The sequence below is a fragment of the Sinohyriopsis cumingii genome, chromosome 15, assembly GCF_028554795.1.
Source record: "Sinohyriopsis cumingii isolate HCF-2022 chromosome 15, ASM2855479v2, whole genome shotgun sequence".
In the NCBI taxonomy this organism is placed as follows: Eukaryota; Metazoa; Mollusca; class Bivalvia; order Unionida; family Unionidae; genus Sinohyriopsis; species Sinohyriopsis cumingii.
Genome location: NC_142975.1, coordinates 123,615,157 through 123,676,104, shown reverse-complemented (window position 1 = coordinate 123,676,104; position 60,948 = coordinate 123,615,157). Strand labels below are relative to the sequence as shown.

The following is a 60,948-nucleotide window of genomic DNA, read 5'->3' as shown; positions in this document are numbered from 1 at the left end:
CTACCTTCATGACTCCACTGTGAAGTTGACATAAGAGATTGATATCTCACACTTCGGTGATAATAGGAAATGTTTCCATGTTATGTATATATCTTGAAATTTCTAGGTTCAGTTAACAACGGGGGAAAAGCTTAAAATTAAGTGACATGTCATGCATTTGAATATACACATACAGTTTCTCCTTTGAAATTCTAATGTTTGCACTGAATGTTATAAGAACATCAATATCACTTGTTTATTTTCTTTTTGAAGGTCTCAGTTTGCATTGTACAATAATAGGATTAATCGTTAGCCATGCTGCAAGAAACAACAGCTTGAATCTCATCAAGATACCGTTCTGATCTAAGTGCACAAGAAAGTGACTTTGACGGACATATTTAGCTTCAGCAGGTGTTGTTTTACGGTACGTGCTTATTAACGCCAAGCAAGTAAATTGCTTTTTACCTTGAACTGAATTTTCTACTTTAAATATTTATTCTATACATGTTCTTGTTATTTACTATGATTTTATAACCTCCGGAAGTCACTAAAGTCAGTTGTAAGTGAATTGGTGTCTGAGAAAAAATTTCTCAGTTAAATTGTATTGTGTAATTGTATATGTGTAGTCAGTTTCCGTGGCTATGTATCAATTAAGTTCTTTGATATGTCACACTGTAAGTTTAACAGGGTCCCATACATCAGTATATCAATATCTGAGCACGATCTAATGTTAATTGATTAAACGTTGATCTCTTTATGTAAAATGTATCACGACCTATTTTAAACTAGGATTGTATTAGAACTATATTATTACTGTAGATGCAGAATATGCTTGTGTTTATTAGTCTTTCTCCATCAATGAATTTTGTTTATTATACGTAAACATGATCAAAGAAATGTTGGGCTATTGATACATGAAATATTTCTCCAGAAAGAGTTTCTAAAGAAAACTAAATAGGTAATTGGTTGTAGTATAACAGATTACGAGATATGCAGCGCAGATTATATATACTCAGGAGAAGTACGAAATCAAATGTTCTTCTCTCCTGGATCATACATAACAGATTCTGAACAAAATTAGTTTGATTGCAACGGCTTGACACAAATAGTGACTTTGTCTACTTGATGTGATTACAAGGTCATTTCCAAAGTTGTGGAAACACGTACTTACCCTCCCCATGTAAATAACAAGCACCTGAACATTTCACTGTTTACAATGAACTCGCCTTACTACCAATGGAACTGAATTTTGGCTAAAGTCCGATGTCATGGCATTGCTTCTCTTCCCAGTAACGACGACATTTGAGAGCGTCTATAAAGTGAGTGCAGTTTACTTAAGGAATTTCATTACTTATTTAACCTTAATACATAAACCATACAAGACACGAGAAAGTTGTGCGACTGATAAGATACATGCAAATAAAACAGATGATAAACACCGAAGTCCGATATCTTAGTCTTGCATCATGAGTACGCAGCAATGATCGTCTAACCAAAATTGTATCCCCCCTTTTGTAATAGAACACACCGAGGGGTTTTAAACTATAAATAATTTCCAAATTTATAAATATAAACGATATATTTGGAATCAGATCTGTCTGCTTTCTTTAGCTATGGACTGATCATTTATGATTATAATGCTAGTTCATATTACATTTACAGCATCAGTATCATTTTTCAGTTTCAATATTCTTTTTTTTTCTCATTTAATTTGAATGCCACTATATTACTATAGAAAACAAATTGCGACTGAAACTCTGCAAATCGCTATGTCGTTTGAAGAACATTTGTGTGAAGCACGTGAAAAGGATTCCAGGATATAGTTAAACGATAACTGCTGTTGACTTCTCCGTAGTTAAAATACCATTTCTTTGTAACATATTGTGTTCAATATGTATTCTGTTTCTTTGAAAACCCAGCATTAAATCAAGTTCAATTTAATCAGATCACGCAAAAAATATTGTACGAGAGACATTAAACAGGTACGTCCACGGTCACATATAAATGTGGTTTTGTGACTTGTAAGGTCGATCGAAATGTTTAAAATACTCCGCCTACTTAAATACTGAAACTAAAGTTGTATATTTTGCTAAGTCTAGACTGTTTATCGACGGAAGAATGCGATGTTGGCAAAGGCTTATGAGAAACAGTGTTGGAAATGTGGTCACGTACTTGTTTTTTAGATTTAATGACACATACTCATCTAGGCTTAAAAAAAGACGTCCAGGACGGATGTTAGGCGAAGCTCTCGAAACATCCTGATTGCTCTGTTAGATATGCGATCAGGTTACAGTCAAGGATTGGAACTACAAAGTTGTCATACTTAAGACGCTGTGCCTACCTTACAAAAATGAAGGAACAAGAGAAAAAGTAGCGAAAAGGGATGAAAACGAAATAAAATAAGAATGGAAAATACCAGATAGTATTACAATTATAAAATACTTTTAAAAATTGGAGGAAAACAAATGAGTTAAGCTGCAAATATATTTAAAAAAGACTTTAAATTTATCATACCTTTTCGTGTACGTTTCCTTTTTAGTTATATATTTTCTTAACTGCTTTGATTGTGCTTACAGTAATAAATGTATTTTTGAAGAGTCTAGGCAACGGATTTGTATTTTAGGCCCAAACATATCTCCCTCTAAATGCCTTGTTTTGCAACGTTTTATCTGCAATCTGATAGAAAAGTGCTGGTTATTAGGTTACCTACCGCCAATGTCTCAAAGAGGGACCTTAACTTATAGAAAATAAATTTATGTATCTGATCAGATTCAACAATGTGCAGATATTTACATTTTCACAACAAAAACAAACCAATAAGTCAGCAACTACGCTCAGTAACTACGACTTTTAGAAAGGTTATATGTTTACAAATTAAACATAATTAACGTAATTTACCCTTTCACCCATCGACATGGTTACATTATCTAGAATAAAAACATTGTCTGCGGAAAAAATCCAAAACAACTAGTACCGTGATACCTACTACACAAGCCAAACAAGGGACAGTTTGTGGAATGAGACATTTTCAAGTTAAGTTGCACGCATATACTGTTTCATCATATGTGTCATTGCCAAAATAATTCTTTACCATATTAAAATATTAAGTAGGGAACAAATATTTCTTTTCAACTTCGTACAGCAACCCTCATATGGAAAATCATAACTTCGGACTAAAGCTTACGTCTCATTAATATAAAGCATCCATTTCTTAGTAAAAGCCCGTTATTAAAAGACTTTATAGACTCAAACGGGAAATGTAATGCTAAACTTAACAGGATATTTCTTGTTTGAGTAAAGCTATTTATTTTTAGAAAATGGCAGGCTTAACAGAACATCAAAGGTTTAGGTGGACATTGAAATGTGAAATAGCGATACACTATTCAGCACGTGGTCATCTACTATATACTACCCCACATTATACCAACAACACGCCGGGTGCGCTGACCAGCACCCAGCACATATCCAACTCGAAGTGTGAAGTGACCAAAACTCAGTTATGTACTATCCAACACCGCAGCTTATGATATGAATAATGCGTGTATTTTGCCCAACACAGCACTACTCTCTACTAATATGCAGTACTTGATTTAGGACAAATGAGGCCCTGCGCTAGTTAAGTTATGAGGCCCCTTACTTGGGCCCTGAAAGAGGTAGGCCCGGTAGGCCTACACAGATAGTTAGGCATACATACTCAGAAAGTTTAAGAGGAGTTAAAATATTACGTGTTACCTGATCAATCATTATTTTTGCAATGATGATTGATGAAGACGTTTACTGTTTACACAAAACAGACAAATAATCAAATTGCCATGTTTTTGTATTACCCTGTTAAGGCCTGTTTACATTTTAACAGTAGGCTATTTATTGTCAGAACATCTTCCTTCGAGCTTTCCTGATTGCAAACTCATCAATGATTTCATCAAAGTCAATAAGTCGCAGTTTATCATTCTCTTTACCGAGAATACTCAGACCAGACAGCCGCTCTTGTGACATTGTTGAACGAAGGTCACTTTTGATCCTTTTCAGCCTAGAAAATGATCTCTCTCCAGAACAGTTAGTGACCATCAAACACAGGAACAATCTAAAAATTGTTTCCACATTTGGGAAAGCAGCCTGGATTTTCTCCTATTTTATTGTCTGGTACATGTCTTGGTGGCTGAAACTTTCTCTTTCTGCATGAGCCTGTTTGATATACAAGTGGAAAGTCAATAGTTCATCAACAAGATTGAGATCAAGATCCTTTGGATATTCTTGTTCTAGTCTCTTGGCACCATGGAAAATTTGTTCCCTCATTACTTGCAGATCAATTAAGAACGAAAGATTGTCAGCAACACTCCTATACACAATAGCTCTTCTTTCTAAATTTGAGTGAAGAGCATCAATTACAGGGATAAATGAATATATCCTAAACTTATCTCTTGGAGGAATTTCAATTTCATCCAAGGCTTCAGTTGCACTGCCATCAATGTGTTGTCGTTTTCGTACTCTACGCCTTCTTTGGAGAGTTCTGTACTCTACATCAGGTATATTAGTTTTTGCTTGCTCCTCAATCTCATCAAAGTTTTCCCGTGTGTTGGAAATACATTGCAGAAGTGAACTGTATAGGTTTTCACCCGTGGTCAATGAAATCTGTGTTCTTTGACGGGCATTACTTACTTTGTGAAACTGCTCAAGCAAACCTGTCCTGTCCATAGGTGAAGCATGAACACAAATTCAAATTCTTCCATTTTATGCAACAGATTTTGAGCTTGTCGTCTAGTATTATCATCGTGGATGTGACTGAGTGCTTCAAGAATGTGAGCATAACGTTCACTGATGGCTGTCGTAGCTCTGGCATGGGCCTCCCATCTTGTGTCAGATAAATGTTGCAGAACATTTGACTGTGGTGGCAAGAAGTTTTTCAACACTGCCCACCGTCTTGTAGAGGCTGAGAAAAAGCAATTAAGTTCATTGACCACGCCAAAGAAATTCACTGCATCCAGGCAAGAGTCAACTGCAGCTCTTCCAACCAGATTTAAGGAAAGTCCAGCACAGGGAATTAATTTTGCAAAATAATCTTTTCCAGAATTTTCGCCATTATACTTTCCAGCCATGTTAGATGCATTGTCATATGAATGACCCCTGCATTTACTGAAATCAATTTCAAGTTCTTCAAAGAAGTTCAGTATCAATTCAGCCATTCCTTCACCTGTATCATTCTTGAGTTCAAAATATGTCAAAAATCGTTCAACTGGTATTCCATGAAGGGGAGAAACATATCTAACAATTACAGTGAGTTGATCAACATTGGAAGCATCAGGTGTTGAATCGTCCGATACACTAACATACCCTGCTTCTTTGATTTATTTCACTATTTCGTCAAGAACTTTTTTAGCCATTAGCTGGAAAACTTCTTCACATATGGTTTTGGATAGGTATGATGGATGGCCAGATCCTTTATTTCCATACTGGTATATGTGGGTACATAAGAAGGGATCAAATTTGGCAATAAGTTCCAGCAAACCGAGAAAGTTTCCGTTGTTTGGTGAGCCGAAGGTTTCGTCATCTCTAAAAGTCAATCCACGTTCTGCCAACAGACAAATCACTGCCAACACTCGTTGAAGTACATGCCTCCAGTATTCCTGCTCTGTTTTGACTTGCTCATCAAGTTTTGTTGTAAGCGCCTGACCACGTTTTTTTGTTAAGTAGGTCAACATAGAGTCCATATGACTTTTTGAATTTTCATGGGTCTTAATAATTTGAGGATGAGACCAGGTATCAAATCTTGAAAAAGCTAGAGCTGTAGTTGGAAACACATTCTTAGAGAATTTTGAGAAACGTTTGCACACAAAACAGTAGACTTTTAATTCTGTTGGAGAATATACTAGCCATTCCCGGAGGTAGGTTTCTCCATTTATTTTAGTGGAGAAGAATAAACTTCTTGAGCATGAACGAGTTTGGTTTTTGTAGATTCGCTTCGAAGTTGTGAAAGGTCTATCCCAGTGTTGACATTCCAAATGGCCTTTCTCAATCCAGTATGAAATTTCTTCATTGCTCAATGTGGTCCATAAACCTATATATTCTTGACAATGAAATCAGTAGAAGAGCCAACACTCGCTTCTGTACATTTGGTGGGGGAAACTAAAGCTTCCGTGTCTGTGGATCTACATGTACTTGGAGTTACTGACAAATGTTCCTGGGTGCCACTGATACAAGCCAACTTACTAGCAGATTTCTATAAATAACTATCTACTCCGGCTATACTTCACACAAGAACAACATAACAACATAACCAAACATACAAATCAACTATCCTCAGCACACAAGACAGACAAAATACTAACAGACCCAATCACTAGATCTGATATACAAGAAGCAATACAAAATCACAAAGACACCACACCAGGTTCAGCCGGAATTAATCAGACCACTCAGAAAACCCGCCACAGGTGGTACTGCACCCAAACACTACAGACCAATTTCACTTTTATCACTTTTAGGAAAAATATTTAGACGTTTTGACTTTTGAAAAACATTTGAAAAATTCATCGTAAATTTTTTTTGGCCTGGAAGATAGGGCCCTCTGGCCAACAGGGCCCTGTGCTTAAGCAAACCTAAGCACAATGGTAAATCCGGTACTACTAATATGCCGTGTCTTGGAATCGATACCCAACCTTTACTGTCCAGCACGACCAAAACGCCACAATCTACTATCCAACTCCTACACTATTCCCTCAACAATTCGTGTCTAGTGACTACTAATGAACACGTATTATCCAAACCGTTGTGTGTATTGACTGGTGTGTGTAGTCAAATGCTACCTAATACTTATATGCATATATTCAAGATTCGTCTGTAAAGTATTTCCAATACCACAGATCATGTCAGAGGTGTCAGTAAAATTACATCTATTGTACTGATGTTATAAATAGCTTTAATCAAGGGAATAACGCATAATATTTCTCAAATCGCCAAGAAAGAAAGTAGCAAAAACAATCAGAAACTTTCAAGGACTTTAGCGGAAAGTGTAAAAATGTCTAGAACATTTTATTAAGATGGTAAAATTCAAAAACTTATACAGAATTTATCACAGGCTAAAACCATCCTGAAAAATATGAAACATTTGGCTGATTCTGAAAGTATTACCAAAACTTCTAAAATAATACGGAAGCGGAGATTATATTGTTAAACGAATATTTACAAACTGTAAAACGTTTAAAATGTTGTTTTTTTTACAAATAATAAAAAACAATTTATACAGATCTTAGTGAATAATAAACAATGTCCTGACACTTTAAAGCTTGCAAAACACTTTCAAATTGTAAGAATAAAATGGAATATGTTAACAAAAAATATTGTATATTATTGTGATAGATATATATATAAACAAGTAACTATTTCATGCCGATTGCAGCGACCAACACCCCATAATTAGCAACCAAAGAAGCGGGTAGAGTAACTGACACCCAGTCATCTACTATCAAACACCCTATATTCACTATCCATCCCAGATCAAACGATTCATCTCTTATTTTGAACTGAAAAGTGTGTTTGCGTATATTATTCATACCGAAAGAGCAAATCAAGACAAATATAAACTAACGGTCTTTGGTTCGATCTCATGTTAGAATCACAATGAAATTAAAAACACATCAAAATAATCCATTTGCTACTTCTTCTGAACTTTCTTTCCTTTCTGCATTTCTTCGAAGGCATATGTTCTTCTGCTGCTGTTACTTATGTTTATATCCCCATTTAAAGTTTCTTTACTGAAACGTTTTTAGTTGAGAACATTGAGTTGCTTTTTCACAACTGACCGATCCAAGAATGAAAAAAGAAATCATTTTGAAACAAGATGGAAGCTAATCTTTAGGAGGATTATTAGTGTTTCACCTTTTAAAATGGGATCCAAAAGTAATAAGAGCCAAAACACCGAAAAGACAGTCCGAATAGAAAAGAAGAAAATCCCAAAGAAGAAATATCTTCTGCCTGAACGACAGAATTTTTCAAGTGCGCGCAAGTACTCAATAAAATGTTGATCATTGACGATCTCTCCTTCCACTTTGATATTCCTCACTAAATTATAATGCCTGCAAAACCTTATTTATGACCAGTATTTCCCAATTTGAAAACCCATTTCTAAAGAAACTTCTACTTTCTCTCGGTACCGCTGCTGCAGTAAAAAGTGCAATCTCCTAAGGAAGAAGTACAAGAAAGAACAGGCATGTTACAAAGTCCGTTAGGAAAACAATATTACCTACAATTAAGCTGATACGGCATCCCACAATCCGTAGAGACAAATTCCACTATAGAAAAGACGATTTGCTGGATAAGATTCACCTCTTGAAACTAAGATGTCACAAAATTCATGCCATCATCCAAACAAGCATTTTTCCAAACAATGAAAGAAAAGGGACTCCCTCCTCGTTTAGCTAAACATTGGGATATTTTGTCATTACTGACTAGTAGACATCTTCACCTACTCCCAGATGAGAAAGAAATGAAATCTTACATAAAAAGGATAATGTCGACATCTTCGTCAGAAGAAGAAACAAGAGAGTGTATGAGACAGAAGTGAAAAATAAATTATGTATTTTCTTGCACATTCGTTGCTTTGTTACCTTTACCTTTTTTCAGGTACATATTCATACGTGTCGCTTTGTTACCTCTACCATTTTTTAGGTATATATCATACGTGTTTTGCAACATCTTTTGTTGAACTCAGTAATGTATTTCAATTTTGTTGGATATAAGGCATGCCTTTTCCTCTTTATGAAATTAATTGTTTACATCTATTTCTTTTGAAGGTTCTCACTTTGCTATTGTAATTTTCAAACATGATTAAAATATATTTATGTTCAAAAATAGTTTAGTTGAAACATGACATAAATATATTACAATTAATAGCAAATCATATTTATAGTAATCTGTAATTATGTAACACAATAAATAAAATTGCTGATAGCAGCAAAGTGCGCAATGACAAAAAGCAAATAAATCAGTAACAGTAAAAGGGAAGATACTACTAGGCCTGGTGCGAAAGAGAAGTTAGCACATTCTTTAATCAGGAGAGAAGATAACATCACAAAAGAAGAAAGATCACGTAGGGTTCAGGTTGAAAGTGGACAAAGCCAAAGCAGAAAAGTTAGAAGCAAGATCCAGAAGGAAAGCAAGGATATGATGAATCAATATTTGTGAAAGAAGAGCAAGGAATATGCTCCAAAACATACTCGAGGTAAATGTCCTACTTCATAGATGCTACAATTGCTGCCTTGGGATTGGGAATGAGGTATTCAATATCAGATCGATTGAGCTCTGCTTTTATTACTGTTGTACATTATACGTTTACTCATTAAGTAGCTTATCGAGTAACTGGCAAATCAATTTTCCAGAACTAATGCAAGCATGGAGAAAAATTACTTGAACATTTCAATTTCAAGAAATTCATGAATTTGATGGTAATATATACTACATAAGACCAACAATATCATTAACTCTATTTACCATGTATGGCTAACTTTTACAGTTAGCTACCATGTGCTTCTAAAAAGGCTAACATATCAATAGATTCACTAGAAAAGGCGATTTTGAAGTCGTTACTAGGATAATTATTATGTTTTCATTTAGTCAGTTTAGGCTGGTTAGCAGGGAGCACAAGGGATATTACCAGACAAAATATTTTTAACGAATTAATCAATAATAGTGGACCAAAGGATAAAATATACAATTTACTGTTGAAAAGCAAAGAAAGAAAACAAAGAGAACCAATAACAACAAGTTTATGAAAAAATGTAAGCAAACAAATCAGGATGAATCTGATGCAACTAATGGTTGTGAATGCAGTGACTCTATTTCATGCATTAAATGGGTCAGCCACTAGATCCAGTGTTTAAATGCGATCGCCATTGTATCGATTAATATTTACGGTACCTACATACATTGGAATTCTTTTTAGTTGGATCAAACTCAGCTAAGAATGACTTGGCAAAAGAAAACCAATCAAATGTTACAACTGTATCAGAAAAGTACTGAGTTTTTGGTAAATTTAAAAAGACCACGTGACTCTATCCTATGCTTTTTGATGCTATTGATGATATTGTAAGTATTGACATTGTATGTATTGATATGGTAAGTATTGATATGGTAAGTATTGATATGGTAAGTATTGACATGTAAGTAATGACATAGTAAGTATTGATATAGTAAGTATTCACATTGTAAGTATTGATATGGTAAGTATTGATATGGTAAGTATTGATATGGTAAGTATTGACATTGTAAGTATTGATATGGTAAGTATTTCTATGGTAAGTATTGATATGGCAAGTATTGATATGGCAAGTATTGATATGGTAAGTATTTCTATGGTAAGTATTGATATGGCAAGTATTGATATGGTAAGTATTGACATTGTAAGTATTGATATGGTAAGTATTGATATGGTAAGTATTGATATGGCAAGTATTGATATGGCAAGTATTGATATGGTAAGTATTTCTATGATAAGTATTGATATGGCAAGTATTGATATGGCAAGTATTGATATGGTAAGTATTGATATGGTAAGTATTGATATGGCAAGTATTGATATGGTAAGTATTGACATTGTAAGTATTGATATGGTAAGTATTTCTATGGTAAGTATTGATATGGCAAGTATTGATATGGCAAGTATTGATATGGTAAGTATTTCTATGGTAAGTATTGATATGGCAAGTATTGATATGGCAAGTATTGATATGGTAAGTATTTCTATGGTAAGTATTGATATGGCAAGTATTGATATGGCAAGTATTGATATGGTAAGTATTGATATGGTAAGTATTGATATGGTAAGTATTGATATGGTAAGTATTGATATGGCAAGTATTGATATGGCAAGTATTGATATGGCAAGTATTGATATATTGATATGGCAAGTATTGATATGGCAAGTATTGATATGGTAAGTATTGATATGGTAAGTATTGATATGGTAAGTATTTCTATGGTAAGTATTGATATGGCAAGTATTGATATGGCAAGTATTGATATGGTAAGTATTGATATGGTAAGTATTGATATGGTAAGTATTGATATGGTAAGTATTGATATGGTAAGTATTGATATGGTAAGTATTGATATGGTAAGTATTTCTATGGTAAGTATTGATATGGCAAGTATTGATATGGCAAGTATTGATATGGCAAGTATTGATATGGTAAGTATTGATATGGTAAGTATTTCTATGGTAAGTATTGATATGGTAAGTATTGATATGGCAAGTATTTCTATGGTAAGTATTGATATGGTAAGTATTTCTATGGTAAGTATTGATATGGTAAGTATTGATATGGTAAGTATTTCTATGGTAAGTATTGATATGGTAAGTATTGATATGGTAAGTATTGATATGGCAAGTATTGATATGGTAAGTATTGATATGGTAAGTATTGATATGGTAAGTATTGATATGGTAAGTATTGACATTGTAAGTATTGATATGGTAAGTATTTCTATGGTAAGTATTGATATGGCAAGTATTGATATGGTAAGTATTGATATGGTAAGTATTGATATGGTAAGTATTTCTATGGTAAGTATTGATATGGCAAGTATTGATATGGCAAGTATTGATATGGCAAGTATTGATATGGTAAGTATTGATATGGTAAGTATTTCTATGGTAAGTATTGATATGGTAAGTATTGATATGGCAAGTATTTCTATGGTAAGTATTGATATGGTAAGTATTGATATGGTAAGTATTTCTATGGTAAGTATTGATATGGCAAGTATTGATATGGCAAGTATTGATATGGTAAGTATTGATATGGTAAGTATTGATATGGTAAGTATTGATATGGTAAGTATTGATATGGCAAGTATTGATATGGTAAGTATTGATATGGTAAGTATTGATATGGTAAGTATTGATATGGTAAGTATTTCTATGGTAAGTATTGATATGGTAAGTATTTCTATGGCAAGTATTGATATGGCAAGTATTGATATGGTAAGTATTGATATGGTAAGTATTTCTATGGTAAGTATTGATATGGTAAGTATTGATATGGCAAGTATTTCTATGGTAAGTATTGATATGGTAAGTATTGATATGGTAAGTATTTCTATGGTAAGTATTGATATGGCAAGTATTGATATGGCAAGTATTGATATGGTAAGTATTGATATGGTAAGTATTTCTATGGTAAGTATTGATATGGCAAGTATTGATATGGCAAGTATTGATATGGCAAATATTGATATGGTAAGTATTGATATGGTAAGTATTTCTATGGTAAGTATTTCTATGGTAAGTATTGATATGGCAAGTATTGATATGGCAAGTATTGATATGGTAAGTATTGATATGGTAAGTATTTCTATGGTAAGTATTGATATGGTAAGTATTGATATGGTAAGTATTGATATGGTAAGTATTTCTATGGTAAGTATTGATATGGTAAGTATTGATATGGTAAGTATTTCTATGGTAAGTATTGATATGGCAAGTATTGATATGGCAAGTATTGATATGGCAAGTATTGATATGGTAAGTATTGATATGGTAAGTATTTCTATTGTAAGTATTGATATGGCAAGTATTGATATGGCAAGTATTGATATGGTAAGTATTGATATGGTAAGTATTGATATGGTAAGTATTTCTATGGCAAGTATTGATATGGCAAGTATTGATATGGTAAGTATTGATATGGTAAGTACTGATATGGTAAGTATTGATATGGCAAGTATTGATATGGTAAGTATTGATATGGTAAGTATTGATATGGTAAGTATTGATATGGCAAGTATTGATATGGTAAGTATTGATATGGCAAGTATTGATATGGCAAGTATTTCTATGGTAAGTATTGATATGGTAAGTATTGATATGGTAAGTATTGATATGGCAAGTATTGATATGGCAAGTATTGATATGGTAAGTATTGATATGGTAAGTATTGATATGGTAAGTATTGATATGGTAAGTATTGATATTATAAGTATTGACATAGTAAGTAAAGCTACTAACAATAATGACATAAGTCACGATGCATTTAATTTGATAGCTACCAAGTACAACAGTTATGATGATCTATATATATATATATATATATATATATATATATATATATATATATATATATATATATATATATATACTTGGCTTTGGGCGTAATGTACCCGCTACTGCGAGGTTTATTCCATTGGGTTTTATTCAGACAATCTCAAAGAATTTCCTTTTCATTCCTGACAAATATGTTGCATGTTACTAATTGAGATCAGCGTTCTAGAAGTGATAGTATTTTCTAGTCTGGGTTTGGTCGAAGTGTTAATGTTTGTTGGCCGTTACTTCTATAACATTATCTAGCAATTTTAACAACATCTATCTAGAAACCCGACAGAAAATCTTAGTATTCTAATACTTCAATCTGCCTTAGTGCATTTCACCCTTCTCCTTGGCTCAAGGTGAACAAGGATCATATAGTTTGGAAATTCGTACACGCCCTGTTGAAACACCGTTTATGTTTTGCTCCAAACTAATTCACTAGTACATTATCTATATATTGCCTTAGTTGATTCGCTCACTGATCATTGATACACCTATACTGACAATTTTGTTTTCTCGACCGTAAGAAGACAGAGATGAGAATTAGTTTCTGAAATATTTTATAATTAGCATTATATATGCCAACTTGCCTTTATGGTCAAGGGGATAACTTGTTTGCTGTGCTCTCTCATTAGTTCCGTAATCTCAATCATTTTTAAATTATTCAGTATGATTTATGTTGGAAGCATGTACATGGTATACATTATTGTCTGTAACGCGTATAATAATAGAGGTTTATTAACAAAATACTGTAATATGTCGAGATGTCAATACTGTTATGAAGATAATCATACGTTTCTACGAAGATACTATTGCAATAATTCAGTTAATTGTAAATCACGATGCTCACTGAGACGGATCAGACATGCTTACGGCTAAAACATTTATAGCTGATGACTTGTACTTTAATTACATACAGTGAAGCAAGGTCGAAATCTGGCATATTTCGTATCAACTGTGGATGATAGAGCCAGAGCACAGTTGGATTTGTATCTAGGCCAACATCCACTATAATTGTACTGACTAATCAAATAAAAATTTAGTCTGGGGGAGAAAAACAAATATGTAGAAAACGTTAAAAGGCGTGTGTCATTTCGTCGCCATCACGTTTAGAAATGTGTGAATGTTTTTTTTTTCTTCGTATAGTTTTTATTTGTTCTCATTATTTAGATGTTTGCGCGATTCTCACTTCTATTTTCAGAGGTACTCACTTCGTATAACCCTTACACGTTTTACTTGATTTAACTTTGATTTTCTCCGTTCTATACGTGCTACTAGAATGTAATAAACTCTCAGTCAATCATAATGTTATTGTTTCTGATGAGCACCTGACATGTAGCCATGTACCGTTTTTGTGCAAAATACTATATCTATCTATCTATCTATCTATCTATATATATATATATATATATATATATATATATATATATATATATATATATATATATATATATATATGCGATAATTAGTAAAATCGCTACGTTTATGATAATAGTCCCACTTACGTTGCGCTTCAACTATTTAACGAGTATACTAATGTAGTTGTTTTGTTCCTTGATTCTTTCGATTTATATGGGACCATAAGAATAATACAAAAATAGTGTATCCAGATAGGTATGTCATAATCTGGTGCTGGTTTTTTTTAGGAATCTGAAATATTCCTTTTCGCACTCTGCTGTTTACAACTTTTTTTAAATGGGTTAGTGAGGACTAGTAGAGATCAGTTGATTAGTTAATTAACGTCGTTCAGTTGTATAAGCGATTAGGTGTTTAAAAAATATTGAAAACAAAATCGATGTTACAGTTTCACTTGGTGATAACTCCACTGTTAAAAGTAAAGCGTCTGTAGTTCGAGTTAAAATTAACTGTTGTGTAGTGTGTGTGTGTGAGAGAGAGAGAGAGAGAGAGAGAGAGGGAGAGGGAGGGAAGGTAAGCAAACGGAGCATATATCGGTAGATTTTGGCATTCAGAAAATTTAGTTTGAACCATATTGATTCTACAGTGGTTATTTCACAAGTACTTTTATATATATATATCTTGTTTGAAATATACATGACTCTCCCTCCAAGCTTTTATTCATTTCTATGTTGTTTTTCCAATAAATAAGATTTAAAACGAAAATACAAATAGTACATTGAAGCATATTGCAATCAAGACACTTTTGACGTAGTCCATTTTATTAAATATTCACTTCAATTTGTATCGTAAATCTTAGTTCATCGATGTTTGGTAAGATGTGTCTAACAGTAATGCTGATAATTTGAAAACGTTCCAACTTAAATCTGAGGGTTTAGAGTGTATTTGTTTTCCAGTAGGAATCGAATGGAATAGATGTATATTTTCTATGTACAAGTTAACGATAGAGACATAAATAACTAGACAACACAGGCAGTTTGATGTCAAGACAAATCCTCTTGTTATTCACAGAATTACAGCATCTACCAGTTACCATGTCGATATGAAACAACATACATCATCACCTTAGAGCAATGTGAACATGCTAGCGGCAATTGCTTGGTTTTGTCTAAACATGTATTATTATGGGCCAGTGCCATAGATTGCCCAATGAACTCTTTTGACTCTTGAATCCAATTAAAATATATTTATTAGAAATGTTTGCTGATATGCTGTACACATGTTGTAATTATTTTTCTAAAGTTGGAAGTTCTCTAGCAAATAGGTATTGGGGAACATTTCATAATTAGAACATGACCAAAGACTAATGTTGTCTTTCAGAGTCAGGTGATAGTTTCGGTTGAATAAAAGGATATAAAATTGTGGATTTAAAGTGTATATTTAAATAATCGTATCTGGGTATTCAATAATTATGAAATATTTGAAATATGCTTGTCAATATGCTATTCCATGAGGTGGTTGCTAATATACCTTAAATTAAATACGTATGATTTGACCTTGTTTAAGAACATAACATAGCTCATTTGATGCGGTAGACAGAGAAAAGTGAAACAAATGTTGCAGGCATTATACTTGTATTTTATTCCAAATCACGACACTTCAAGTGATAACAAAATATTAATTTAAAGCACAATTATCTATTAGATCCTGCATTCAACGTAATGGTTTGAAGTGCTTAATTAAGAGCTGAACCCACTGCTTTGTAAAAACTCTCAAACAAACATCATACATTCTGAAAGCATGTGTCTCAATACCGGATTAAACCCGGGTATAGTTTGGCCCAGGGGATAAAGTCTCCTAGGCTAAGCTATGCCCGGGGTGTACAATAGCCTGGGCCAGACCATACCTCTTCAGGCCAGAATATGCCCGACTTGTATATTAAATTAATATTTACCTATCGTTCTGGTCAGTACTTGTAGCAGGAAAACGTAAACAACAATCATCACCGCCTTTACTGAGTTTATTGAGGTATGTTTTAGCTTCAGCTTAAAGAAATAAGAATGCCATTGTGATTTAAAAACTAGATCATATTGATGGGAGTGTTGTAAATATAATAGTTCATCAATATAATTGGACTGGAAGAATGTGAGGTATGAATTGCATCATGATTCTTGATTCCTGCTTCAAGTTTTCCACAAAAAGCTCTAATTGTTGTGCATTGACATCTACCACGATAGTGTACCACATAATTTACACTGTCTCTGGACATGAAGTATGTATGCATGTATGTATATATATATATATATATATATATATATATATATATATATATATATATATATATATATATATATATACACTCTTATCTTGTACGTATATACCTTGACAGACTACGAGTACGACTGAAACATGTCACTTAACTTACCTGAGAAAGCTGAATCTTTAATAAAATGTAGAAAAATTAAGTAATTCTTGTGTATATCGCTCAACACTATTGATATCATGGGATGGGGGTATATTTTGACCTGAGGGGTATGAATTGGCCTAAGCCATAATATACCCCAGGGGTATCAATTGGCCCAGGCTATACTATACCCGGGTATAATCTAGCCTTGGCCGCTTTAACCCCAGGTATACTCCGGACTGGGGGTATACTATTGCCTGTTACACCGGCGTGATATTCTTGGAAGTTATTGGCATGCATGGATGCACGGAGGCTCCTTACACCATACTGTTGTTGGTTTGATTAACATCAGAAATGGATCTTGCAATTGGGTTAGGGTTAGAGAGTTAGGGTTGTAAAGCACGATCATGACAGGAGAGAGACTGTACCTCCAAAATTGAAGAGTGTTCGAAATTATGTATGAGGGAGGTAGCTCTTTTAGTATATACAGCTGATAGGAACATCGCTTTTGACATTGCCGGCGTGCACGTTTGACAATGTTCTTCAGCTTCACAAAATTTACCAACATAATTTTGTTTTGGCCATGGTATTACGTTGAATATTGTACTTGGTGAAATAATTTCTCTTCGTTTTTAACATTATTTAAAACAAAGTATTCAAGGTAAGCTTATCATAGATACATGTATTTTGAAGCAAACAAGTTACCAGTGTATATTAGTACTGGATATTAGTAAACATATTTGATATTGAATACAAAGTAGACAACAGTGACTGTTTGTATAGAAAAGCGGACTGACTTTGATACAGTGCAATCACTTAACGGAAATATTCCGCTTTTAATTATAATACAACTGGTTTGAATTTATAGCTGAAGAGAAAAAAAGCACATAGACATTAGATAAATCTTACGAACAGTCATGTAAAAAGGTTAGAAGTAGCGGCCATCTCATATGTATCTCAGTATAAAGCTAAAAGCGGGGGTGAGGTGCTCACTAATTTGCTCACAGCAAATAAATCACCTTATTGTGGTCCATTATATCCTTTATTTCGAGGATTTTAAGACAACTGTCTTTGTCAACTGAAGTTTTCACTTGCATGTTTTCACTGTTTCACATTTGTGCGACTCATCAGCAAGCCGTTCAAAGCCGAAGATTGATACTTCACACCATGCATCAAGAAACACTGCCCAAACAACTAACACAAAGAATCCTACGAATTCCTTATGTTAAGAAATTAGGCAGGATTCGTATTACGAACCAAACTGATTATATCATAAAGCCTCTTCGATACTGTACGTTATGACATCTGCTCCTCCATACTGGCTAATTACTCGGTCTGAGACATATCTTCCTAGCACTGAATTCCCGTAATCAACAAATAATCACGACAATCAATCAAAGCTATATACAGAGACGAAAATACAATTAGCACATGCGTCCAGTTATTACAGCAAAATCCTAAGGATTTGTATCCCAAGAATTAAAGTGTATATTATTCCAGTATATTTTTGAATTAAAACATATTTACGAATGTTAAGATCAAACAGAAAGAGTACATGGTTATACATAAAAACGCAGGAGGGAAATATTAAAACACTTTTTACACATTTATCTTCTTATGATTACATCAATTAAAATGGGCATATGTACAAGGTTGCAATCTGTTCCATTGACGTTTTCTTTTCCCTCGAGATTCAGAATGAACAGTCGTGCAGCATCATGCAAAAGCCTGAACTTCTCCTAGAATGTAAAGATAATCTTTGTTTGTGTATTTCATAGTGTATGCATAAAAGTGTGTTTGTGTATGTCTGGATGTGTTATGCATGCGTGTATTATGTACACTATCTTCCTTGCCCCGTTTAATAAAAAAATAATGCACTTAGCAACTGCTGTATCAAATTCGTGGACAATTAAATGGTGACTACGTAATGTTGTATATCAACAAAGGTAATTAACATCATGTTGTGTATTAACAAAGGTAATTTAACTCTTTGCACCCTTGTCATGGCCTAAAAGGTTACAGCGTCCTCCTCGGATGCGAAAAGTCGCGGGCTCGAACCCCGGCCAAGTCATACCAAAATCTTTTAAAACTGGTACTGACAGCTGCCCGCTTGGCGCTCAACACTAAGAGGTTAGTGATAAGACTTATCGGCATGGTGTGAAGATAACGTGATTGGGTGGGACACGATGCCACATGCCTGCGGCATGATTCCCCAATTCTAGACATCACTATAAACTGTCACACTGCAGACATCGTAACGATATGACTGAACATTTGTTAAAGCTACGGTAAAAATCCAACACACACACACACACACACACACACACACACGTGTACATTGCATAGCATAACATTGTCCTACAGGTAAATAAAGCTCAGTCGGTGATATGGATTTTATTCTGGCTTTAAATTTCAATACGCTAACGCATCCTGGGTGGCCGAGTAATCTAAGTTGCTCGCCTTTATGGATCACGAACATCTAACCTATATCATCCTGAGTTCGAGTCTCTGGCTTGGTCAAAGTAGGTAAGAGAGAACGCTTGCCAGTAGCTACCCGTGGGTCGGTAGTTGTTCCTTAATTTTTTCCCTACATTCTTACTCCACCAGATACCAGTTTCTAGTACCAGTTTAAAAAGTATTTGATATGACTCGGCCGGGGTTCGAACCCGAGACCATCTGCATCCGATGCAATTGAAATACATTTCCGTTTTTGGTCATATGTATAAATCCTTTTCACTACAAAGCTATGAAAGTGGCCAGAGATTCCCTAAAGTGAATGTTTAAACTCTTTTATTAACATTCTCTCTCCAATGTTGTTTCTTTTCTTCTTGATATCGTGTAAATATTTGAAACGTCCCGAGAAAAGTACGCAAATACTATGTTAACAATCTTACTTAATTCAAGGTAAAATCAGGCTTGATTGCGAAGCTTTTTTTCATTCTCTCCAAAAGAACTTCAACACCTTTTTAGCTGTATTCCTGATCAGAGACTACAGAAAACAAGCAGACGAGTTTGCGGTTACAATGTGTGACACTTGTCATCTTATTCAAACCCCTTGTGCTGTAAATTGTTTTCTTATTTTTCATTATTTCATTTCTTTATTTAGCTTTGTTTCCATACAACATGTACTGGAAACTAAACTGTAGGGTTTAGAGAGGATATTGGTAACGAGGAGCGAATTTAACTACACTTATATGCATACGACGATTTACAATTTGACACATATGGCATATGTAGCTATTCAATACAACACTCTCCAAACCATCATTGTTATATATACATACTTACATATGGAGTTTTATATCACTGAAACAGTTCGTTCTTTCATGAGAAACGTAAATTGTTCTTAGTTTCCTGTTTTACTTTGCTGTTTTAATGGAAATGTTGATACTGTATATGATGTAAGCTTTTCTTACGAATGTATCCACTTCAAAAATGTTCTTTTCTCTTGCGTGTTTCAGCGATTCGTCCAGGTCGAAAAATCCCGTCTCATCCAGATGACACAGAACAGAAAAACACTCCATACACTATTCCATGTTGGCCTGATCTGGTCGCCCTGCAACATGATAACAGGTACAATATGCAACAGGAAAGTGTTCAGACGTTTTACAAGTTTAATTTTAACTTTGACGAGACCGGATTATGTACCTTTCGTCAAAATATTCCCAGATATTTTGTTTTCCTTAAACAGTTAACAGTTACCTCCCTTTTATTTCAGCAGAACTTTTGAAGTAAGAACATAGATACGTAAGATACCATAAATAAAGAAATGAGTAGAAAATTCCAACACGTCTTTTTGGACAAAAGCGAATGTAGAAACCTTAAATTAGATTGCATTTTGCCCAATATCGTTGTAAAGTTCTACAATATCTTTTCTATTCATTGTTTGACATATGATATGGGGGGGGGAGGACTTTTTAAAAAAACAAATTTATTGCCAAACTTAATATTGATTGAAGTAATTCTCATCATTGTAATATAATTTAATGTTTTACTTCGTGTTTGTTAAATATTACTGTAAGTTCTGTTTCGAAAAACGACAAACTTTCAACTTTATAAAAATTAAGTTAGCATTGCAGTAAGTAATTACTTGATGTGAATCAAGACATTTTGTTTGGCACTTTCATAAGTGGCCCTGACACCGTGGATATAAATTATTGCCAGCTTTTTAGCATTGACCAGTAATTCCCCATCCAGCTTAAATGTTGTTGCAATGTACAATAAAGATCGTTCCTGAAAATAAGAATGAATATATATATATATATATATATATATATATATATATATATATATATATATATATATATATAATATTTATCAATATGAAACGAAAAATCATTATTCTGTTATGTTACTCCTCCCGTTAACAAACAATTTATAACACACATGCCCAATACAAACATTTACATTGTCGTTGTCTCTGTAATTTTAGACCACCTTCTTCTACGTTCAGGACTTGTAAAGTTTTTTCATATAATTTTGCGAATAATCCAGCTGGTTAAATCGGGAATCGCTTCTTTATTTGGAATGCCTGTAGCACTAGTACGTCACACATTGTGCTAGATATGTCTATTTTTTGGAATGTCCGTAGCTTTTATAGGCCACACCTTGTGGTAGATCATTATTATTTGGAATGTGCGTAGCTTTTATGGGACACAAATTGTGTTAGATCACCCTATTATTTGGAATGTGATTAGAATGTATAGGCAATAAGTAGTACTTTATCACTCTAACATTTGGAATGTGCTTGGAACATATAGGCCACACTATTGTGCTAGATCAGTCTACTATTTGGAATGTGTTAGGAATTTATAGGCCACACCTTGTGCTAGATCACTCTAATATTTCGAATGTGTTTGGAATTTATAGGCCACACTTTCTGCTAGATCGCTCTAATATTTCGAATGTGTTTGTAATTTATAGGCCACACCATATGCTAGATCACTCTAATATTTGGAATGTGTTTGTAATTTATATGCCACACTTTCTGCTAGATCAGTCTACTATTTGGAATGTGTTAGGAATTTATAGGCCACACCTTGTGCTAGATCACTCTAATATTTCGAATGTGTTTGGAATTTATAGGCCACACTTTCTGCTAGATCGCTCTAATATTTCGAATGTGTTTGGAATTTATAGGCCACACCATGTGCTAGATCACTCTAATATTTGGAATGTATTTAGAATATATTGGCCATACCTTGTGCCATGCCACTCTAATATTTGCACAACTTTAAAGATAAGTCACCTTAGTAGGTCACTACTATATTTGTAATTTATAAAGAAGCTTCAATACCGTGCATGTTAGTAGGATGTTGTAGAATATTTAATTTTCATTAAAAGCATTCGATGGATGGTGGGTCCCACAGACTAGATGGGCTAATGTGGGGATTTACATTTCAACTTGCCCAACTCCCGGGACAAGCTCAAGTCCGGCTCGGGGAACCTCATGTTTCCAAGTAACTTGCCCACAGGCAAGTCAAAAAAAATGAAAGATATGCAATGTGTTTTGGTAACTTCCAGTGCTTGAGATGATTTGTTATGATATTTCATATGATGTAAAGTATATTTCACAAGGAAGGTTTCAAGAACTGCGTTAATTTCCAAACGACATTGTTTACTAGTCTGTATTCATTGTGTGTAAACTTTTGTTGAATATATAAAAAATATTTCAGACGTACAGCAATACAACAATGCAAGGAATGGATCAATAAAGTTGGGTACATGCTTTCCTACCAGATATTAACTGAAGTTTCACAACACGTATTCCCGACAAGTATTTCTCATTAACTCCTTGAACTTGAACATGTATGAACGAAATGTTGGTACTCTTATTCAGATCCACATCTCCCTGAAATAATGTAGAGATTAATGTAAGTGGACAACTTTCTAACCCCAGAAAGATTATAGGAAACAAGTAACGGTTAATAGATCTTCGCATGGGACTTTATCGAATCTTCAAAAGATATGAATTTGTTCCATTCACACAACAACACAAAAAGACGAAAAAATATAGATACATGTTTGTGTCTTTAAGACTGAAATAACTAGTTCAGTTTTTTACATAAACTGCTGTCTGTCTTTAGGAATTAATAAATTATGTTAAAATATCACCTCGTATATATATGTACAGTGCAAATAGCACACATAATTGTTGGTAATTGTCGTAGTATAAACAAAACTAAGAAAGAGTTGTCTTTAAACAGTATTAACATTTTATGAAACGTCAAACATTTACCTCCACATCAAGGTCCACGATGGTCGTAATATTATTATCTTGAACGTTATTCCAGAAGTTTGAAGTCATAACCGATGTTGCTGTTACCAGGCAGACTCTTCCTTTCTCGCCAAGCTAGAAATTTAGCAAATATTGTTAGGTCACGCTCGAAGTTAAATTAAGGTTAAGGGTCAATTAGGCACAAAATCTTCAAAGTGTCAAGTTCTCATTTTTTTTGATAGAACAAAATGTGCAGATTGAGCATGCATTTTACGGTAAAATTTATTCCAAACCATTTCCAGAACATACTCTTAACTTTAACGACGAGCTAGGTTATCTAAACTTCTCTTGACGGGGCCCCGAGAGGCCGAGTGGTCTAACGCACTCTCCGTTACGGATCACTGCCATCTTACCTCTGTCTGCGTGGGTTCGAGTCTCGGATTCAGCGAAAGCTTGCCAGTAGCTTCTCGTGGGTCGGTGGTTTTAACCGGGGTGTTCCCGGGTTCATCCTCCACCTTTAATATTGGCCGCCATGTATAGCCTATCATGTGCTGAAAAATGGTGTTAAACCCTAATACAACAACATAAACTTCTCTTGACTAAGTCTCGGTTTGTTGCTACGCGTGTCGTCATTGCAAACCAGCCACTAATGTTTTAGGTTAGGTTGGCATCCTTTAGTCTCGAGAGACGAAGGAACTGCTCCCATGAGAGATGTCCCGGTTGATTTGCCAGATTTTCTTCTGTCTAATTTGACCGTAGTTATAGCAGTGTGTATTTATAGAAGTACATATCGTATTCTGCGTTTGTATTAAGGCAAGATAAAAATTCATTTCAACAACATACTATTAAAACCAAATATACCAAAATGGCTTGGATATTATCAAATCTTCATTATTTACGTAAAAATTAATTATGTTAGACTAGGTTAAATGTAGCATCATTATTAACTCCTTCATAAAAAATTCAGGTCTTTTAAATGAACAGTCTTTTTATTTCAGTTTTAAAATTTCCTTCAACGTATACATTTTATTGTTTTATCTTTCATATATGCAGGTACCGAACAATGTACCTATCGCAAACTTGTATATAAGCAAGCATTTATTAATGTCTCTGTCATTAATCTTATTTCCTTATATTGCAATGTTATGACCGTCTACCTTTCAATTTTCTTTGTCTTTGTTAATGTCTGTTTGTCTTAATGTTGTGTAATATCCTAAGCGTATCGTGGTTTCCTTTATTCAAATGTCCGTCATAAATTGTTCACGCTTTTCCTTTCTTTTTCATTAATTTTTTTATAGTTACTGTTTGACATGGATGATAATTTTGGGAATAGAACACATTCCTGATAATCGCATTGACAAAATAAATGTGTGGAATAATGTAATAGCTCACGTGATATATGTCCATAGCACCTGTACCATCCTTGGATAATGGTTCATCTGTTTGAAGTTAGAACAATAATTTTAAATTCATCTAACTTAACATTAAAATTAAAATTAAAATAAACAAATCATTCTATAAGCACCATCATCTTTGTGCCACCGCTTTGTTATTTGTTTCTTACATAAACCAGTGCGTTTCTACGTGTATGATACAAACCCACGATATATTACCACTATTTCATTTTCCTCACTAAGAAAAGTTTTATACACAGGTTTGACATTTGATTGCACACATATACACAAGCAGAGAGAGAGATACAGATTATTGCTAAAACGTGTGCCCAACATCGTGTTATTTGTTTTCAGGTATAAACTAATAAACTGTAACAAACTATGGATCAAATAACCGAATATAAAAATTCTAACATGTTGATATATGTCTTTTCATAAGATCTTTAGCAAAATAATGTTTTCTTTCATACAGGCTTCAAACAATTTTAACAAAAATAATATACGTGAATGAATTTTCTAAAATCTTATCACTCATTTTCTGAAAAAACGTTATTGATCTGATATATACATTCACTTAAGTATGTATGACCCAATATAATTTGCAAAATAATTATCATAAAATTTTTACAAATAGCTGCCTCGCTTGGCACATAGCATTAAGATGTTAGTGTTAGGACTGGTCGGTCTTGTGTCAGGATAATGTGGCTGGGTGGAACATCGTGCTGCATGTCTGCGGCAAGATGACTCAATGCTAGGCATTGCTATAACCTGCCACACTACAAACATCGTAGTGATATGACTGATACTTTTTTAAAGCTACGTGAAAAATTCAAATCACACACACACACACACACACGTTATATTTAACCTGAAATAAAGATTGGATAGTCGTATTGACGGGAGGTTTGGTCTCGATTCCACCTTGTCAAATAATCCTAAAAGGCAAATTATATGATTTCTGTATACGAAAGTTATATATTTGAATATGTGAAAGGAAAATGAGTCTAAATTGTTACAACTGACCGGAACCATCATTGTTAAATGCGATTGGCGGAAAATAAGAACAGTGTTAATATCCGCATCGCTGATGAGTGAGACTGGTTAACTCTATTATAATCAAATAAACCAAACGCTAGAGATCATCCTTTCCACGAAGTCCAGTCATCAGTATCTTAATGACGCTTGCAAAGCAAAATAATGTGTCTTTAAATTCGTTCTTGTTCCAAACAGTAAATAATATGTTAATGTTACCTCAGTTTGGTTTTCTAATGTTTGAAGGGGGCGCTATGTTTTAAAAGCGATCTTGGCAATATGATTGATTCATTGTTCGTTAATCTGTAAAACGAATAAAGATTGATCATAATCAGATGTCGGCATTCAAATAAAGCGTGCTTGCTCCTAATCAAATGTCGACATCTAAATAATTTAATGTCAATTATTCTGTAAAACTAATAAAGCATGATTATAATACGATGTCGGCATTCGAATAATAAAGCGTGATTATAATCAGATCTCGGCATTCGAATAAGGCGTGATTGTAATCAGATATCGGCATTCGACTAAAGCGTGATTATAATCAGATGTCGGCATTCGAATTTGGCTTAAGATGATTATTCATGTGGAATATGTTACTTATCAAACTCCTTTACATCCATTTCTAAAACATCTTATAATTTTTTTTTAAATGGACCTCAAATTTGGCATAGCTTTTAAAAGCGTTATAGAACAGACCGACGGTCACGTATACGGAAAGATAAAAGCATTCTTTGTTTGCTGGATTATACAGAGTGAGACCATTATTACATACCATTTGGATGGGTTTTTAAATTGTTTTATTTCTTACCATTTGAATGTTGTTTTTTTTAAAAATTGGTTTGCAACTATTCGTGAATTATCAAGGTCTTTTGTCCCTTACAAAAATCAAGATCACATTTTGTCTTCCAGTACAGATTCATAAACATATTTATCACATACATTCTACTAAATAGAGAAATGTAAATGTGTGAATAATTAACTAATTTATAACTAAAAATAAACTATTAACTGTCACGTAAAAATTTCCTTCTCCACACAATTATAATTCCAAAATACATATCGTGCGGGACCATTGAGATATATAGATTTTATCCAATTTATATGCCTGCTCATTTGTTTGCTTTTATAGCGCCTTCCTACCTACTTCTATGCACATTAAACTTCCTACCCTCTACATTCATGCATATCTTTACCCATCTTATCCATCGGTCCATCCGAAAATGTTTTTTCACTGCATGTGTCTTCCTCGGGTGTCCTTTGATATCTCTTTATGTTCACTGTAATACGCTTTGGAGGTTCTGAGGACGGATAGAGTGTTGCTACTTTATTTTGTACCGACGATTCTAAAATTGTTTTTAATGTGATTTTCCCCCGGTTTGGTAATGATGGTTGTTATAAGCATGCTTCATGTGCAAGTAAAGAATCAACATTTGATTGGTGGAAAATGTATGAGATAGAACAAGCAGTTCAAATTTTGGACACTGTTGATGGATCCTAACGCGTTATGTGACGAGAATAGGATGTTATAAAAGCTATGCTGCAATTTACCTCAAAACTATGTAAAATATTCAATTTCCAACTGCTTAAATTGGCCTCCATAAGTGTTTCATAAAACTGAAGATAATGTCCAATGGCAATGCACTGCTTTTCAGGGGTTCGTTCTGTGTTTGGTTGGCTCTCTAATGGAATGTCTTCAGTACCTTATAAAATAAAATTACAGTTAGAACAAAGACTCTGCACAGTCGAAATCTTATGATGTCTACCTGCTTCTACAAATTTTTACCAGCTGTATTAATCCTAAAATACGTTGATTCTTCCGCACAACTTTATAACTGGATTTTGATTCAGGTATTGTTAGTTTAACTTTGAGAAAAATTTAAGACAACTACCACTCATGCTGTGCGACTGCTACTACTATTATGTTTACTTTGTTACTACTATTATTAGCACTATTCCTACTATCACATGACTGTTCTTGTAAGCAGCAATCGTTGTTGAAGAAACAATAGTAGTTGAGGTGGTGGTGGTGGCAGCGGTTGTTGCAATCGCTGCAGTAGCAATAATTGTGGTGGTTGTAGTAGCTGCAATAGCGTTAGTATTAACAATATTGGTACCTGTAAAACTGAAGTAATGATAGTATTAAAATATTTTTGTGAATATCGACATAGTTTTAAAAATAGAAATGGAAGAATTAGAAGTAACATTAGTTTTAGTAGCTCTTGATATCGTTGTTGATGTGTCTGAAACAGTAACAACAGAAACAGTCATCATTGTTTTCGTCGTTCTTCACAAAACACTCATTGACTAACATTAGCAAAATTCTATATAGTCCATTTGAATTCATCGTTTTAAATTCAAGTCGCCAGATAGTTTTTAAAATTATTTTTCTATCATAGGTATCAATTAACACGGGTTTCATATTTTTCTCTTATTTTAATTATCCGTGTCTATCTATGACGCATCAAAGTAACCAGATTCGCAATGTATTGCACGAAGTATTCCAAAATTAGTGGCACAAATAAATAAAGACAGTATAATAACCCGAACAGATGTCACATGGCTTATGTTTAAGGAAATGGACCTCGCTGAAGATATTATTTTAGCTTTATTTCACTAATTCAGCCAAACCGTAGATTTAAATGACGGAGGATTTGAGTGAAGCACGACTGTTCACGACAATGTGGAGGTTGTGTCATTGTGGTGTTCTCTTCGCTGTCGCAGTCGCAGTCGTTGTCGAAGTAAACGGTTATAGCATTTCATTCAGAAAATATAGTAAGTTAGTTTCCGTGTTTAAGGAAACATAGCATAGAAGACTGCAAGTTAATAATGCATACTCATTTCTTCCCTCAACCTCAGTAATATTTACTTGTACAGAATAAGTACGCCTTTACTGTTGGCTCGTTTACGCTTACCATTTATCTTAGAATAATTTTTATCTGTCCGGCCTCTCGCTTGAAGATCTTCATAAGTTATATCACGGTGACCATTTATCCTAGAATAATTTTCATCTGTCTGACCACTTGCTTGAAGATCGTCATAGGTTTTATCACGGTTACCATTTATCCTAGAATAATTTTCATCTGTCTGTCCTCTTGCTTGAAGGTCGTCATAGGTTAAATCACGGTTACCATTCATTATGGAATAATTTTCATCTGTCTGACTTCTTGCTTGAAGATCGTCATCAGTTTTATCAGCAGCCGATCTATTAATTATCAAAAGTACGAGTCAGTGCATTATGTTGTAGAATCATACTTATTTCATGAGCAAATTAAGACAAGTGTGCTAATGTTTGAACAAAGGGATACTCCCGATAGCGTTATTAAAATGCTCTATTATTGTTTACTTAATGTTTAAACATGTTGTGTCCATGTAGTATTTTTTTTTTTTGTTACAGATTATAAAGTCGTACCGCTGTTCCAATCCATGTAGGTGTTCAAGAAAACATTGATAACTCGATAAGTTATTGCAGAATTTACATTTTCCATGATTTTGAAGATGCAAATTACTTCATCTTTACTTTCTGGTCATGTAAATACTAACGCTCAGTCGTCTGTGACAATACTCTCGCTTATTCATATGAATACGATTCTTTGATGATACAAAAAGATGTGTGTGTATGTGTTTGTGTGTAGTATATCTTCTAAGCACATTATTTATACAAATATTTTCTTTCTAATTCACGTCCTAACATTATAAAACATATTCATGCTGCCAGAAGGACTAATATATATATATATTATAAAAGAACTGGATAGCATGTTTGAAATTATAGACACCATTCAGACTGATGCATTCAATAATTTAATGGTTTTATATGCAACGCAGCAGATATATAAATGCTGATTTAGCAAGGACAGGCCAAATTTGTCTCAATTCAAACGGACAGTTGCAGGACCCCTGGAGAGTGTCGTTTTGCATTGCAATCGATTCCATCATCAGGTTGGGATTTCGGTGCTGACCCACAACACTCCCCAGCGGTGCACTGACTAAGATGATTAGACTCAGCCCGGAACCGATTAGTTTTTACATCGCTCCTCTCTCTTCCGCCAAATCTAATTTAAGGCTTCCTTGACAGGTTTACCTAACATTGGTGACTAACGTCTAACTGCTACCTGCTGTATCTCCATAGCTCCCATGGCACTCCAAAAGATCTGTGTTGCAAAGCTACGGCATACTATTTCTGCTGGTAGATTCCAGGCCTTGCATCCATTATGTTGGCCTATTTCCTCTCATGGACCTTGTACATTCCAGCTTCCCATGACACTGTCATTTCTAACAAAATCACTTGTTTAGTAGCTCTTGACCACAGTACAACATCACGCCTGAAGTTGGTGTTACAGATGTCTCTGTCTTTTTATATCTGACTGCATTTCTCAATAATGTGCTGTTGTAAAAAAATATTATCTTGCTTCAGTCGTTTGTTTTGTGTCTCAATGCCTTGCACTAAATTGATGATGTTGGTACGACTTTGCAGTTGCTGTTTCTTTTGCCCTTGCTATATCCATACTGGCATACCATCTCAGCGAGTACTTGGTCATGGCGCCAACGATAACGACCGTCCATTAGAGATACATTGCAGCACGTGCTCTAAATTTGCAAGTTCCACACAAAGTTTACAGTTTGGGTCTTCAGTTAGCCCACAATATATTTAGGTTTGTTGGTGAAAGGATAACATCATACACTGAGCGTAAGAGAAAGCTGATTTTATGAGTATCATCTCTTCCGGTGTTAGTCCAATATAGTTTCCTCGACCTCACACTTACCCAGCGTTGACAATGCCCATACATTCTCATTCTGACAGATTTGACTTGACTGTCTTCCTCTTCTGCAAGACGTGCTTCTGTATGGACCATGGCACGCTTCTCCTTGATGCATGTTGCCTGTCATGTATGTCATGTATGACTTTTCAGACGTTCTAGTCCCAGCTTTCCTGTTGCTACTTTGCCTTCCATATCGCTTTGTCTCCGTCTGGATTCTGCCTCTTCACCTGCTTATGCTGCCACCCACTTCCTCCCTGTCCATACCTCCCCTGCTGCCACTCTCGCCTTTTCATCTGCAGTGTCGTTCAATATCATCATCTGCCTGGCCTTAGTCACTTTGAACTCCTCTGTTTATATGGGTTGGTAAGTCTGAGCTGCTCCCAACGGTCTCTATCTCCATCTGCACGAATGTGGGCTTTCCTCAAGTGTCTCAACTCTTTCATATGACATTCAAGTCTCCCTGATCCTTTGTCTCCTAGCAGCTGTTTGGCAAAGCCAAACGGATTGACAGTGATGTGAACTTTCTTCTGCATACGCTTCTTTCTGTTCTTTCTTATGTCCTCTGCTCCTCTTAGTATCTTCAAATATGCACTAGGATACCTTCTTCTCAGCCAAATAGCTCTGCATTTATATTTGCCATCTTCCGGAGCCTACGGTTTTCTTTTGGCAATGTTTTCTTTGTTCCCAAATCGATATTTTCCAATACTGTAGACAATGATGGGCATTGCGTCTACCTATCAAGGCTTCCTGTCAATGTTGCTTCCATTAGTTGGTCTGCGTCCTCATCAAACTGTATCCATGCTGTTGTGTTTGAACCCAAAGGCTATTTTACTCTTCGTTTTCTGTCTCCTAACAGTCGTTTTTCCGCTGCAGTACTTTCCTGAGTACCCCGATCTCGTCTCCCTCTTAAATCTGCCGAGCATATATTCTCCGTCTCATTGCTGTACTCGTTTTCATCCTCTAGCACTTGGCGTTTGACCATATGTGGTGGATACTGGTCCATCTCCTACTCCATCTCACCAGTTTGTCATGTGCATTGTACTAGATTCAAGATTGAATTAGAACCCATCTTTGCTTTTACGTTTAATATGGAACCAACATAGTTCTTACATAAACTATAAATGGGACAAATTTAACAGAAGATGGTCATTGTACAAAACATTTAATAGGTTCAGTTGTAGCATTCTAACGTCTATTCAGGTTCTTGAATTGGCAAGGAAGCATATGCTTTATAATGTAGATTACCCAAAAGAAAAGGTGGTATCTGATAATCACTGTTAAGACTACACCCACTCACACCCATATATCAAGCTGGCTCAGTCCAACCAAATCAAGCCAGTGTTTGAGTGAGTTCCTCTAACATGCGCCAAACACAAAATATACACCGCTAACCTGTATCAATCAAAATCAGCACACCATAAAGTGAAACAAACTGCATTGCAGATAAAATACCCATAGGCATCCTCAGCCCAACCCATATAAGCATTGCTTGTTTGTTTCTGATGAACAGCAATAATTAATCCAAAAGTGTTGACATTTTTGTTTCTAGAGTCTACTGGAGAAGAATCAAATGATTATGTAACACGTTGATTTCTCGGATACTTGTCACAGTATGTCATAATAATTTTTATGTATCATTACTTGTGAAAAAGGAAAGCAATCTAAAAGGTATAATTGTCGACATCTACATCATTAAAGAAAAAGGTCAAAGATCCCGATTTTTGAAACCCCATATTACATTATATTAAGTATTTTCACTGCTTTTCGAAAGGCTCTAAAGTTACACAAAACAGTGAGACTGAAGCACCAAAATAAATCTGAGTAAAACATCAAACAAGAGACTGCTTTTAATTTGCAAAATCTATGTTTTGCCAAAGACATTTATAATAAAAGGAAATAAGTTTATCGATACGTTTCGGAGGCTGTTACGGGGCACAAACGTTGCAAACAATAACATCCAACACAAAGAAGTTTCCTAACCAATTTATAATGTTAACCAAAGCTAGGGCTCAAGACGACTGCACTTGCCCAGAAGAGATTGGTAGATTTACCGCAGGGCGATAGTTTATCAAAGCTACGGAATGGAGTCAAAGTCAGGGTTCATTCACAGTATAACGTCTTGCTTTTACACGGATGGCACATACAGACTCCAAGTCCTATGGGCCAGAATCTTTATCAGTATCAGATGTGTGATCAATGTAGAATTTGTTTCTAACATTACCATTATCTTCTTATGTTACGTGCTTAAGTGCGAATAAACAGTAAAACAAGAAAGAGTGAAAACACCAAGCTTTAAAAAATATAACAAATAATTTATTTTCCTTGAAAAATACTGTAATCCTTCCCCCCAAAAAAATAGGAACGTATGGTTTGAAGAATCAAATCCAAAAATAACCCAAGAATAATCCACGAATAAAATTTTAGAAGTCCTAATAATAAAATGTTCTAATGATTTCAAGTTCGAGTCACGATGAAGAATCCAAGATGGAAGTCGATGACGTATTGTACTAAGTTGAAGTCTACAGTTCCTTATAGAAACAAGATCTGTAACTCCGGTTTTGGAAATCCGAAAAAAATTGTATAAGGGATGTCTTTGTTCAAGAATTTCGTATGTGCACTCGTATATTTCCAGGAAAACAGAATTAATCCTTTTGAATTCAAATGATTCGAAATAACTCCAAACGACACAATATACACTTTCCAGTGTAAAAGCCCAACTAAGATTATTTCTCAAAAACGATGGTTTAAAACTTGAATTTTACTTCTCGGATAAGGGTCACGTGATCATATTTACATATAATAAATTACGTAGCCTCTGTATGTCCTTGACAAAAACCAATCATTTTAATTCGAGAATCAAAGTTGTTTACTTCACTAAAACTATTTACAAATCTAAGGTCACATATTCAATACAGCCTCGAGCTCACTGTTATTAGTCCCACAATAAAAGTAAATTAGAAAGAACTTGATCACGTGGCTGTTACTAATTTTGAATTAAGGTCAGAGACCAGGTTAGCCTTATGTGTTTACTAAAGTTAACAGTCAAGGTCAAACTATTTTCTGGTAAAGTATCGAATTCCTAATAAACATAACTTCATTATTTTGACATATACTGAAATAAAAAATAATAAGATTTTAAAACTTACAAACAATTAATACAGATAACAAATTAAATCAAATATACATAACACCTCCCTCATAAAGAAAATAATATTTTTACGATAAAGCTTTCTATTTACCTCATACTAATTATACATGAGATTAAAAAGAAATCATATAAATTACACACAGTGTGCATGAAATATTACATTGCTGTACACGGGAAAGCGCGTCTCTATTAATTTATCTTTACCCATGATCTGTCTGATGCCAAGATTTTATTCCTATAACAACAAACTCCACCTTAGTAGTCTTTGATTTTTATTTTTCATCTTGCCGAGGAAAGTAAGGGGGTTGTGGTCACTAAACACAATAATTAAAGAAGGAGCTGAACTAAGGTAAACTTCAAAATGTTGTAATGCCAATATCAAAGTCAAACATTCCTTCTCAATTGTTAAATAATTTCGTTAGTGCTTATTTAATTTCTTAGAAAAATAGCACACTGGATGATCAGTACTATTTTCATTTTCTTGAATCAAAGCTGCTCCAACCCCAACATCACTTGCATCAAGAAACAATTTAAAAGACTGGCTGAAATTTGGAGCTATAAGAACTGGCGCGCTTTTAAGTATGCCTTCTAACTTGTCAAATGCTTCCTGACATTTTTCAGTCCAAAGGAACTAGATTTTCTTACTCAGTATATTTGTCAGGGGTTCAGCAATTATAAAAAAGGTGAATTTTTTCGATATTATCCAGTCCATACCTAACATCGCATCAGTTGCCTTTTATTTACAGGAACATGGAAATCAGAGATAGCACTGAACTTAGCGTCTATGGGTTTAACTTGTCCTTGTCCCACGATGTGTCCTAGAAAAGTTACACTAGCACAGCATAACTCACTTTTAGAAAAATTAATTGTCAAACATGCATCAGTGAATCCTTCAAAGAATTTCCGAATTGTTGCTAAATGTTCTTTCCAGATGTCATTGTGGATGATGATATCATCGATGTGAGCATCCCTATTGTCTTGACCAGAGGTAATCATATTCATGAGCCGCTGAAATGTACTTGGCGACTCTTTCATTCCAAACGGCATTACTTTATATTGGTAAAGTCAATCTGGAGTCACGAATGCCGAAATTTTCCTTTGCTCTTTCCGTTAGTGGAATTTGTCAAAATCTTTTCAGAAGATTAAATTTATTGACATAATTGGTATTCCCGATCTTATATATAGTCATCGATTATTGGTAATGGGAATGAATCTATTGTGTTACACTATTCATCTTTCTATAATCAGTACATATACGTGAAGTTTTATCTGGTTTTGGAACAAGTATGCATGGTGAGCTCCAGTCACGTTTACTGGGCTCTATAAAATCATTCTCCAGCAAATATTAATTTCTTTTTTCAAGTATTCCAGTTTCAGAGGGTTCATCATGTACGGGTGTTGTTTCACAGGTTGGAATTTACAATTTCAACATCATGAAACTATTTGCTTGTTCTTGTTGGATCACCTGGAAATAAGTGCTCATTTTCAAATAATAACTGTTTAAGTTCATTTCTTTCTCTTGCAAATGTGAAAGTTTCTGGTCCAGATTTTGTATAACATCTGAATTCCGAAGATATGTCACTCCAATATCAGTAGAGTCCGATGATATTCCTTCACTTAAATCTTCACTGAGTGGGACAGGTAAAACTAAATTATTTGCATGTTTAACCTGGCTTTCTCTTTCAGTATACTGATACAACTATAGTTTATTTAGATCCCGGGAGCACTAATATTATAATTTAACTCACTCGTTTTCTTCGTAACTTTGTAAGGGCCGTAATATCTTAACTGAAAATATTTTTGAAGAATGAGCAAGAGAGACAAAACTCCATTATTACCAAACTCAAAAGTTCTTTCGATTTTAGTTCTGTCAAACAATATGTCACGGAATTGTATAAATCCTTTTATTTATTAATTACATATACTCAGGTTTCGTTTTTTTTGTGTACAACGATACCCGAGGGTGATTTATGTATATTGTACAATATTTCGAAATAGTGAGTTCGGTTCATCCTATGCGGCACATGCGACGTGCTTTCAATGGGAAAATCCGAATGCTTCCAACGCACAGACAATGTATGACGACTTCGTCTGTGTATAAATGCCTCACCGTAAGATTAGATCTTCACATTACGGAACGTCTTGTCAGTGAGCGGTCTATTTTAAGGACTTGCACATCTTCAGCTGTAGAGGTATGTGAATTATTAATTTCATATGCTTAAGTTATAACTATTGTAGTACCACCTTTATTTTTGTATATTTTATATGTAGCTTCGGCTTACGTAGTATCATGCAGATATTTTCTATTCTTGTGTGTGACTTAGCAAGATATTTATATTTGCAACATATAAAGTTGCCTTTTAAAGAAACATTTGGTACCGTATGATTCTTGTCGGGCACGGTTAGGTTTACTTCTGAACCTGTTTGTTGTTTTGTAATTATTGTGCCGATAATGCAATCTGTATAATTTACGGTATATAACGTCACTACGTTTTATCGTATATGCCCGTGTCATGCATAGTACACGGTGTTAGATTTTATTTCAGCTGACCCAAGTGACCGGAGTGATCCGAGTTAACGGAGTGATCGGAGTCGACGTGGTACCAGCTGCAGAGCTAACCACATAAGTCGACCCTAGCAGCTGTGAAGCTGAACCATAACAGACGTAGAGCTGAATAAACGGTGTTGCTGGTCGAGTAGCAGGTGATCGGACGTTGCTGACCGAGATTGGTGCGTGCTATTGCTTGATTGACCAACCTGGAATACTGATGGCTTGATTGGCCAGTTTGACTGGTAGCCTAGTGTGCTGGTGACAGAGTGTTTAACTCCATACATGCAATATTTCAGCCGTGGGCTTATTTTCAGGGTTTGTAAAACCCAGTGTGTTTTTGGGACTGTAAAGATAATTTATATATGTCCCTTTTGTTTACATAATTTCACTATTTGAGTGAATACATTTTACTATATGAGTAAAATAGTACATTTGTTTTGCTAATTGAGTAAAACACATCAATCTTTTCATTGTGAAATCACTGTGAATCATTCACCCCTTGTCCTTATACTGTGTAAGGTAATTTATTTGTATTTCTATTATTAAGTCCGTGCGTTGCATGTTAATTGATCTTAAAATTGGATCATATACACGCACATATTAATCGTAATTAATTGCTCATTCAAGTCGTTCGTTATTAAAGATTGTATTTGTATCACCATCAAAAGTGTGCTTTTGTAAATCCAAAATCCCACCCGTTTGTATTGTTACACCATAATTTCACTTTTGACGTGAACTACTGAATGCCAAATTCAAGCATAATAGGCTAGAAAGTTCCAGACCTAAAATTGGCACTTGACCCGATTGGACATATGTGGGAAGGCCAAAGTGAGTAAAAGACTTCATCAAAACTTTTACTATTATTTTAGATTTTACATTCCTCAAGGGAATTGCCTCTGGAAACCTTGTTGACGCACACATAATGGTCTACAGGTATTGGTTACCTGACTTGGTCTTAGGTAAGGGACCAACACAATTTACCATAATTCTTCTAAATGGTTCGTCAAAGGCAGGAATAGGTTGTAGATGAGCCTTAGTTTTTGTTTGATTGGGTTTTCCTATCATTTGACAGATATGACAAGATCCACAGTATTTACCAACATCACTTTTGAATTTTGGCCAATAGAAGTGAGGCAAGATGTTGTGATAAGTTTTATTAATCCCTAAATGACCAGCCAAATGAGTTTCATGGGCCAGAATAAGTATTTCCTGTATATAAGGTCCTGGAACTACAATCTGATAGTTCACTAACCATTCATCATCAGCAGGTACCTCGGGAGGTCTTCATTTTCTCATATAAATACCATTTTTAATGAAATAACAGACAGGAACTTCAGTATCTTCATTTTCACTAATGGCCCTTTGAAACAACAGATCTCATGATCATTTTCCTGTTCGACGACAAGTGATTGTCGTTTCTGACCCTGATTAGAATAAAGAGAATGAGTCGTTAAAAGAGGATCACTGTGATCAGTACCTTCTGATTGATCCAAAAAAGGAGTGAAAGTGACCTCACCAAAAGCCTGACCATTATATGTGTCAGCTAACGGAATACTTTCCTCATCAACATCATTCTAAAGAGCTTCTTTGCCATAGCTCTGGTAACTGCACAAGCTGGAATTAAATCACAGATTCTTTTTCAATAGGATCGACGTTCTGACCCACACAAGGCTTGTTAGCTACAAGTGGATTAACCACAACCTTGTCTGCAGCTAGGTCGTTGCCTAGGAATATATGAATGACCTCAACGGGTAAAACAGAGACTGTTCCGACTATCATGGGTCCTGAGATTACGTTTGATGATAAATTTGCACAATGGAGAGGAACATTAATAAAGCCGCACTCTACTCCCTGAATAAGTACACTCTCATTAGAAGAAGACTTCTCAGAAAAAGGCAAAGTACCTGACAATAAAAGACTCTGAGAAGCGTCTGTGTCCCTCAACATTTTAATAAGGATAGGATTGGCCGAATCACCAAAGAATGATATATAACCTTTCGATATGAATGGTTCATAATTCTCCATAATAAAATCAGACTGGGGTTTATTAGACCCAACAAATGTATTGCTTTCAATACATGACCGTGACGTTGATCTCTTAGAAATACGAGCATTTGGAATATCTCTTTCTTGATTCTGATTTTTCATTTTGTAGGGCTTGTATTAGGCTGAAATACTTTTCTGCCAGATGACTATTGAGTTGAAGTCTTATTTACGCAAGGAACTATAATACTCATCAGCAGCTCCATCAATATTTTCCAAGGTTTCATTCTGATGCTCCTCAAGATAAGACTTAATGTCACTGTGGACACAGTTTTTGAACTCTTCAAGTAATAAAAGTTGTTTGAGACTTTCATAATCTCGTTCAACTGTCTTGGCTAAGCACCATCTATCAAATAACTGCTCTTTTGTTCTAGAGAATTCAACATGAGTTTGCCCAGCTTTTATTCTATAGTTTCTGAATTTTTGTCGATAAGCTTCAGGGACTAACTCATAACTCCTTAAGATGCATTCTTTGACCGTATTATAGTCACCACTTTGTTGAACTGACAGTGAGAGGTAAATATCACTAGCTTTACCAGTGAGTAATCATTCTAAAAATTGAGTCTAATGCTCCTTCGGCCATTTCAAATTTTCAAAATAAGGAAAATATTTGTCTACTTCTTTTTCTCCGAAAGAGGGCACTAATCTAATATTCTTTGCAAGAACAAAACTTAAATTTGAAGCATGAATGTGCTCTTCACTTGTCAGTTCCATTTCTAAAAAAATTCTAAATTGATATTCCCTATCTTGCTTCTCATTCTCCACCTGTAAATGCATTTGCTCTTTATGTAACTGTATTTGTTCTTTTTGTAACTGCATTTGTGTGTTTCTTTCTTTTTTTCTTCCTTATCTAACTGCATTTGTATCTGGGGAGGGAGTTTCTCTCTCATTCCTGTCTCTCTCTCCTCTTTCTCAAATTGTAACTTTATTTGTTCTTTTTGTAATAACATTTGTTCGTCTTCTTTATCCAATTTCATTTTTTTCTTTCTCTTTCTCCGATTGCAACTGCATTTGTTTTTCTCTTTCTTCTTTCTGAAGTTCCAGCTTCCTCAACACCAATTAGATTTTGTATTTTAATTCTAATTCCTTTAATTTTATGTCAGAGTCTGATACAGATTTACTGATCGAAATAAAGCACTTTGAGAAGGGACAACTTGTTGATCTACGAAAAGCACATTAGTTTTGGGCTAGAGAACAATTAATTAGATTTATGGGGACAGGCGCTTGTGAAATCGCTATACTGCAGTGATTCCAAATGTCTTGTCGGTAATGGTAGTGATTTTTAAATTAGGCATTTTATACTTAATATTAGGGACACGCCTAACTTCGATTTCAAAGTGGCACTGTCAAACTTGAAACATTCCAGAAAACGTTAGTCGAAAACCTAGAAGGTCAAATTGACCCACATTTTGGCGCCTAGAGGAAAAGGGGTAAATATATTTCCTCCTGATTGGTTACGCTGAATATACAAACAATCTGACCGCTTAAACTACCTCATACACCCATGTCTCTTTGTTTTAATGATAATCAAAATTTACACAATAAATTGAAGGGAAATTTTAAGCATTAATATGACGGCAACAGAGGCACTCTGATGTTTACTTAACGTTAAATTATCAATCTATTAAAATATATGTTTTCAACCTGCAGTGATATTGTGCTCTGAGATCTAACATGCCACTCGAAATGATGTGCTTTGGATATCTCAGTGATTATCGTACAAACCCAGTTTATTGAGATCGAAACCCACAATAGTTAATTTTCTTGTGGACCGCCCCTTGGGCGACCTGTATGACCCTGTAGAGAACAATCCTAATTATAAGACGACGAAGCACATATTCGTTATTAAGTTGGTTGCATTTTCCAGTTTGCAAAATTTTATGATGGACTCTATTGGTAACTCACATCCAAATGTCTAAGACTTATAATTTGTGAAAAAAGCATTGAACAACAATTTGTGCTCATATCCAGCTATTTTTGTTACTTTCTGTTGTTGTTGTGAGGTTTAAAACCATTTTCAGCACACGATAGGAGACACATGGCTGCCAGTATTACTGGTGGATGACCGCTCCGGTGGCCTAGTGGTTATAGCGTCCTCCTCGGATGCGGGAGGTCGTGGGTTCGATATCCGGTCGAATCATGCCAAAGACTTACGAAAATGGTACCAACAGATGCCTTGCTTGGCGCTCAGCATTAAGAGGTTAGTGTTAGGACTGGTCGGCCTTGTGTCAGGATAATGTGACTGGGTGGGACATCATGCTACATTTCTACGGCATAATGCCCCATTGCAAGACATCACTATAAACTGTCACACTGCAGACATCGTAACGATGTGAGAGAACAATTGTTAAAGTTACGTTAAAAAATTCTAAACCACACACACAGTTAATGGCAAGCTTTCTCGTATATACACATTGGCCGAATCCGAGATTCGAACCCACGCAGACAGATCTGAGATGGCAGCGATCCGTAGCGAAGAGCGCTTTAGACCACTCATACACTTTCTTTTTGGCATTTCTATTAAATTAATACGACTACTATGTTTGACCAAGGGAAATATTACTTTCAATATTCTTTCTTTTACAATAATCACAAGGCTTTATTTCATGTATAAGCTTTGAACGATCTGACAATTGCCCATTCATTGCCGTCAAGTACAGAATAACATCGGAAGTAGTTGTTGAAGTACACGTACATTTGATGCATATTTGGCGAAGCCCCGTCGGAGTGTACCACATATGTTACTAAAGCAGATGCCGAGGATGTTCCGTCTGTTTGCTTTCGCCACCATATTGTGTTACGTGCTCATCATATAGTTCTCAATGGCTGCTAATAATATCCCATGTTTCTGTCTCGACTTGACGGAAAAGGCAGAGAATATTTTGATCTGAATGAACTGAATACGTAATTAAAGAATACCGCGTTCAATTGCTCCTTAACTTGGCACTGTGGAAATGATATTGTAATAAAGGATTCTGAACTTATTTCATACCTTCTGTATGCGACTTCAATGACTCCATAGAAGAACATCCCTACTCACAGGAATACAAGACAGACGTGTAGCTTCGTTCCGGTAAGCAGATAACCGATGTAGCCAAACGCAATGATAAACGCGATCGATTCCCACAGCCGATGATTGGCGAATGCAGCTTCGGTAGTCTTCGTAAACAAGAAGCCATATAGTGCTGAAAGCCAAGACAGGCAAGCATTTGCAGGCATAATTCACGATTTATGATGTTTGTTACAAAGTTATTGCTTCAACAATATCATGAATGCTGAAATTTTTTACAACAGATATCTTCTATGGTGGCTGTGCAAACAGGAAAATTAGACAACACATTGACTACTGAAATGGCTTGTAATAATAAAAAAAAACTAAATCGAAGGAAGAAGTTTAATCATTATTTATCTATATAAAAAATAGTTATTATCTTTAAAGAAAGTGATCTTGTTTTGAGTGAAATAATAATAATAATAATAATAACAATAATAATAATAAAAATAATAATAATAATAACAAGAAGAAGAAGAAGAAGAAGAAGACGTAATCTTAAAAGTATTTTAGTTGTTAATTATTTTTTAAATGAGATTAGTGTTCCTTTAGATAACAAAATGATATGGATTTGTAAAGCCTCACCATTTATCTGTGTCTGGATTACAGCGTCGCCCATTCCCCATAGGGCTGCCAAGATGTAAAAGATATACACAGCATCCGGGTCTGGTAGCCATATCAACATAGCCATCTGACATCCTCCGTGAACGATAAATGATACAAATAAAGAATAAATGGAATTATGAGATTATACAATTATATTAATATTTCTTTACTATTTGAGAACGGTCTTATCAAAGAGGGCACACGAGTGTCTTTTCCAGTTACCAGAATCAAATCCTGAAATATCGTTTTGTAGTGTGTGATCAAATTCGCGCTTCATGGCTTCATGGATCTGGTAAGCTATAAAGTTCAATTCGTAACAGTGCCTGAGCAAGAAAGAAAAATGACAAGGCTCTAAAACTTGCTATGAGAATATAAAGACGGACATAACCTGACATTATGGGAATAATAATTTTGTTTGTGGCTGACATTGCATTGATGAGATTGACTGAGCTTCATACCCAGGACGAAAAATGGAATATGTCCCACGTACTGCACCAGACTACCGAAAATAAACGAGCAGGCGGCGTCAACCACTCCATAACAGATCATGACGAAACCCACGTTCCAGGCGCCCAACGCACAGCTGACGTAGGACTAGAAAGGAATGAAAGAGATTGGAGAATAAAATTCAGAAATGTATTTTTCTAGTCTTTTTTTGCCTTTTGCAATCTCCACCTTTTAACCTATTTGTATTCTTTAATTTATATTTATATGTCAAAAAGTCCCTTCGTGTGCTGAACATTGTAGTAATGATCGCGTTTAGACTGGTGATCGAAACAATCTATTATAAAGTGCTTCTCGGTGAAAAAAAGCACCCTGGTAGGTCTTGGCCATTTAATATGTAGGACTTTCACCTGGGCATGTCCTATATGCTCCCAAATCGGTTCATAATGCTTGATTGTTATTTAGGTTCAAGCATCTTAAAGTACCATAAATCACTGGAAATGTTCACAAGAGCTGTTAACGATGGTACTGGTAGTTGTTTCAAAACCCTGTATGTATTTCGTCAGGCCCAGCGGATGTATCATGGGCTTTTATAAGTTCCTAACGTACAAGTTGTACATTATAACTTTCTCAATTATTTCAACTGAATTTCAAATGTATCCTCTCTTTTTGTCTTTTCAGCTTTCGAAAATCTGCTAAATACGTAGATTATAGCGAATTGTTAGAAAACAAAATATGACAGCAAGTATATTTGCAATGCTATATTTGGAGCTTAGTTTTTTTATTGCTTAATTTTAGCTGTTGGAAAAGAACTGATTTTCGCCTTATCATTTATTTTTCGGATCATGTTCCATTCTTACTTTTCAAATGATCGAGAGTTTAAAGTAGATGATCGTCTTTGGATTCGTTCATTGTGCAGCAAGCTTTAGTCTGAAATATGCGGTACCTGTTTAAATTCTCAGGCATCCGGCGATTGTTAAATGTTCTCAGTGTTTCTCTGCACTGTTTACTAGCTTCTTTGCTGCATTTAGTGAATCAGAAGGAGAACAAAGGAATAAACGGCAAGGACAATGGTGGTATCAAGGCGATACGAGGACAAAGTTAAAGACAATGATGGGAAAGCAAATTAAGAAGACATCCTAGGTCTCAACATGACAAGCGGATTTATCGAGACCTGGACCATGTATATTACCCGTCTAGCAAGAAGCAGAAGTCAAAGTAGCATGTTGCATAGGAGAGTTGTTCTTTGGTCTCCCGTTTGCTCAACTACCAGGATCCTTCTTTCATTCGCCTCCTGCGACATTCTTCTAGGACGCACAGTGCTTATTGTACAAATACGGACCCACAGGAAGACAGTATGTTCTTTGATATGATAATATGGAAAATAAAGCCCATTTTATATCATATATTATTATAGCTTTTGGCTTTCCTCGAGCTTTGATAAATTTCTAACTTTAGGGGGATAGTATTGCTATAAAACTATTCAATCATATAGACTACAGTAATGTTCGCAAAAAATATTCGTTTTCTGTACTGTCATTCCTCGAATCTCTTTACCAGCGCAAGTATTTAGTGCAGTTAACTGAGTAAATTGTGGATGACAAATGCAATTTTAAATTGTTTAGTGGAGTTATTTCCACGTAATATAGGTCTAATTATTGGCAGATTATAATGCGCTGAAATAGGTACATAATCCTGCCATCATCACAAGCACACATTATATAACTATCTTAAAAAGGTATTTAAGGACAAATTGATTTGCCCTACAATAAATGTGCCTGTTACCACGAAGACAAAGAAATCGATAGATAATCCAATACAGCTCTTATCGCAAATAAGGACTAATATGTTCCTACTGTCCCATTTCTCCAGATCGGCTATATAATATCAGTGTCCCATTTCTCCAGACAGGCCAAAATGATTGTAGCCCAATTTCTAGATGACTTTCTTAAAACGTTTATTAACAATTCGTTCTGGACCGGAATCATGCCAATTTTATAATATAAAATGTCAGTAGTATCATCTATAATCAAGCGTTTTTTACAGGCATACTGAATATAATTGTGAAGGTCAAATTCGTAACCTGTGTAAATGTATATAGAATATTTTATATTACTGCCGAGAACTCCCATTAAACAGAAATAGGCAATGATATGGCGTATGATGGCATATGATGATTCAATAACAAGCAACAAGCTGTAGTATTAAGGAGTATATATACATACATATATATATATATATATATATATATATATATATATATATATATATATATATATATATATATATATATATATATATATATATATATATATATATATATATATATATATGTGTGTGTGTGTGTGTGTGTGTGTGTCCCAGAAAAGGTTTCAGGGGGTACCTTCGACACGTGGACATAGTTATTGATTGTTTGTATGCCCTAATTAAAACTCCATGTCAGTGGTAGGTTTCAAATAATTTTAATCAAAAGTGAGATCTGACCTTGAGAAATTCCTGTATATATTATCTGGTATTTAATCAGGTAAGGCCGTGCGTAATGTGTTTTAGAGACTTGTCTATTACTAATAGATAGTCATCTTAACGTTTTGTTCTTTTAGAAAATAGCACGTTAGTGGTAGTTTGATATATACTTCTTGAAAACGATCCAGAAGGAAACTTACTTAGTAAGATGCCTGAGACACATTAATTGACCAAAATATTGTTTTACAAAACTTAAGCGGAAATAGTCAAAATTAGAGCAGCTGGACTCTATGACCAACTACGATATTGCATTTATAAAGTGTCTCTTCCCTCGCGTGCTACATTTTAGGCGCCTTGTAATTAATGCCACAGTAGAAAAATAAATCTCGGATTTTGCAGTTAGTACCTTCATTTGATGAAAAGTGAATTCGTCAGGAACCTATACTAATATCCTCATGGCATCAACCAATACCAATTTAAGAATGCATTGCTATTCACATTGTTACGATATAGAAGTACAATACATTTATCTGGAAAACCAGGAAAGCGAAAGAAACAGGTTGGCGAGATAATCATTTCAATATTCCGATTCTGAAAACATGTTTTCATTCATGGATTGTAAGTATAGGTATTTCAGCTGCCTATCTTGCAGTAATAGCATTTCCAATTAAACAGTAATCTTACTGACATGTTGGACTTATATATACCACTGTAAAATCTCCAGCTATAAAGGCCTGTTCGATTCCGCTGTAAATGGTGAGGGGTACAATCGGCTTCTGGTAATGGCTCTGCCAACAGTGTTTAAAGGTTTCCACGAACAGATGAGGGCAGATCTTCTTGTCTTTCTTCTCATCGTCCTTGTCCAATACGATCCGGTCCAGAAAGGTGGCGATAATCAGGAAGGCTACGACTGCGCTTGCGATGTAAATACCACAGGCGGTATAAATCTAAAGTTAAACATATTTGATTCAATTAATAAATGATATTGATCTAGGAAACCAATTGTTCGCGTCGTATATAATCTGGAACAAAATTACTGTTGAAGGCCGGCGCAAAACATATGAGTTTGGATGCAATAGCATTAGCCAGGCTGCTCACGCATGCAAATAAATATTTAAAATATCATTCTGACGTAAAAAAGCGAATCTTGAATCTTGAAATAGTGGATGGGACTGAAACAATTAAAATGATCGCGCTGTGTCACCTGGTGAACTCTTACATAAATTTTCATATTAGGTATTATTAGAAATCTTACTTGACCAATTGTAAGTGGCATACCAGATTATTGGTTCCGTTACTTGAATTACAAAGAAGTAAACAGATGCCATTGGGACTGACTTAACAGTGATATCTGTCACATCAAAGCTATGATAAAATTGCAATGGTAGAGATATTGAAAATGAAGACTCATATTTGAAGATGTATGTTTACTCTTTGACATTACTTTGTTCATAGCTGGTTCATCCATGTGGGTATTATTTACATGGCTAGTTGGACAGACATTGTTCCCACATTCAAACGACACGATAAGCGTGATGTTCACTGGTCTATGGTTCTAGCATGTGATGTACAAGGAAGAAGTCATCTGTCATAACATAAAAGTGATATCTGTCACATTAAGTTCATTCTAAAAGTTACTGTAACATGAAGACTCAGCATATAATCTTTGGTAATACCTTATCCGTATTTCGTATTTCAGCTGTGATGTAATTAACGAATACTGTTGGATCGTAATTAGCTCCACACGTTAGAAGATCTTCGGACGACTCTTCATGCGTGGAGTTCACTGGTCTCTGACTCAACACCATGGAAAAAATCAAGTTGGCCCAGATCTGACCTGGAATCAGCCAATCAGTCAATAAATCAATTAATCGATCAGCAATTCAATATTTAATAAATAATTGTTTCCTAGATGCTTTAACTAACTAAAAGCAGTCTTTGCAAGAACATTTTGGTCATTTAAGGACTTTCTAAATCATACTATCACACGCATCCTTTACATGATGAACACATACTTTACCATTTCGCTTCTTAGATAATACCGTATATAATTTTTGAGAATATGAACCTTGCTTAATGGAGGATGATGCACAATGATTGTCTCCTTAGTCTGCATTTCTTAATCTTAAATGCATGATATAATGAGACCACAAAAAAGGTATGTCGCTTACTCGTTTGAAATATCATGAAGAAGACTCCAAAGAATCGGTTGATGGTGTCATCTTCTGTTGTACCGGTCATTTTTGCGTACCATACTCCTGCCTGTGTCAGATACGTGCACTTTGCGGACCATAGTGGCGCTGTCCCGAGCCCGAGAATAATGGCAGCAGAGATGAATGTGCTCCAGATGAAGTAAATGTTGGATACCATATAAGCGATATAGCGAAACATGGAAATTGCTACAGTCCATTTGCAGCCAAGACGGGCGATTGCGACTGGCGTCAAAAACATACAAGAAACGATCTGAGCTGCGTATATCACTGATACACCGATCACTCCCACACCTGCTCCCCTTATAAGCCAGCTTTGATGGTAGGACAAGGACTGGAGGGAGGTGAATAGAAACATAAAACCTAAGCTGACCACAAACACGTTCTTGACGATTTGAAACTTTCTCATTTTAAATGTGTTTAAATTTATTTCCAAGGCCGCGATGGAATTGTTCACTCTCCTTTCCGTGCAACCATCTGCCCTGGCTGCCTTTTCTTTGGAGCTCATTTTGGTAAAGTTTTTCGACGCTTTTCGTCAAATATCTGCAAGAGATCAAGAGATCAAAAAGTCGACAAAATATCATTTTCATATCTTTAGTTTATTGTTGTCAATAGAAGCACTAGTATTGTTCTTTTATTTTAAGGAACAAATTGTTTAAAACATCGGCAGATGTCTTAACGTTCAGAATGTACCAAGAACCCTTATAAGCAATGCTTTTTTATTATCATATATTACTGTACTTGTAAAATGTGTTATTGATTTTTGGGTTCCTCTATCATTGAACTTTTGTTTCATTTTTGAATGCATGATCAAGGATTTTGGCCTACTGCCACATGAAGTTAAAATGAACTGAGTGAGTTGCCGGAAAATTGTTTTACGACATATACATAGGAAGGAAAGAGTCCTGAATTTCATACCTGCTTACGAGAAATAGGTTCCATTCCAATAAGAAAATGTCGAAAGGAAGAGTCCTTAAGTTTATACCTGCATAATACTTAGCTGATTCTGAAAAAAATATTTGATTCGATAGGTTTGAAAGAATTACAAAGTGTTTTAAAATGCTATGAACTTTAAGAAATGATGTTGCAGATATTCCTCTGACTAATACCAGATAGAAAAAGAATGGAAATACTTATATTTCTTGCCACTGTAAACTCCCTGGCTATGCAATCACGTACTTACCCTCTACTGGAGAATAACTCTCATATACCCAAATATATTGCTGTTAGTAAATGAACGTTTTAGCAGGAAGTAAAAATATATTGATCATATCGATTCGTATGACTATTTCTGTTGATAGTAACAGAGACATTTGAGAACCATATTCAAATAGTTACACATTCTGGAAGATAATTCATTACCTGCTTAACATTCAAACACCAATCGTATACACAGTTTGTTAATCCAGAAGGCCCGGTACATTGCTGTAATGGAAAGGATATTACAAGTAGAACATAAAATATGATTCAAAGACCGGGATCTAGTTTTTGTCGTAAATATTGTCTATCAAAAGTACTGAATTTTATATTCATTTAGCCCGGCTATTCAATAGAAACGGGTTTCTCTGTGTAAATAATTTCTCAATAAGCAAATCTGAAAAACAGAAAAATGAAGATAATGGATTTTTCTTACAGGTTATCGAAGCGCTTTAAGGTATACCAAGTGTCAGAGGAATGCTTGATAAAACACCTTATTCAATTCAGGTGTTAATGTTCATTTTGAAACATCTTGTCAACTTGAAGAATATAAGGGTTATATTATAAGGACTAGTCATAGGAAGAAGACATTGCACGCATAGAGTTGTTTGTGACGAAGACACTATAAATGAAAAGATACGCAAACACAGCACCCTAGATAAGCAGGTTCAGCAAAACTTGGTCTAAAAGCTGCTCGTGATGTTCGTCCACTTCTAGGACTACGCTGGGATGAAACTGGCGTTGTAGTTGGTATATAATGCAATCAATGCTTAGTGAGAAAAGGAAATTTTAAATTATAAATTTTGACAAACTAAATTCCGTATAGTAGTAGGAGGTGACTTATGTGTTTATTCATTGATCATAACGCAAATTTGAGATCTGGTGTAAAATGAAGTCATTCTGCTTTACAAATTACTTTCTATGAAATGGTCATTTTTTATTTGAATATTAGTCCATATTTCCTTTGCATCACTCTTCATAACATAACACAACACAACACACCACACCATAACACAACATAGCAACATAACACAACATAACACAATGTAGTACAACATAACACAACATAGCACAACATAACACAACACAAAACAACATAGCACAACATTACACAACATAACACAATATAGCACAACATAACACAAGATAACACAAGATAACACAACATAGCACAACATAACACAACATAGCACAACATAACACAGCATATTCGTAATTTCATAGAATTTAAATGTCATGTCATCTCTTTAGATACCATATAATGATTTATTGAGAAGAAACTCCCTTAATCTCTAGGTAGTTTAGTCAATATCCATGTGTATCAACTGAAGCTGAACTCGGATTTCAATTAAACGTTAATTACTGTCGGCTTCGCCACAGCTAAAACAACATTTAAAAATGCATAATGTGTTCAGTATGTAATATATTTATTTGCAAGCTCAGCATTAACCTACGATTGATTTAAACAGATCACATGACATACATATTGTACGATAGAGATATTAACTAGATATAACCAGGACTATATTATATATATATATATATATATATATATATATATATATATATATATATATATATATATATATATATATAGCCGTGCATTTTCAAGGTTGAAATGCTTAAGATAATCCAATACCTACTTAGTGAAATTACAGCTAGGGTTGTACAATTTTATTATCGACGGAAGAATGCGATGTTGGCAAAGGTATATCATGAGCATTATTTAACATTCAATCATCGACGTGGTGTCAAGGATAAAGTGACACCGTTGAGTCCAGGTTTAAACACAACGCTAATATTAGGCGAAGCATGTAATGTTTCCCAATTTAATGAAACAAATGGACACTCATCTCTAAGGACACTTCTATTCCACGGATGTCTTCTTTCACTGATCGAGACGCAGCTGCTGCTGCTGCCACCAAAATAGTGGTCTCTCCTCAAATAGAAAACCACATGACAGACATGTTATGAAGTTTACTGGATTTGGCAAGACAAGGACTGGCAAGATTTAGTCTCCTGAAAGCATCTAATCGTCGAGAAGCGCCCATAGTAATCATATTTTAATTAGCACACAAATGCAGTGTGTACGAATGGCAAAAAGACGGCAAGTTTTAGAGCCATCCACATCTCTCAAAAAGAGATATTCTTCTATCATTGCCAAGTTCTGCAAATACATCCTTATTTGTTTGTGCGAGTCTGTCATCAAGAAAAACACTTAAACTTAATCACCCCATACCCCTGTGTAATAGCGTGTTATGGGTATGTGTGTGTATGCATAAGTACTATCCAAACCTTGTACTATATTAAATCTATGTGAAAAATATCTTCTATGTTATCTCTTTTGTTGTTTTATCTCATTGATTTTTTTAAAAATTATTTGTCTCTGTCCTCCAAAATAATTTCACCACTTAGTAAACTTGTCTAAAGATTCGACACAAGTCAGTCAACCTCAACAGAATAAAAAATGGTTGCTTCCATTGAACAAAGGAGTTTCTAGAGAGTAGACCACATGACGGCGAAAAGCGGACCGAGATAAGAAAATCAAGATATATGTCGCGTTGGTGACAGAAAGTAACCGCTCGTATAAGAATTTGTTAAGACTTGCTTCAATATCTCATAAATGTTTACACCGAACCGATGTATGATATGTTTCTATATTCATATCAATTGCTACTACCTGAACTGTTTTTCTTGTATGTGCATTCCATTCACATAGATTCACCTGGATAATAAATAACAGTGACTTATATACTGTATCCCTAATGTTTCAGTTCGTGAGTGTAAGATCTGTTATGTCCGGAGAATGATTAATACAAATACCAGAAGCACTTGTTTAATTGCAACGGTTGAAATATACATGGCTAATACTAAATTGTGTAAGATTGTCATTAACTTCCAGCTTGTTTATTTAATACTTTTAATGTTAAAAGTGTGCCTCGAAAATGATGATGACGATGGTGAATAGATGATGATATGAAAACGTTAAATAGAATGATCGATGATCCCTATTATGCCCACTAAGAATAGATGGCTTGATGACAAGCACCGAGCGCTGTAGGAATGAATATGTGTGATTTGGATCTTTAACGTAGCTTTAACAATTGTTCGGGCATAACGCTACGATGTCTGCAGTGTGGCAAGTTGTAGTGATATCTAGCACTGGGGTATCATGCCTCAGACTTGTAGCATGATGTCACACCCATTCACATTATTCTGACACCAGGTCGACCATTCCTAACACTAACCTCTTAATGCTGAGCACCTAGCGAGACAGCTGTTAGTACCATTTTTAAAAGTCTTTGGTATGACACGACTGGGGTTAAAACCCGCGATCTCCCGCATCCGAGGCGGACGCTCTAACCACTTACGTCACCAGAGCGGTCTGTAGGAATGGATTAATATTGAACGTATACCAAGTTTACTAAGAATGGCTAGATTGTGAACCAATACCAAATTAACGTTTGTCGATGAACAGCAGCGATTTCACAAACAATTGATAGAACTAGGACCATCACCGACCCCTATAATAGTAGAAATAACTATGACGACTTTTGTTTAGTAATAAACATTTCCAGTCACTGATGCATGTTGTATGTAGCAGCAGAGAGGTGAACAGACCACTTGCTGGAAGGTCAATTTATGAAAAATAAAGCTTTCTACGAAAAATGAAAATAAAAAGTCAATAACGTCAGACCGAAACCTCAAACTGACCGAGAGTTTCTCTAATTGGGTTAGTTTGTTTTGTTACTTTATCTTTGTCGCTCGTGTTTTTCTAAACTGTATGTTTTTGTTTACCCACCGTGACACTTTTGTGTGGTCGCACCCTCTCTGCTGCTCTATTGTGTGAGTAATTAAATCATTATTATATCAATAATGGAATCTTACACTAGTAGATTAGCTAGAGAAAGATTAGAAGCAATCAGAAGACATCTTCCTGTTCGTGATGCGCTCAAACAAAAACTGCAAGAACACCAGGAAGCACAAGTTGAATATGCAGAAGATAAAGAACAATTTTTTTAAACCTGTTACAAAGATTACTGAAAGTTGCAGAAGCTACCGAATATCTTCTTCACACGTTAAAACAAACGGCTGAGCAAACTGAAAAGATGGCAAGAAGAAGTAAACAAACGAAAAAGATTTTAGAAGATCTTCCAACTGAAATAGCTGCTGCTCATCCTCCTGGTAGAGAAGAACAAATACTTGAAGGTATTAGTGAAATAAAAAAAGATCTTGCACCAAATCCAAAGGTAAAATAAAGAAAATATTGAATTGATTAATAAATTTAGAGAAGGTGTTGTTGAAGAACTTACAAAAAAAGAAATTGATACAGAGGAAAATTACCTAGTACTGCAGCCTTGAGTTTTCTTCGAAAGACTGAACTTTTAAAATCTGAATATGTTAGTGTTAATATTGATAAAATATTTTAATGGATTTATCGTATATATTACAATATAAAACAGGCTAGAAATGATGATACAAAATATAGAGAATATATTGAAAAAGTGAATAATTATTATGCGGATTTACGTAAACAACAATCTCAACCTGAGCCACAAATTCATCAACCTGAGCCACAAATTTCTCAACCTGAGCCACAAATTTTTGAGACACAAAAAGTTCAAAGACAACCTCAACTACAATCTTTTCAACCACACTCTTTTAAACTACAATCTCCTAAATAACAGTTTCTACTAATTGATAATAAAAATTTTTTTACAACTAGTGGTTTAGACAATATAACAAAATCAGAATACATAGACGAAGTAATATTGCCGCACAGGGATACAATCAAACAGAAAATTATGCAAATCCTAAATATGTTGGATCTTGGAAAACATAAGATAATTGGGTTCAAGATATATATTCCATATATACTAATAAACTTGCTGAAGATGACGACACGAATTTTAATCAATTTAAAAAGTATGTAAGACAAAGAAAATCTGGCACACTTCCTGGTGCTACTGGAAGTGGTTTTGTTACTCAAGGAATTTGTCCTAACAGTGTTCTTTCTGATGCTGAACGATTAGAAATTCTGGTCGGGGAAACTGTGCTGGAAATAACTCTCCAGAAATTATTAATGTGATATCTTATATTTGTCGAAGATTATTTACAGACGGTGTTATGGATAATAATGTTTATCAGTCTCTCATTAATGAAATTGTTGATGATTATCACAGCGATTGAGAATAATTAAATCAGTGAATTAAAATAAATATGATTGTACACAATGCTCAACGTGGACATGTAATGGTCAAAATAATAAATTCACGATAACCAACGTACAATAGATTTACGAAGATGGGCTTGGTGATGTTGTTCAAGGTTTATTTAGGAGAATAGCTCAAAAACCTATACCGACTGCAAAATAATTACGAATGAAAGCTATTGACGCTATTCGCGATAAAGGTATCAGTACTGTAGGTAATGTTGCCGGTAAAGCAGTTTCAGCAATCAAAGAAAGACTAGCTCGATCAGTATGAAGATAACTACAACCAGTAAAATTACCCAGCACTGAAATTATGCCTGCAAACATCAGTAAAATAATAAATCAAGCTGCAAATAAAAAATTGTTAATGAATTTGTTCCTGCAAAGTTGACTAATGAAATTATGCCGGTAAATACAAGTTTTATTTCAGGAAGTGGTCTTCGTGTTGGACGATAACAATTATAATAAAAATGTTTAGACGTATATCCGATCCAGCGTTTGATATGGACGCACCCATTCTTAAAGATGAATATATACTCGATTATCAATATTATTCTTATGACACACGTGTAGAAAATCAGCGTAGTCGAATAGAACTGCAAGTTCAAGTTCAAGATACAAGTAGATATTTTTATATACTGAAGCGTTTATTGAAGTAGAAGGAGAAATTGTAACAGATGTCGTCGCTAATACACCATATGTAGCTGGTGTCATAGATAGTTTTGTTAACAATGGTATTATGGAGTTTTTTGACAGCGCTACGTACGTGATCGATTGAAGAAATATTGAAACAATTAAAAAAGACGTTGATGTTGCTACAACAATATTAGGTTTAGCAAGATATTCAGATGATTATTAACGATCAGCTGGTCTGTCAATGATGTTTGTTAAAGATACTTTTGACAGTCCTGACATAAGACCGTATAATATAAGACGACCAAGAGACTTCGCCAACAGTAATGACGCTAATATGTGGCAGGTGGTTCATGGAGCCAATCCAGAATATAATTTAGATTCGCTACACGCCGATCGATGTTGAAAGATGGAAATAGAAGATTTTCATGCGCAATTCCACTGTCACATATATTTGGATTTTGTAGAAATTTATCTTTGGGGCGAAACATACAGTTGTACTTGTGAGAAAGGGCAATGATAATGATGCAATCTGGCGACTAGCCGCTACTGCTGTTGATGCTGGTAAAGTAATAATAACCAAACTTTCACTGTGGATGCCGGTAATGACTCCATCAATTGCTGAAGAAGAAAAATTAATGACTTTTATGAATTCAGGCGGCAGATCATTGATATCATGGTTGACAATGACAACATATAGCATTCAAAGTAATGTTGTTGGTGTTTTTTTACATGGCATATAGCATCACAACAACAAGATTCTGCACCAAGACATATATTTATTGCTTTACAAGATGTTGTACGACTAAATTCACAAACACATAGTCATATGACATTTGACGATCTTGCAGTTAGTGTAGTTTCTTTAAGGATAAAAGAACATCAAGAACCATCTGAAGATATATTGTTAAATTTTGAAAATAATCATGTAGCGCGTGCATATCGTCGTTTAATGACATTTATGGGACGTGATCAAAATACAGACACTGGTTTACAAATATCACAGTTAGATGTTAGAAATCTGTATCAGATCTATTACTTTTCACTGGAACATATTGACTTATTTCAACAATTCATTTAAAAGCTCGTGTAAACCAAGCTGGTGTTAATTACAGAGCAATTGCAGTTATACTCAGCGATAAAGCAATGTTACTTGACGGTACTGGTGGACGAATGCGAGTAATTGACGCTCCCATAGAAAACATGGAATTAAATCGCTCACGATATTTATAATGTCATATCATCATGTTGGTGTCAGTCTGACTCCTGGTCAGATTAAAAACCTTCAATCAAATTTAGCAAAGAGCTGTGTAATAAAGATATCACTAAAAATTATCAGATCACAGGTGGTCAAAATAAACTATCAATGTCAGAACGTCAACTCAGGCATTTCAATGATGCCAAACAATCAAAAACAGGCGTTAAACTGAATCTTTCTGCGAGCGCCATTAAAAATTCAACCAGGACTGGTGGTATATTTCCACTTCTTGCAGCTATACCAGCTTTAGTAGCCGCTGCCGCCCTAGCTGTTGCAAAAGCAGTTGCACTTGGTACTGCTGGAACTGCTGCTGGTAAACTTACTAACTTAGCAATAAATAAAGTAAAAGCAAAAGGAATTAATAAAGATTGCGACACGGCCGAGATCTAAAACTTACAGGAACTTCTTATCGATACGGAAAAGGTCTGAGACTACCAGGAACTTCTTATCGATATGGTAAAGGTCTGAGACTACCAGGAACTTCTTATCGATACGGAAAAGGTCTGAGACTTCCAGGAACTTCTTATCGATACGGAAAAGGTCTGAGACTTCCAGGAACTTCTTATCGATACGGAAAAGGTCTGAGACTTCCAGGAACTTCTTATCGATACGGAAAAGGTCTGAGACTTCCAGGAACTTCTTATCGATACGGAAAAGGTCTGAGACTTCCAGGAACAGTTCGTTCGTTCTTCCTATGTCAAATTTTGATTTATTTGATACTGCTAAATAAAGATAAAACATTTCAGAGGTATTTTTATGCGTGATCAATTACCAAAACAACCAAACAATATTGAAAATAGTATCATTAATCTCGATAAATATTACGGTCATGGTACTTATTTGGTTGCATACGCGATTGATCCACGTGGAATCATTTATTTTGATTCGCATGGGTTGGCTCCACCAAAAGAATTTTTAAGTTACGTAATCAAAATAAAAGCTCAATATTCAACATTACCAACACAATCAATAACCGATCCGCCAATATCTGGCATTGAAGTAATTTCTGTACTCAACGCTACATCTTCATCAACATTACCACCTCATGAAGTCGTGCACAATTATACAAGTAGACGCGTCGTTTTAAACAGATCTTAAAGTATAACAGCTAATATTTACGAAAGATCGTCTTCTAAACAAAAATAAAATAACCGACGGAATAATTCATGAGAATGTAAGTAAACAGATTAGTGATGAAATATCTGAATTATCAAATCTTGCAAATGTAGATCCAAACGAAGTTGTTGTATTTCAAGATAAGCAAGGCAATTAAAAGCAAGCAGTCTTTCACTGAAAGATATTATCGTTAAAATTAATGGAGTAACTGAAAATATCATAGCTGTGTTTGATAGTAACGGAAAAATTAATCACGGTGTTATTATGTCAACGATATTAGATAATATTCGTGGTCGAGTAAACAAATCTGGTGATACAACGACTGGATTTCCCAATATGTCTTATAATAAAATTACTGATATTGGAGAACCAGAATCAGACAATGACGCTGTAACGAAGAAATACATGCTTCCAATGATGAACTCGATAATTTCAGTTAATAATGAAATGATCTCATTTAGAACTGATTATTCTAATCATGTACTATTGTTAATGAGATTTCGTGGAAACATAAATAGATCCATTAATGAATTATTTGGAAGTTCACCAGCCATCGATATTAAGCTCTCTAACAAAATAAATTACCGACAGTGTTGTATATATAGTGGCGTCTGGACAAGCATTCAATAAATCCATTAAACATCGCGCTGAGGTTACCGGCATATACAGGCTATCAGTATTTGGCGTTAAAACATTTACAATATCTACCACAATTTCACGGCGTTATCCACTAACTGGATCCTCTGGATCTATGTTAGTGATATTGGAGCAAAACGACTAGGAATCATTTACTGTGGAACCCGATGAAAAAAAAACTCGGCTTCATTTATTATTGCTGTCTTGAATTAGTAGTTAAATTCCCACCTACTTAAAATATAACGAGCATTCCAATCAACGGTCAACGTTTTAGATATAATCAAGTACGTGAATGGCAAACCAAACTAAAAAATATCGTTGGCGAATATTCATTTAAAGTAAAAAGATTTCGCAGACGTGTAGTAGTTGTTGACATAATTGTGTATTCGCTGTCTGCTGTTATTGCTGGAACCGGCGTATTGTTAACAACAATAACAATGACATCATCAGCAGTTGTAACAATTTGTGCTTCAGCTGCAACAACAATTGCTAGCCTTCTTAATATTTTTGCAACAAAATATGTACATGCACAAATGCGACACTAGCATACTCCAAATTATCCTCGTTAATATCATCAAGCCTTGGTGATGGAAAAATATCAGATCTTGTGTTCACAGAGATGATTAAAATTTACAAGGAAGTAATGACTGTGACAGAATCCACGCCTGATTTAGAAAATAAGGAGTTAGACAATAATAATAATAATGTCAACGCCGAACGAGCTACTTCAGCAAAGTGTCGTGAATGCAACTCCGTCAAAAACTACGATGATATCAGTAAGCTCAACTAATCCTGAATTTAGCGTTTACTTTCCAACTGCAATTCCAGTGAAAGAAGTAGTCCTAGCCTAATTACGAATATATTACAGCTGGTCAAATATCACATCAAAATCATTTGGCGGATTGCCAGCAAATAATTCACTTGTATTTTCGTATAAACATAAAGATGGTGGAACTCCTGATTGGCAAGTTACCGGTATTCCTACAGGTAATTGTCAAATTGAACAAATCAACGATGAATTCCAGCGCAGAATCAAATCTAGAACAAAAACAGTTATCACTGTTCATGAACCAACTTTATGAGCTGCTATATAAATATATTCGCAAGATTACGCTTTAAATATTTACCAATCATCAATCAGAAGCGTGAAAGGATGGCCAGAAATTTCTTTTTTTTCTACTAACGAATATTTTTAAAAAAACCTCCAGCATATCGGGAAGGTTATTCGTGGAGTTTTGAACGTACTTTCATTGCAGCTAATGGTACAAAACTGCCTGATTTAGGAATAATTATATATATGGAACATGATAAAGGGAGAAAACCAATTATCGACAAAGATTACACTAATATGTATTTTTTCGAAAATATTAAGTCTGAACACTAAATCATTTATAGATCTTCGAAATCTGGTTTCTTCCATATCTCAGTATTATGATGATGATATCAAACAATAGATTATTGAAACAGTACAACATCTAAACAGGTTACATCAGCCCTTGAATACATCAATAAAATTGTCAATGAAATAGTAATTTTCCGTAGAGACGAATTTATTGCCCAAACCTCCCCCCCCCCCGCTGTACAATAACACTAAAACAGTATTTTCTTAATCATTTTAAAATAACCGAGGCAGATGTACCAAAATTTGTACTGCCAGGACTTAACGCCGATAAGCTTAAAAAAGTTAGTTAATGATCTAATCGATGACAACTTCCCAAAAATATTAGCCGCATGGAGAAAAATCAATCCACCGGCAGGTATTCTCAAACATAACAATGATCCCTATGGTGGGGCCGTCATATTTCACCAGAAATTGTAATATAACATCAACAATCGCAGTTAATCTTGTATGTGACTTTATTGATGGCAGCTATCAAATAGATCTTGAAAATCTAATCAGGCTCAGCACGGTTATATTCTGTAAACATTTACATCTCAAGTACATCATGGATATTTGATCGTACAAGAACCCATTAATCTGGTTTATTACGTTGTCATAATCCGTTATCATCAAGAATCCATTTCAAACTTACTGACTAGACTGGACACACTTTTGATTTGAGACAAGAAATTGTGAATATTAATTTATACGTAAGATCATAGATGTTCAAGTTCGTGATTGATTTTCAATCAGGATTTATAACATAATTTATTTTGTTACTAACTCTCGTCCAGATTTCAGGTAAATAGTACATACAATAACGAAAATCAGTCCGATTTTATAATATGATCGGGTAATAGGTACCCGAAATTGTGAAAATCAGTCAAATGTTATAATCTAATGGGGAATGTGTACTCGAAGTTGTGAAAATCGGTCACATTTTGTAATTTTATGTGCACCATAAACACTAAAAATAATGAAAATCTCACCAAAAACAAGACAAAAAATAAAAAATTACATAATAATAGAATTAAAAAAATAGATCTGAATCCCTTGACAAAGTCAGAAATAAATATTAACTTTCACTTTCACAATCACTAGCCACGACATTGACCCCAGTTGCCATAGCTTTCATTGTCACTACTTTCACTTTCACATCCCCCTTAGTGGCGTTTTTACTACAGTCACTGACTGTACTTTCATTTTCAAAATCACTTTCATTTTCATGATCTGACATACTATTTTCAACTGCGTCGCGCGCGTTCTAATAATCTTTTTCGTTTCGTATTTCTCAGCTAATTCTGATCTAATTTTTCAATCACGCGTGAGAGAGATACGAATTTTTCAACTTCTGTATCCTCGACCGTAGCCAAGGATTGGAACAAAGACTGCTGGATGAGCTTAATAAGTCCATACCCTGCTGGTAGTGTATATCTATCTTCGAATTTTTGTATTTATAATTCAAAATCACAAATAATTGTTTTCTAGATCAAGTTGAATTCTTATACCGTCATATTTTAATTTTTTAATTGCAGAACTAACAACATTAATATTTTCATAGTTCATTATATAATAAATATATATTTAAAATAAAAAAATTATTTACATATTTATTTTATTATTATATATTATTATTATATATAATCTTAGGGGGGTGGGCGTATTTTTCCCTGTTGAAGTTCGAACTTGTGGTGAACTCCCACATTTATAATGAAAAATTGCGAAATATCGCCATCGTCGACAGTTGTCAGTCACCGGATTAGAACGCTTGACCTCGAGTATGAGAATCCAATAAGCTAGCACTGCGCAACGGATGCATCTTACAAATATCTGTTTTAGAAATTAGTATACAGTTACCTATGCTTGATTCCTACAAATGATTGATTATAATAACTACAGAATGGATTTATTTTCTGTTTTCCAGAACACATCGTATTATATTAATCATATATTGTATATATTTCTGCCTTTGACTTAGGTGTAAAATACATGTATTTCTGTATAACAGAGAGAACTAAAAATTACTACTGCATTACAAAGCGGGTGATTGACTTTGTCAAGGGAGACGAAATTAAGATGTAAATATCCTTTCACGAATTTGAAATATTACGAAATTATATTACTTCACTGATAGTAATTGTCACACAGATGGTTAAATTATTGTATATTTGTATATAATTAGTAACATTGACAAAATAGTGCGGTCAGTTACGCAGAAACAAGCGAGATAATTACTTAGTTACTCTGCCGGAGAGAGCTAAGCAAAACAGAGTTATCTCTCTTCAACAATAATAACATTTTGTTATGTTTTCTTTCTTCGAAAAAGCCGATCTGGTATTATTATCTGCAACATAATTTAACTTGAGTTAATATCAAAATATTTTCCAGCTTCATTTATTGATTGAAATATTATTTCTTCGCCAGTTTCTACTATTACAGATTTAATAATCTTAGCAATGTTTGAATGTTTACCGCTTTTTCCAAATTTGTTGTTCTGACTTTGTGTAATGTCTCGTAAATTATTTAAAGAGTTATCAAGTTTTTGGCCATATTTCCACGAAATCAAATTGTTAAATTTTACCATAGAGATACATTTAATTTTATTTACGAAAAAAGTAAGAATGATCCTGTATCAATATGGTTATTTCAGAGTTCCGATGATGGAAACTATGATCAGTTTGTACGACCTATTGGAGATATTTATCGCACATAATTTGTCCATCAAGAAATGAAAGATATTGCGTCAAAATACACCCATGACGATGTTATGCATGA

General features: G+C 34.7%; 1 protein-coding gene and 2 long non-coding RNA genes across 3 annotated transcripts; all 3 read right to left on the bottom strand.

Moving 5' to 3' along the window:
- Positions 1 to 18,462: 18,462 nt before the first annotated feature.
- LOC149782665 (uncharacterized) lies at positions 18,463 to 21,040 on the bottom strand. The gene is made up of 3 exons (XR_016414611.1): positions 20,908 to 21,040; positions 20,234 to 20,373; positions 18,463 to 18,556 (listed from the first exon to the last, which is right to left on the bottom strand). It is a non-coding gene; the product is annotated as an uncharacterized LOC149782665 (long non-coding RNA).
- A 1,484-nt stretch (positions 21,041 to 22,524) lies between these two features.
- Positions 22,525 to 27,151, bottom strand: LOC149782664 (uncharacterized). Its single transcript, XR_016414646.1, has 4 exons — positions 27,012 to 27,151; positions 24,427 to 24,473; positions 23,056 to 23,169; positions 22,525 to 22,668 (listed from the first exon to the last, which is right to left on the bottom strand). It is a non-coding gene; the product is annotated as an uncharacterized LOC149782664 (long non-coding RNA).
- Positions 25,749 to 47,278, bottom strand: LOC149782663 (N-acetylglucosamine transporter UNC93A-like). Its single transcript, XM_089935162.1, has 8 exons — positions 46,702 to 47,278; positions 46,207 to 46,367; positions 45,238 to 45,477; positions 42,050 to 42,217; positions 30,560 to 30,801; positions 28,376 to 28,665; positions 27,012 to 27,163; positions 25,749 to 25,763 (listed from the first exon to the last, which is right to left on the bottom strand). The coding sequence occupies exons 1-8, from the start codon at positions 47,246 to 47,248 to the stop codon at positions 25,749 to 25,751; spliced, it is 1,815 nt and encodes a 604-aa protein (XP_089791288.1). The 5' UTR covers positions 47,249 to 47,278.
- Between the last annotated feature and the right edge of the window lie 13,670 nt (positions 47,279 to 60,948).

Excerpts from the sequence above, each read along its gene's own strand:
- LOC149782663 (XM_089935162.1), bottom strand. The coding sequence starts at position 47,248 with ATGAGCTCCAAAGAAAAGGCAGCCAGGGCAGATGGTTGCACGGAAAGG. Across the intron at positions 46,368-46,701 it reads CTTCATGATATTTCAAACGA|GTCAGATCTGGGCCAACTTG; the intron begins GTAAGCGACATA and ends GGCTGATTCCAG. Across the intron at positions 45,478-46,206 it reads AAATACGAAATACGGATAAG|ATTTATACCGCCTGTGGTAT; the intron begins GTATTACCAAAG and ends GTTTAACTTTAG.